This window comes from Drosophila miranda, chromosome XR (genome assembly GCF_003369915.1).
Source record: "Drosophila miranda strain MSH22 chromosome XR, D.miranda_PacBio2.1, whole genome shotgun sequence".
Lineage (NCBI taxonomy): Eukaryota > Metazoa > Arthropoda > Insecta > Diptera > Drosophilidae > Drosophila > Drosophila miranda.
The window spans coordinates 47959618-48031706 of NC_046674.1; the positions used below are offsets into that span (position 1 = coordinate 47959618).

At 43.9% G+C, this 72089-nt stretch overlaps 2 protein-coding genes and 1 long non-coding RNA gene across 3 annotated transcripts; 2 read left to right on the forward strand and 1 right to left on the reverse strand.

The window, feature by feature from the left end:
• The first annotated feature begins 22983 nt into the window (after positions 1-22983).
• On the forward strand, positions 22984-36325 carry LOC117186158. The gene is made up of 3 exons (XR_004471288.1): positions 22984-22998; positions 35662-35877; positions 35933-36325. It is a non-coding gene; the product is annotated as an uncharacterized LOC117186158 (long non-coding RNA).
• A 2-nt stretch (positions 36326-36327) lies between these two features.
• On the forward strand, positions 36328-39166 carry LOC117186154 (low-density lipoprotein receptor-related protein 4-like). The gene is made up of 7 exons (XM_033386358.1): positions 36328-37157; positions 37225-37616; positions 37678-37803; positions 37869-37986; positions 38044-38533; positions 38599-38756; positions 38828-39166. The coding sequence occupies exons 1-7, from the start codon at positions 36411-36413 to the stop codon at positions 38966-38968; spliced, it is 2172 nt and encodes a 723-aa protein (XP_033242249.1). The 5' UTR covers positions 36328-36410; the 3' UTR covers positions 38969-39166.
• Positions 39167-58947: 19781 nt separating this feature from the next.
• Positions 58948-59286, reverse strand: LOC117186458 (60S ribosomal protein L38-like). Its single transcript, XM_033387317.1, has one exon. The coding sequence runs from the start codon at positions 59217-59219 to the stop codon at positions 59007-59009; it is 213 nt and encodes a 70-aa protein (XP_033243208.1). The 5' UTR covers positions 59220-59286; the 3' UTR covers positions 58948-59006.
• Positions 59287-72089: the final 12803 nt, after the last annotated feature.

A 72089-nucleotide genomic window follows, 5' to 3' on the forward strand; every position in this document is an offset into this window, starting at 1 on the left:
AAAGCGCCCATCTTACCATCCCACAAACTTTAATTAAAAACCCTTCCAGAAACTTTCCCTGGTGGAACAATGGACTGCAAACTCTCAACAACGAAAGAAAACAAGCATGGAACAAACTAAAAAAACATATTACAACTACAAACATCATTAGATTTCGAAAAGCAGCGGCAAAATTTTAAAAAAGAAATTTAATCTGCCAAAAAATAAATCCTTTCCTCTTTTACTTCAAAAATCCAACCACAAACAAAGACAAGTCAAACCTGGGCAAATATAAGACGCTTTTGTGGACTCAATAATATGAAAAACATCCATACAATTATCCATCCGACCACTTTACAGCCAACTTCTGATAACCCTTCCATTGCCAATTCATTTGCTGAATACTGGTCCGATCAGTCCAAAGATTCCAACTTCCCACCCATGTTCACTAGCAACAAATATTCAATTTCAACATATCAAAACCCTCCTCCATCGCAATCTGCTCAGAAAATAGAATCAGATATAACTTCAATAGAACTTTCCTCCGCACTCTCAAGCTTAAAGGGTCATACACCAGGTATTGATCGAATCTCCTACCCAATGATGATTGCAAATACATCCCCAGCATTTAAAGATAGAATTTTAAAACACTACAATAACATACTAAATAACTATATACCCCAAACTTACAAAATAGGTCTTGTTATACCAATAGCTAAACCCGGTTGCATCAAAACATCAATAACCTCATATCGCCCGATCTCTCTAAACGCTTGCTTCGCAAAAGTTCTAGATATGATCATAGCCAAGAGGTTGTGGTGGTTTGTTACTACAAACAAACATATACACACAAACCAAGTTGGTTTCAAACGTGGAAAATCAGTTACAGACAATCTTCGATCATCTGATAACTGATGCATTATCCCACAACACTTGGCAATAGTATCATTAGATTTCATTAAAGCCTTTGACAAAATTGGACTGCATGCAACAACTACGCAACTCCAAGAATGGAATATCGGCCCAAAAATACTTAACTATATTATCAATTTTATGAGCAAGAGAAAAATCAAATGTCGCATCGCAAACAACCTATCGAGCACTTTTCCACTGCATAACGGAATCCCCCAGGGATCACCGATATCAGTTATTTTATTCTTAATAGCATATAATAAACTAGCAAACCTCATTACTATCCAACGAAATCTCACATTCACAGCCTATGCAGATGACTTTCATATTATTGTCAAATTTTAAAAAAAACAAAACCCAAGAAAATTTAAATCTCGACGACCTATTCCAAACGAGGGGGAACGTTGTGAGTTGCTGCGGAGACCGCAACTCTACAGTTATACCCGATACTAAGTCAGTATGGCTCTCCTCCGGCAGACGCCGCTAATATTAAACGACACGACAAGGAGTGCGTGCGAGAGAGACAGAAAATCAGTCTGAGCGTGACGTCGGGTGCTGCGTAGCCAGTGCAAATTGATTTGTTCCTTTTGGCTATAAAAATGATCTGATCTGATCCAGATTCAGCAATCTGATAGATATGATCTTTATCTATGATTCTGCGTTTTTAGTTTTCTCGTATCCTCAATATTGTGGATGCAACAGATTTTCGTCTTTTGTGTGGGCGGAAGGGAGTGGGGCGAAATTTTGAGATATACGTTTTATAGTGAGATCTAACAGGAGTGCGGATACCAAATTTGGTTACTATAGCCTTAATAGTCTCTGAGATTTGTGAATATCCCCAGATTTTCATCCTTTGCGGGGGCGGAAGGGGGTGTGGCGAAATTTTGAAACAAACTCGTCTCGGTCCGATATATTAGGAGTGTGGATACCAAATTTGGTTGCTCTAGCTTTTATAGTCTCTGAGATTTAGGCGCTAATGTTTTACTCTTAGCAAAGCCGCCTATGCTACGTGTGTGTTAGAGAGAGACAGGGCGAGAAAAAATGAAATTGTTTTCTTGATTCTGGCTATAATAATTATACGATCTGGTTCAGATTTTGCACTCTAGAAGATATAGTCATCTTCTACGATTCTGCGTTTTTAGTTTTCTCGTATCGTCGAAATTGTGGATGCCACAGATTTTCGCTCTTTGTGGGGGCGGAAGTGGGCGGGGCGAAGTTTTGAAATATTTTTGTAGCAGTGACATATCACAGAAGTCTGGATCCAAAACATCGTTGCTCTAGCTCTTATAGTCTTTGAGCACTAGGCGCTGAAGTGGACGGACAGACGGACAGACGGACGGACGGACGGACGGACGGACGGACAGACGGACAGACAGACAGGGCTCAATCGACTCGGCTATTGATGCTGATCAAGAATATATATATTTTATGGGGTCGGCAACGATTCCTTCTGGACGTTACACACATCCATTTTCACCACAAATCTAATATACCCCAATACTCATTTTGAGTATCGGGTAATAATAATAATAATAATAATAATAATAAGCATAATGTAACATAATAGCAACATATCCGAAGGTCATAGTAACCAGCGCTATCATTAAATAAGCTAGGTTAATAGTTTTAACTCTAACCTCGTTGTATATAAATAAATAAATAAATAAACTGTTATAGCATAGAGTATTACAAATGGAAAATTTAGATTTTGCAATTGAATACTTAGAAAAATCTGACTGCGAGCCAGACAGTTTAAGCTTCTTATATAAGCGAGATTTTATATTCCTAGGTGTATTAGAACCAAATGGGGCCAGAAAGATTTCTGAGAGGGGAAACTAATGGAACAAGGGTAGGAAAGATGGAAAAAAGTGCTGTAGAATGCGTTAGTGGCGGCTTCGATCTCATGCAAGTCGTCGAGGAATGACCAATCTATTAGAGAAAGTTCGCTTTTCAAAGAGATAAAATCAGCCCTTTTTGAAGCAAAATATAGCCGAAGGCTTTATGTAGGATTTGTTGGGACCAGGAGAAGGCAGCTGAACATCAATTTCCAGGGTGGGATGGTAAAGGTCTTCGGGAAAACATAGAGGGGAACTTCTGTGGACTAGAGTGTTCGTTGAGTCGGTAGTAAAGACAAGGTCTAAAATCCTGCCTATGCTATTGCATATGCCGTTTATCTGACCCAATGATGAGTCGGACAGAGAATCAACGAAATCATGCTGCATGAATGGGAACATCTGGTTGGAGTCTTCGGATGGAGACCAGGAAATATTTGGAAGATTGAAATCTAAGACGACGATAAGACAATCGGACTCGTTAAGTTGGGACGAAACAGTTTGAAAATGGGCTGCGTGAAGCATGTAGGTTGAACATTCAGAGGACGGTGGGATGTAAGAACACGATATAAATAGATTAATTGAGGAGAGTCGTAGTTTAACTACTATAATTTCAATTTTGTTATGCGCTTCGACAGAAAAAAGTTGATATGTTATGTCAGAACGGACAGCAATCAGGACACCACCACCACGAGATGGACGATCCGATCTATAAATGTTAAATTTGTCAATAAGGATCTCGGAATCAGAGATTGGGGAATGAAGCCAGGTTTCGGAGAAAGCGATAATGTCGGCCTCAAAAGTTTCACTATCAGTATTTAACTTGTTGAGCTTGCTGTCAAAACCACGAACGTTCTGATAGGTAATCTTTAACGTACTAGGAGAAGCTAGTTTTTTGCTACAGAAGATGTAGCATACGAAGATGGAGTAGAAAGAATACCAAATCGATGTTCAGGGCTAGTGGGACGATTTGTAAATAGGTGACAAATCGTATGCACCGGCCAGAAAGAGGGGTCAAGCAAACTATTTACAAGCTTATCCGGGACGAGAATTTTAAAAGAGGAGATGTTTCGCTTGACTTTGAAGTTAAATTTGGTAACTACAAGACCCGCAGAACTATCTATGTTGAGCTTTGACAATATGAAGTTCCGAACCATAACCTCCGTAGCCGATGCCATTAGTCGAGAGACGAAAATAGGTTTTACAGGAGCAACCGCACTAAGAACAGATAGAGGGGTCACAGAATTATTTGTTGAGACGGGAGCAGTGGACGTAGAGGCCCTTACTCTTCACACTCTTTATTAATGACTTTCCATCAGTATAAACATACTCTCGAGTACTTATGTATGCGGATGATGTTAAACTCTGTGTCCAGTACAAGGACATTTAATTTCATTCTCGCTTGCAATCCGATCTCTTGGTGATTCCAGATGACGTCTTCAGCACAGCAACTCGGGAAACGCCATTTCGTCCAGGCAAAAGCTCGCCACTCTCGCCAGTGGCCACTTCATGGGAGGAAGATTCTCATCCTTGACAAGAACCAAATCTGCGACTGCTAAACTGGGCTTCGCAGTGCGCCACTTTGAGCGCTGATGCAGTGACGTGATGTACTCCTCCTTCCACCGGGACCAAAAGAGCTGCTGCAGGTATGAAACGCGCTGCCAGCCGTCCAGGCGATCAAAGTTGAGCTGCGCACCATTCAAGAAATGCGCTGGAGTTAGAACATCTAGATCGGCAGGGCTCTCTGAAATTGAAACTAAAGGTCTTGAATAAATCACTGCCGTGATGTGGCACAACAGCGTCCGCAGCTCGTCAAATCCAAGAACCAAGTCGCCTATCGCACGGTAGAAGTGGTACTTGGCCGTCTTCACTGCAGCCTCCCATAGACCACCAAAATGAGGAGAGCGCGGAGGAATGAAATGCCAGTCCATAGCCTCGACCAAGGAAAAATCCAGCAGTGCCTTCTGATGGTCATCGCTGAGGACCAGGCGCTTTAACTCCATCAGCTCATTCTTAGCGCCGAAAAAATTGGTTGCGTTGTCTGACCAAATTTGCCGCGGCTTTCGTCTGGTACATATGAAGCGCTTTAGTCCATGAAGAAAAGCAACTGGATAAGTCCTTTATCAGCTCCAGATGAACAGCCTTGGTAGCGAAACAAATGAAGACGCAGACGTAGCACTTGATTGGAGCCTTGTTGCGTGCCTTCGGTTTGTAGAAAAACGGCCCACAAAAGTCTACGCCTGTGATCTCAAAGGCATGAGAACCATCGAGCCGCTCCTTTGGAAGATCCGCCATAATATGCTCCAATACCCTGAGCTTCAGTCGAAAGTATCTTATGCACTTGTTTACTGCCTTGTTTACCGCCTTCCTCCCCACAATAGGCCAACATTGGGATCGAATTAGTCCAAGAAAAGCTCGAGGACCAGCGTGCAGATTCCGCTCATGAAAATGGGAGATTATTGCAAGAGTCAGTGGATGGCTGCTGGGCAAGATGATTGGATGACGGCCATCAAAATCCAACGAAGAGTTTTTCAGTCGACCATCTAACCTGAGAGGTCCAAACTGATCCATGAATGGCGACAACGATGCAGTCGAGCTCGATGAGGAGACTGCTCCCCTTGCCTGCAGTGACTTCATGTCCGCCCATAGCTGGGTACGCTGGACTAGTCGGAGCAATACCTGGGTTCCATGTTCAATGTCTGAGAAAGTGAGTCCAGGGTGCCGAATTCGGTTGCAAAACTTGTGAATGTATCCGAAAACGCGTTGCAAAGAAGCAAATGAATTCGCATACTTGGAATCAGCAACAATGTCCATATAGGGCGATTTAACCAGAAGAGCCTTCCGACGAAGTTCAAGGGCTGGCTTATCAGGTAGCACAGTGGTTGGCCAGTCATCTGAGGAGCCGCAAAGAAATGGAGGACCATGAGCCCAAAGAGGTGACTCATTCAGCTCAGTCGGATGACCCCCTCGAGACAGAATGTCGGCTGGGTTTAAAGCTGTAGGAACATAGCGCCATTCCATTTTTTCGGTCATTTCCTGAATCGTTGACACTCTATTTGCAACAAATATATTAAATCTTGACGGCTCGTCCCGAATCCAAGAGAGCTTAACGGCAGAATCACACCAACAGTAACACCTTCCCTTGAAGACATTCATTCCAGCTATCTCAGATATGAGCCGAGCCAGCAACTCCGCTCCACAAAGCTCCAATTTTGGTACTGTAAGTGTCTTCAAAGGAGCCACACGAGATTTGGCACAAAGTAAGTGACTGCTGGAGTGCCGACCCTTGGACACGACATAAATGCATGCACCATAAGCCTCGATGCTGGCATCGAAAAATCCGTGAATTTCCAGCGTAGAATCTGGAAGGAGTACAAGCCGAGGAAATTCAAGTCGACGACCAAAACTGACCAAAACTGGTGCATATTTCCTGCCACTCGGTGTTCAGTGCGACTGGAAGGCTTTCATCCCAGGACAACTTCTCTTGGCACAAACGCTGGAGAAAGATTTTGGATTTAGTAATTACGGGACCAGCTAGTCCGAGAGGATCGTAGAATCGCGCTATAGATGACAAAACAGAGCGCCTGCAAGAATTCGAAGAAGATTGTAGGGCCGAGAACGAAAAGAACAGTGGATCAGAAACCGGATCCCAAGCAAGTCCTAAAGTTATAGTCACATTGCTGTCATCGTCGAACTTCAAAAATGTTTCCTTGTCCTCTTCCGGAACTCCATCCAGTACAGCAGGCACGTTCGAACACCATTTCCTCAATTTGAACTGACCTCTAGACTAAATTCCAGTAGTTTGCTTCAGAATTCGGATAGCCTCTTTCTGAGAGCTGGTTCCAGATATCAAGTCATCCACGTAGAAGTCACGGCGAAGGATTTCAGCTCCAACTGGAAACGCCATCTGCTCGTCCATTGCCAACTGATGCATCGCTCGCACAGATAAATAGGAGGCAGGCTTCGTCCCATAAGTAACGGCGTCCAATTGAAACACACGCAAGTCTTCTTCCCTGGAGTTTCTCCACAGAATACACTGAAAGTTGCTATCCTCGGTCGAGACTCTTACACAACGATACATCTTACAGATATCTCCCGTAATCGCAACGGCGTATGACCGAAATCGAGCAAGAATATGAAACAGTTTGGGTTGGATTACGGGACCAGCCATTAAAACGTCGTTCAGGGAATATCCAGATGAGGTTGAAGCGAATCCATCAAAAACGACGCGAAGCTTGGTCGTAGAACTATCTTCCTTCATGACGCAATGGTGAGGCAAAAAATAACGGCAGTTTCTGATTGACTGGGCAGGAACCTGAGACATATGGCCCAAATCAAGGTATTCCTTTATGAATGCTGCATACTGAGATTTAACATCAGGGGGACGATCTAACTTTCTCTCAAGGGTCAGGAATCTACGAAGCGCTTGATTGTAAGATTCTCCCGAAATCCAAATTATATTTAGCTGGCAGACGAACACAAAGTGTGCTTCACAATCTAGCTCTTCTTTGGTAGACTTTACTATTGGTTCGATGCAATTTTCTACCTCCCAAAACCTCCGAAGAAACACCTCAAGCCGATCCTCTGAACTATTATCCTCAGCTGCTACGGCCCGAACGCGAGAGACCATCAAAGAAGAACCTTTTAAACGAGAACAACCTCCAGACACGACCCATCCCAAGCGCGTTTTCTGAATTGAAGGCAATCCTGGCAGTAGTTTGACCTGACCAGCACAAAGGAGTTCGTAAAACAGGCTTGCGCCAATTAACAGATCGACGCGCTGCGGCCTAAGAAACTCCGGTATGCTAATGGTATGTTCGATGGAATGTTCCAGTTTTGAGTGTCAATTCCAAAGCTTGGCTGACGATCGGTTATGCTAGAGGCTACAATAGCAGTGATGAGAGTTGATTATTGCGATGAGCAAGAGTGCAGGCTAAGGTTGACCGAAGATCCATCCGTGACGAAGCTAGAGTCGCCTATTCCCGAGACTGCCGTCAATGATTTCATTTTTCGAAGCTGAAGCTGATTCGCGAAACGAGAAGTTATTAGATGCAACTGGAACTAAAACTCCGGAAGGATTTTTGACCAAGGCCGTGGCCGTGGCAAGTAGAACAACATCATTACTGAGATCTTGGGCAATAGGGGCAGACGAGGTAGACGCTGAAGTAGAGGGCTCAGTGGTATGCTCAGACGGCGTAGACTCAGACAGCGCAGACTGAGATGGAGTATACGGCGCTGATTTCCCTTGGACTGCAGTATGTTCAGGGCTACCAAAATGAAGGAGGGTATGGTGTCTACCCCCGCAGGTACGACAGTTGCTCGAGGTGCACTGAAGTAATCGATGCCCTGTTCTGAGACAATTTATACACAACGAAAGCCGCTTGGCTTCTTTATGGCGATTTGTGGGGGACAGCGCTTTAAACTTCTGACAGTGCTGGACCTCGTGAGCACCATCGTTGCACAGCGCGCAGCGTGCTACGGTTTGGTTCGTTTTAACCAATGTGGACCTAGAATTATTCTGCTTTCTACTTCTGCCCACCTGACTGCTCAACGCATAGCTTGCCATAGAAAAGTCCACCGTCTCCAATGATCTGCATCGCTGCTCCAAGAACGAGGCCATAGACTCCCACGACGGAATTAATTTTGCGAATGCGTGGTCGTTGAATCGTTCCTCCCACTTCTCTTGGCTCGCTGGATCCAGTTTTCGGAGAAGCTCCTGCACGACGATGCATCCTGCGATCTGCTCAGTGGTGCCCAAACCCTGGAGCGCGCGCATATGTGAATTGAACTTGCCTGAAAGCTCCCGAAGCATGACCACTGACCCAGGTTCCACAGCCTGGAGCGCCAAGACCTCATTAATGTGTGCCTGAAAGACCAATCGCCGATTATTGAATCTGTTTTCCAATAAATCTAATGCCACAGCATAATTGCCATCTGAGATTTCCAGCGACCGAACAGTCTCCAATGCCGGATCCCGCAGACAGGAACGCAAATGCTGGAGCTTTTCTATGATTGTTAAGTCCGGATGGCTGTCGATGATGGTGGCAAACATTGAATAGAAGTCCGTCCAGTTCGCATACCCGCCGCTAAACGTCGGCAATTGTATAGGAGGCAGGGATGGTACTTGTCTACGGTGAGGTAGAAATTGCGAGCCGGCAAACTCAACCGTAGTGTTTCCTCCAGCCAAGGTAGAATGAAACGGCATGCGGCCGCTACTCTTAGCCATTTCCCTCATAATCGCCGCCTTCAGCGAGCTGGCAAGTGACTCAAAAATGTCACACAAGCCACTGTGAATTTCGCTTCGATCCAATTCCTCAAGCTCGCCGTGAAACATCTCAAATTTGCTGATCAACTTCTCGACTTTCTCTTGCTTTACCACGAGCATGTAGTAGTCACAGTCCGACGACTCATTCTGCCAAGCGGTAGCTAACCTTTTCATTTTCTCGCATAGTTCCGTTGACTTTTGCTCACTGGTCATTGGAATTTCGTTAGCAGCATTAATATCCATGGTAGCGGCAGCGTTAGCCGAAAGACCAACGTCTCTAGCGGGAAGATGATCGCAAAAAGTAACACGAGCAATAGACGACAATAACCGAGCACAGCAAGCGAACAGCTATGTACAAATGGGGATGATTGGGCGAACGATTGATGCGACGATGTTAATCTAATAGCTATGTACAAAGGCAGCCGGTGTAAGAAACGTTTCTTGCGGGAAGATGACCGAAAAGAGAAGCGCAAGCAGCTACGTGCACTACCGAATATGCTGGGGAGGCCGGTGTATATATGTATGAATAACTTATGTGGTCGATGACACTGGTTGAGATGGCAATTAGCTTAGATCTTTGAATGCTATATTAGTTTGTGATTTCACTGATGGATTATTTATTGCACAATCACGTCGGGGTCACCAAATGTTAAGCTATTAAGCGTTTTTAATAACTGTTGCAATTTTTGAAGTTAATGAAAGTCGAGAGGTTCTATATAATTCACAATTCATTTGCATAGGTAAACCAACTTATCGCGTATGTACAATATGGGGATGATTGGGCGAACGATTGATGCGACGATGTTAATCTAATAGCTGCGACGATTAACTCAAGACTGACAATGCAAGGACTGACGGGCCAAATTGCCGGGCCCTATGCAGCAAGCTTAGACGCGAGCGAGAGAGTAGGATAGCCCGAGAGCGTTAGAGCTGCTCGGGACCGCTGTTAAGCCGAGTACGAGAGATTGCGATATAAAGAGACGAAAGAATTCCGCTGCATGTGCATATGCGGTAGCAAATGATCTTTACAGTGGGGGCATTGGAAATGACAACAACAAAATGCATTTCCTTTGGGCCGCACCACTGACAATAATTTACAATATTTAAGCTGCTTGACCCGACAATATGGTAAAGGCAATTATAATCCGAGCATAAGACCCTAAACGGTTCATGCAAGGAATAATTCGATGTACAAAGTGGAAGGAACAACGGTATAAAATTTATAGTAAGGAATCGTGAAGTTTATGCGGCTCAACAGATCAGGGCTGTATATGTCACCCCTGATCAAGTTGTGCATAAAAATCACACCAAGCATTTTTCTACGGTTAACTAAGGATAGGAGGTTTACTAATAGCAGTCTACTAGAGTAAGATGGGAGTCTCACACCTGCATCCCAGTTAAGGCCCCGCAGAGCAAAGAGTAAAAAGTTTTTCTGTATTGATTCTATACTGTCCTGGTGTACTTTGTACTGAGGGAACCATACACAGGAGCCGTATTCTAAGATCGGGCGAACAAGCAAGGTATAGAGAGTCTTTGTTATATAGGGGTCGTCAAATTCCTTTGACCACCTCTTTATAAACCCAAGCACGCCCATGGCCTTACTTACCATGGTAGAAATGTGTTCGGAAAAGTTTAGCTTTGGGTCTAACATAACACCCAGATCATCCACCAGGGTAATTCTCTCAAGAGAACCACCAAATAGGGTATAGGGAGCCAACAAGGGGCTAGAACGATGAAATGTCATAACTTTGCATTTCGAGGCATTAAGGTGTAACAAGTTTGCACAACACCATGACTGAAAGTTATTGAGATCGGATTGCAAGCGAGAATGAAATGAAATGTCCTTATACTGGACACAGAGTTTAACATCATCCGCATACATAAGTACTCGAGAGTATGTTAATACTGATGGCAAGTCATTAATAAAGAGTGTGAAGAGTAAAGGGCCTAGATGGCTGCCCTGTGATACTCCCGAAGAAACCTTTACTGGTAAAGAGAGGGAGTTTTTGAATAGGACTTTTTGAGACCTGGAATAAAGATAGCTAGAAATCCATCTCAGGAGGTTGGGCGGAAACCCTAAAAGGTGTAGTTTATGCGCTAAAAGGGAATGGTTGACAGAGTCGAATGCTTTACTAAAGTCGGTGTAAATAACATCCGTCTGTAAGTTACCTTGAAAGCCTTTAATAATGAAAGAGGTAAACTCTAACAAGTACGTGGTGGTTGATCGGCGCCTTATAAATCCATGCTGAGTTGGAGATATAAGTGACTTGCAGAGATGTTGCAAGTGCGGAGTTAAAACCTTCTACAACATTTTGGGAATAGCGGATAACTTTGCTATACCTCTATAATTTTTTGCATCAGACTTGCCACCTTTTTTATGGAGAGGAATTATAAACGACTCCTACCAGATCGGGGGGGAAGCAAGAAGAATCGATGGATGAATAATTAAAATTAGATTAGTGAATAGTTTAAGCAAGGGTCCACACAGAGCCTCGGCGCAGTACCTGAGAACACAACCTGAAACCCCGTCTGGACCCGGTGAAAACACCGGCTTAACTAGTCAACGATCATGAAGTAAAGAACATTCACTTAACAAGGGACTGAAAATGCCATTCGACCTCGGTAAACCGTATGGGTACGGATGACCAGAGCAGAGCTTTCCTCAGAATGGGTGGTTTGGAAAAATTGGGCAAAAAAATCGGCAATTGCCTGATCATTATTTTCCGACGTATTACAAAATGATAGCGAGGATGGGTGTGCGGACGTTCTACGCTTACTGTTTACGAAGCAGTAAAAATGTTTAGGGTCCTGAGAAAAACGTATCCTGCATCGAGATAGGTAGTTCTTATAGCATTGTGCATTAAGAACTGAAAAGTTTGACCGAGCTGTTACATAGCGAGAGTGAGAAGTAGGAGAACCAACTTCTTGAAATTTTGTATAAAGTCTTGATTTTAAGTTTTTTAGGCTGGATAACTCTTTGGTAAACCAAGGGGGTTTTCCAGATCTTATCGGACAAGAAAGCGGGACACAAGAATCAAAAAATGTGCCAAGAGCATTATAAAAAATGTTTGTGCCTTTTATGACATCAGTGCACAAGTACAAAGCGGACCAATCAAAATCCCTAATGAGTTTATTAAGCTTCGTAAGCTCGGCTTTACGAAAGCAACGGACACGTTCAGGTGGCCTACTCGACCGATCCAATACAGTTTGTCCAATATCTAGCGATACTTCCAAAGTAGGATGGTAGGCGTCTTCAGGTATAGTGAGCGGAAGGGCTCAAGATCAAGCAATCGACCAAAGGAATTTTTCACATGGTTGACTTGAGACAGGGACAGGTCAAGCAAGCCGTCAACAAAGTCATGTCATGACATGGGCACTAGGTTACTAGACTCGTTTACCGAAAACCAAACAGTTCCTGGCAAGTTGAAGTCACCAAGAACTATCATATGATCTTTATCTGATAGCGAGGAAAAAACAGCGGTTAAAGCGGACAAGTGCTGCTCATATACGAAATATACGAGCAAGTAATGAATATAGTGCAAGCGGGAAGAATCAGGAATTCCAGTTCCGGTTGAACCTGGACTTTGAAGTGTTTCGACGTGAAGATAGAGTCCACTGCAATCAGAGCCCCTTCTGCACGTCGAGACGAACGGTCCTTTCTAAAAGTTGTGTACCGACCTGCCAAAACCTCGAAACTAAGAATGTCCGGCTTTAACCAGGTTTCAGTAAACACAATAACGTGGGAAGCAAATGCAACACTATCCCGGAAAAGAATGCTGAGCTTACTACGTAAACCTCTAACATTCTGATAAGTTATTAAAAGAGAAGTTAGTTTTTTGGAAGGGTGGAAGCAGGACGGGACGATGAGGAAGAGAAAGATGAGGTTGAGGATGGCACACTGGAATGATTTGTAACAGTTATGTGGGGCCTATTCTTCTTCTTAGCCTTAAACTACTTCACCACCAAATGCTCCGGCCAAAATTTGGCGGAGCAAATGGTGTCAAATTGAGTTGGGGAGATGCTTATCTTTAACGAGGCTATCTACCTGGCATAAGAGAAGTTAAATTTCTCCACCTTTAAACCCACGGCTTTTATTTTGCTTTGAATAAAAGCAATTACATCATTAGATGTGACGTCAGGGGCCAGCCGTGAAACAAAAACCTGTCGTTTTGGTGGGACTCCCACCAGTGGTTTAGTAACTACAGGCCTAGTACCTGTGGTGGCAATATCCGGAGGTCCGGAACGTCTATTTACTGGTTGGATCGGGATAGACGGGACAACTAGCGAACTTTCGGACACCACGGACACGGACGCTGCAGACGTACTTGGCTGCACATTCTCCGAAGCGATGAATTCGGATACCGAATCTGCATCGCCAGCAGCTGTCGTTGCCCTTGGAGTGGCAAACGAGATCAACTGCTGCATACTTGGAGTGGTCGGAGTCAGTTTTTCAGCCGCGAACGGCTGAGTGACGGCTGGTACTTGCAGATCTCGCGGAGTGACCCTTTTACGCCTCATTCAGACTCATTCAGCAGTTGCAGACTGCCAAATTGAGATTCCATGGCTAGGAGCCGATCGTTCTGCTTTTTAAAGCCAACGGTCAGCTCCTTAAAGCCCTTCCGCGTCTGCCTCATAATAGCCACCATATCATTATCCACCGCACGGCATGCCTCGCAACTGTAATGCAACCCATTACGTTTGGCTATAGCATCACTCACGAGGCCAGAAAATTCAGCGCATTTTGCGTGCACTACGCCGTCGCAGAGCCAGCAGGGGACATTCGGCTGATCGTGGGTCATCTGCTTCTTACAAGTTTTTTTAGCGCAGACCACAGCGTATTCCATTTTTATACCCGATACTCAAAATGAGTATTGGGGTATATTAGATTTGTGGTAAAAGTTGATGTGTGTAACGTCCAGAAGGAATCGTTTCCGACCCCATAAAGTATATATATTCTTGATCAGCATCAATAGCCGAGTCGATTGAGCCATGTCTGTCTGTCCGTCTGTCCGTCTGTCCGTCCGTCCGTCTGTCCGTCTGTCCGTCTGTCCGTCTGTCCGTCCCCTTCAGCGCCTAGTGCTCAAAGACTATAAGAGCTAGAGCAACGATGTTTTGTATCCAGACTTCTGTGATATGTCACTGCTACAAAAATATTTCAAAACTTCGCCCCGCCCACTTCCGCCCCCACAAAAGACGAAAATCTGTGGCATCCACATTTTTAAAGATACGATAAAACCAAAAACGCAGAATCGTAGAGGATGACTATATGTTTTAGAATGTAAGATCTCAACCAGATCGTATAATTATTAAAGCCAGAATCAAGAAAACAATTTCATTCTTTCTCGCTCTGTCTCTCTCTAACACACAGGTTTCATGGTCGGTTTTGCCAATTGCAAAATATGAGTTCAAGGATCTCAGAACCTAAAAGAGACAGAGCAACCAAATTTGGTATCCACACTCCTGTGATATCAGACCTTGACCGTTTCGTGTCCAAATTTCGCCACACCCCCTTCCGCCCCCGCAAAGGACGAAAATCTGGGGCATCCACAAATCTCAGAGACTATTAAGGCTAGAGTAACCAAATTTGGTATTCGCACTTCTGTTAGATCTCACTATAAAACGTATATCTCAGAATTTCGCCCCACCCCCTTCCGCCCCCACAATATTGAGGATACGAGTAAACTAAAAACGCAGAATCATAGATAACGACCATATCTATCAGATTGCTGAATCTGGATCAGACCAGATAATTTTTATAGCCAAAAGCAAGAAATCAATTTGCAGTGGCTACGCAGCGCCCGACGTCACGCTCAGACTGATTTTCTGTCTCTCTCGCACGCACTCTTTGTCGTGTCGTTTAATATTAGCAGCGTCTGCCGGAGGAGAGCCATACTGACTTAGTATCGGGTATAACTGTAGAGTTGCGGTGTCCGCAGCAACTCACAACGTTCCCCCTCGTTATTTTTTATTTATTTAAAAATTTGCAACAAAAAAATTTCAAACAAATCGGTATCAGACCAATGTGGCAGACAACGCTCAAGAGCAGGTTGGAGAGCGGTTATAGCGAGAGCTACTAAACAGAGAGCGCTATTGCTCAGAAAGTTTAAAGAGTGAGTTTATTGAGTGATATCGTTGAACGTTGTTCGTCATGAAAGCCTTAGTTCATCGTCTAATTTAGCAATGTGGTGCCTGCAAATCCCAAATAGCTCGCGTAGCTGCGGAGGCTCGGGAGTTTGTACAGTCATGTGCTTCTGGGCAAACATTAGAGAATAAGTTGGACTGACTGGTTGCAACTTTCAACAGCTTTTTGGAGCTCTCTGAGAAGTTGAGCAAACACTGTGGAACGCATATTTGGTGGAAAAACTCAACTTCTGGAGAAGATTCGGGATACAGCAGTAACAGCAAAGCTGCATATTGAAAAAATACACATTCCGACGTTTTCGGGCAGATACGAGGATTGGTGTCAGTTTAGTGAATTGTTCGGATGGCATGGGAGAAGCTCGATAATCGTTATAAGATATAATTACTGATTTCTCGTTTGTTCATTCAAAATTTTCTTTCGTTGCCAACCACAGAGGGTTCAAACATCGCCAAGTTGCGTAAAATAGTCGACAACGCTGAGGAAAGTATACATGGTCTACAAGCGCCAAAATGCCACAGCCGCAATATGTGCCTCATCCACATCTTGCTTTCACCCTGAATGCAAAAAAGCTTGGGCAACCTCCAGTGAATCGTGCAAAGAAAATGTGACCATATATGACCTGTTCGGCTTTGTCTTCGCACGTTGCGATGCCCTTGAGTCTTGTCAGATCCAAAGCTAATCTATGATACACACACGGTGCTTTCATCATCGCATAATTTATTTATTTATTATTCGCCAACGGAATCAAAAAATCCTTAACTGGCTAGGCTAACTTATTTCTATCTTAACAAATAACAAAAAATAACATTAATAAATTAATTATGTAGCAGGAAGAAATCCACAAGCAACCGTCTGACGGCTCCCTTCCGCTGGCAAAAGTCAAAGCGCATCCCAGCTGGCAGCGCATTGTGCTGCCGAAGCGCCCTACTGATGGGCTCATGAAAGCCATAATTGGTCCGGTGAAGATCAACTGCAAAGGGTGCATGGGTCCTGGGCTCCTGGCGGGCGTAGTGAAGCTAATCCTACTAAGTAGGTCAGGGCAATCGATATTACCCACTAGAAGGTCAAAAATAAATATTTGAGCCGCAATGGTCCTTCGATCCTCGAGAGAGGAGAGATGCACGAGGCGACATCTGCACTCATAGGACGGCATCGGAATGGAAAATGGCAGAGGCTGGAGTGCAAATTTCAGAAACTTTCTTTGGAGTCCTTCGATGCGCAAAATTTGGACGACCCCGGTGGGATTCCAGACCATGGAAGCGTACTCAAGGAGCGAGCGCACAAGGAATGCGTACAGACTGAGCCTTGTATATGGGTCCTTGAATTGGGATGAATTGCGCTTAACAAAGCCGAACATTGCATAGGCTTTTGGCAATATTAAATTCATATGCCCTGCAAACAGAAATCTAGAGTCAAATAAGACCCCGAGGTCAAGTATCTCCGTCTGCTTTAAGAGAGGATGGCCATCTATTGAATATGAGGCCAGCACATTAAAGACACGCTTGCTAAAAGAAACAAAGTAACATTTACTAATGTTGAGTGGGAGCGAATTAAGTCTGGACCAACGAGCAACTCTATCCAGGTCGCGCTGCAGAAGGATACTATCGCCTAAGGTTTTGACAGATCGGAAGATTTTAAGATCATCAGCATAAAGCAGATGCTCAGAAGCTTGAATGCTGAGACATATGTCGTTAATAAAAATTAAGAACAGAAGTGGACCAAGTGCACTTCCCTGTGGAAGGCCGGAAGTAGCCAAGAATGGGTCCGAAGGCTTTCCATTTATCAATACGACATACTCTCGCCGCTCAAGATACGACCTAAACCAACTGAGCAGGCAGGAATGAATCCCCAACCGATGCAGCTTGGCTATTAAAGCACAGTGGGAGACTTTGTCAAAGGCTTTAGCAAAGTCAGTATACACAACGTCGACTTGAGAGTGCATTTCAAAGACACGAGTGCAGAAATTACTGAAAGCAATGAGATTAGTGGTTGTTGATCTACCCGGCATAAAACCATGCTGATTTGGGCTAATGTACGATTTCATGAGGAAGGTGATCCTTCTGGCAATGATTCGCTCTAGAAATTTTGAAACATTGCTGAGTTTGGCAATTGGTCTATAATTAGAAATGAGATTTTTGGTACCTCTCTTAAAAATTGGCGTAATCGTGGCAGCTTTCCACTTACCAATAAACTGACCCGTTAACAGCGAATTTGTGAATAGAATTTTGAGAGGTTCACAGAACGCTACAACACAGTTGCGAAGCAGGAAGGCAGAAATGCCATCACAGTCGGGTTTATTAGAATTATCGAATTCATCAATTGCCACCAAAATGTCCTCTTCCGATACATCGAGTGTACCAATATTGACCACCGAGGGTATAGAGTTTAAGCCTTCGAAACTGTGCCAAGCTGCGTATGGCTCAAAATTTGAGCTAAAGAAAGAAGCAAAAAGGTTTGCTATACCATTATCCGTATTAGCGCTCAAGCTGCCCAGGTTCATAACGGAAGGAAGAGAGCTCGTTGACCTTTTGGACTTTATAAAATGCCAAAAAGACCTGGGATTGACTTTAAGTTCCCTCTCAACGTCGGCAATATATTGGTTATACAAAAATTTTCCTAAAAAAGCAAACTCCCTCTTATGTTGCACATACCTTGCCCAATCTACAGGGTCCCGGGTCTTACCAAATCGTTTAAAGTACTTATTACGAAGATTCTTATATTTCATAAGACCCTTCGTATACCACGGCAGTCTATAGGAGCCATGCACCCTTTTGGAAGCATTGTTACCAATAATACGACGGACCGTATGCAGGAAAACATTATAGGACGTGTCTACACTAGGATGTGAGAGAACAGAAGCCAAATTAACATTTAACATACTATCCCTAATAGCATTCAGGCTTACAGTAGAAAAGAAGCATTGATAATATGGTTCCGCCCAGGGCGACTAAAAATTGAAATTGACTAAGAATTCCAACGGCATATGATGCATGTCACAATCCGCGATGGGGAGTTCGCAACATGTAACATGGCAATCTATATCCGAACTAACAAAAATTAAGTCTAGAATCTTATTTAGTTTATTAAACACATTATTTACTTGGGATAAGCCCATACTAAAACAGTCGTCTAGGAAAAGAATCTCGTTCGACAAATGAACATTACTAGGTATCATAGCCGGCGATTGCGGATCGCCGGACCATACCAACGAACCCAAATTGAAGTCGCCAACAACGCAGAGGTGCTGACGGTCTCGCAGATTGCTATAAATGTTAGCAATGTTCTGTGTGTGCGCCTTGTATATTTCATAGCTGCTATTCGGTGGAATGTAGGATGCGCTAATAAATAGCGTCTCCAACTGGCCAGCCACCGCCACACCAATCTGATCCAGAACAGAGTCTCCATCCAGGAGACAAATCCGATCGCAGCGTAGGGTGCGTCTGACGGCCACAATGACCCCACCTCCTTACGAAACACCTGGAAAAGGCTAGGATCGAAGTATTCGTTGTCGAAAAAGTTAGAATTGAGCCAGGTTTCAACCAAAATGACAATGTCGAAGTCACACGTAGAGGTAGCCACGATGACAGCCTGAGCCTTGGTGCGCATGCCCGCTATATTTTGAAAAAAAATTCGTATAGACTTGGCACCAACCATCGGCACGGTCTCAGAAAGGGGCGGTGCCGTCCTGTTATTGGCCACGGAAGATGGGTCCAGACGAGGGTCAGCCATATCCAACTGACTCCGAGGAGCGAGGCCCATGCCTAAAGCCTGCCTAAGCGTTGAAGTCCGAATCAGTAGCACACCATCCTTGTCCATAAAAGAGGGGAGGGAAGCAGCCGGGAGAGCCAATCTCTGTGACGATGCTGAAGAGAGTGTTGAAGAGAGTGTTCCACATAAGAGCGCACGACGGGCTGCTGACTCTTCCCAAATGTCGAGAGCAGCGACGGCGCAAGCATAGCATACGAAGCAATGCATTTGCATTTGTTGTTGTAATGATGACGTTAGAAGCGCACGTAGTCGGGAGAGAGCGCCAGCAAGAGCATCGTCATCTGATCCATCAGCAGCCGAGCGAATATCGCACAAGGCGCAGATCGAAAAGTCAAAGTTTTGTTGTTGTGTCGAAGAGGATTGCCAAAAATGAAACAACGGGCTGTTGCTCATAGCAAAAGGGCGAAAAAGTGCAAGTAGAATATGTTGCGGAGAAGCGGCGATCGTAAAACCAGAGGCGCCGCTAACTGTGGGTTTTTTGAAGTGGATGGAACTGGAGCTTTCTGAGTCGGCGTGGACGTCCGCAATGGCACAGCTGCACACAGATTAACTGCCGTCAAATCAGCTTCCGGCCTCTGTCTATGCACAAAGCGGGAAACCCTTACCGATACTGGCCAGAATCTATCATTAAAGACCAAGGGGAATAGAGGTTCAGGGACCCCAAGTTTGAAATTTACGAACTTCAACGCAGATAAATCAGCATCTCGCTTGACCAATTTCACGCAAGAAATTTCCGCCTCCGGCACCTTGAGATTATCAGCAACGAATTTCACCAACGCCTCTGGACCCATTGCGGTAGAAAATTTACCAATATGCAAGTATTTACTGCTCTGCATCACACTCAGCTGTTCGCAGCTCGGAGCAACACCAACAAGCCTCGAAGCAACGAAGCTGAGCGGCAGTTACGTCCGAATTGCATTCCGAGCAATAATAAAGCGACATAGCAAAAAAACGACCGAACGCAGTGAGAGCTGACTAATCACTGAATCATCATGTTGACGTGCCAAATACGTCTGTTCGTGACTGCGTATATTGTCACGAGCAACACAGTCTTTATGCGTGCACTCTATATGCGTTCAAGGCTCTGGATGTTGTGGATAGCCGCAAGTTTGCAATGGATGGTTATTTGTGCTTCAATTGTCTAAGCCGATCTCATCAAGTAAAGGAGTGTAATTCCACAAACACGTGCCGTCTGTGTAAGTTGAGGCACCGCACTCTTGTTCATCCAGAGGATATACGCTCTGTCACGGCTTCCGCTGCTGTCAATACATCCGCTGACTCAACCGTCCAATTTCTCTGCTGATGCGGATCCAGCCGTGGTCAGCCGTCATACATTGGGGAGGAAACTCGTGGCCAAGAGTCAGGCCATATTGCCAAAGATTTTGACTCCTGGGGCAACGGGACAACCTGCAGGATACTGCTGGATACTGGTTCAACTATAACGATGGTCGCCGAATCATTTATTCAACGAATTAAATTGCCGCGCACGCATACTCGTATACCAGTGGTTGGTCTAGGCGCAAATCCTGCTGGGGTTACTAGAGGTCGAGCCACATTCACGCTGCTCTCCCGCACAAGCTTGGTAAACCAGGCGAAATCAACGTGATTTTAGGAGCTGATTAGCTTTTGCACTTCATACTAATTTTGGTTGGATCTCAGTAGTGATGCTCACACCCACGCACTACCACGTCACGCTCACGAGGATGGAAATGGACACTTTGGTTCGATCGTACATGAACATGGAACGAGCTCAACCAAGTAACGCTTAGTTTATACGCACACCCGCAGAAACGATGGCGTGTACATCGGCCAATTCAACGATTCTGCTCTTCCGATGGGGTCCACACGGCCACAAGCACTACGCCGCTTTTTTTCTCTCAAGCGAAAATTTCGAAAATTTCCTGCTCTCAAACAACAGTATGTCGACTTTATGGAGATTTATATACAACGAAGACACTTGGAGGTGATTCTTCCTACTACCGTAGAAGACGATCCCGCTAGTCACAATTATTTAGCCCACTACGCAGTATTTAAACCAGATAGTCCTCATGGGGAGGATGTAATGGATCTTCACTTAATTCACGACTACACATCGGACCACCTATTCAAAGGGATTTACTTGAAGTATGTCTACGTTTCCGTCAGCATCGCTATGTGTTTTGTACGGACATTGAGAAAATGTTCAGAGGCAACGGATTGTCTGGCGAAATTAGGAGACTGCTACACTCGATCATTACCGACTGCTGACCTTGACGTATGGCTTAGACGGTTCCCCGCTCTTGGCTGTTCGAGTTCTCAAGCAGATCGCGCAAGATCATGCCGATTTTTATCCGAAGGCTGGTGCTGTGTTGGTCACAAACTGTTGGTCACTACCCAATGCGCTGTCAAAGGAAATTTGTGAGTATCCGCTTGAAGCTCTAGAGGAGGATAGTCCAACTCAATATGTCAAGGTTCTTGAAATACGCTGTGACCCGGCTGTAGAAGAGCTTTCCTTCAAGTTGACCATTCCTGACGCCCCAAGTGCTCTGACAAAACGGATTTTGCTGTCTGAGCTTGCCAAGATCTACGATCCACTGGGGTTGGTTGCCCCATAACTGTATTTCTAAATGTTCTCTTTCAAGATAGTTGGCTGAGCTCGGTCGAATGGAACGAATCACTACGAATCAACAGTTTGAAGCTGAAGATCATTTACCGGCTTACGCCGCTGTCATTTACAGTCGCGTGAGACTCAAATTAATCTACACACTTCCGATGATGGAAATAATCTTGATTGTATGATCAACAAAGCTTCCTCCTGGTCACATCTCTTGCGGACAATTAGCTATTGTTTTCTCTTTGTACATCGAGTTCGTTGCAAGGACCGCCTGTCATCGTTTTTATCGTCATGGGAGCTTCAATATGCCCGCTCTAGGGTAATCAAACATGTCCAGATGGAGTTTTTCCAAGTGGAGTACAAACAGCTGAGCACTGGACAAGCACTTTCTCAAAAATCCAAGTTGATTCGCTACGCTCCATTTGTTGACGACCAAGGAATTCTGCGCGTAGGAGGACACATTGGCAATTCGATGGCAACCTATGATGCAAAACATCCCATACTTCTTCCAAAGGAATCACCAGTCGCTGTTTTACTGGCTAGACACGTCACATCGCTACACGTTGGAGTCGACCTTATATTCCACACGTTGAGACAGAAGTATTCGATCCTTGGAGCCCGTAACATAGTCCGCAAAATTGTATTGAACTGCCAGATTTGTTTCCTCCAGCGCAAAGGTATGAGCACACAGCTCATGGCTGATCTTCCCGCCTTTCGCGTTCAGCCCTCCCGCTGCTTTCTACATTCTGGATTAGATTACGCTGGACCAGTTACCATCAAGACATCAGTAGGTTGGACACCGAAGTTTGGCAAAGCTTGGTTCGCCATTTTTGTTTGTGTCCACCAAAGAAATTCATATAGAGCTCATCAGTGATTTGACCACTCCTGCATTTATCGCCGCTTTCAAACGGTTATTGTCTCGACGTGGCCCTATATCCGATTTTTACTCAGACAATGGCACAACATTCCATGGAGCCAGAAAGGAACTAACGGAGATGCAACGGATAGCTGTATCTCAAAGTCAGGATGAGGAAATTGCTAATTTTCTGACGAGTCAGGAAATCAACTGGCACTTCATTCCGCCATCTGCCCCGCATTTTGGAGGTCTTTGGGAGACCGGCGTACGATCTATCAAGCTCCACCTGCGCTGAGCAATTGGTAGCAGATTGAAGGTTTACTTAACTCTCGCCCACTGTGTACGCCCAGCGATCAAAGCTTGGGTCCCCTTACCCGCGCTCATTTTCTTACAGTTCAACCTCACATGTCGGTGCCGGAGCCGTCCTTGTTAGACGTCAACATTAACAGACTGCAGCGTTGGAGACAATTGCAAGCCAAGGTTCAAGGATTCTGGAAACGGAGTCTTGAATATCTTGCTTCCTTGCAACCTCGCACGAAATAGCAGCAGGATTCCAACAACATAACCGTGGCCAAGACGAGAGGGTTACAAGAGAACTATTACCAAAGTTGCTGTGCTTTCCTTGTTCTGAACAGTCGTTCAGGGAAGCCGGTATGTTGAGAAATTAGACGCGTAGTTTTAGTTCAATGTTCATTTATATTACAGCTGCCCTATTCATATGCTCATGATTGTATTGCACCGCTTAAGTAACTATTTTTACGCGCATAGCTGTGTTGTTAATGCTTGTGTCCAAAACATAGCTGTAACGTTCTCACAAGTATAGCTAAAGCGATGTGTACCGTTTTGCATTGATACGTCGCATCGCATGATCTTTCAATTCCCTTTTGGCTCGACTTCTTTTGTAGAGGGGAAGGAAAATAGATTCTTAACCAACCGCCAGCATATCGCTGTACAACCGCACAGATATCACCGATATTATATAATCATCATATTTATTAAATAAAACCTAGTAAAATTTATACAGTCCACTCATTCATATCCACATAGTATTATAAGCAGATTTGGCGCTTAGGTCAATTAGCTTATTTCCTTCAATATTTTTTTGACTTGGTATAAACAGTAGTGAACATTTTTTATATTTTATTAATATTGATCTTATGCTAGATTCGTTGTAATAATTGTTGTTTATTTTTTTGATCGCAGTTATAGATGATTGTGAGCTAGATCTAGATAATTTGCACAACACCATGGCTGAAAGTTATTGAAATCGGATTGCAAACCGGATTGAAGTGAAGTTTCCTTACACTGAACACAGAGCTTAACATAATCCGTATACATTAGTACTCGAGAGGCAAGTCATTAATAAAGATTATGAAGTGTAAGGGGCCTAGATGGCTGCCCTGAGGTACTCTAGAAGTAACCTTAACCTTATGATCTTTATCTGATAGCGAGGAAGAAGCAACTTTTAAAGCGGACAAGTGCTGCTCATAAATTGAGATATCCGAAGAAGGTGGAATATACGAGCAAGTTACTAAAAGAGAAATTAGTTCTTTTGGAAGGGTGGAAATATGACGAGAAGATGAGAATGGAACATTTGGCTGATTCTGACTTGGAAGAGCTGTGGGGTCCTATTCATCTTCTTAGGCTTAAGCCCCGGCCAAAATTTGGCAGAACAAATGGTGTCGAATGGAGTTAGGGAGACGCTTATCTTAAGAGAAGGTATCTCCCTGGCAAAAGAAAAGTTAAACCTCTCCACCTTAAGCCGACGGTTTTATTTTGTTTTTTATAAAAAGCACTAACATCATTAGATATGACGTCAGGGGCCAGCCGTGAAGCAAAACTCGTCATTGTAGCGGGAACCCCACCAGTAGGCAATATCCGGAGGTCCAGAACGTCGAATTATTAAGATCGGATTGCAAGCGAGAATGAAATGAAATGTTATTTACTGGAGACAGAGCTTAACATCATCCGCATACATGAGTACTCGAGAGTATGCTAATACCGAAGGCAAGTCAAGACTGTGAAAAGTAAGGGGCCTAGATGGCTGCCCTACGGTACGCTGGAAGTAATCTTGACTGGTGAAGAGAGGAAGTCTTTGAAGAGGACTCAACCTCTCCACCTTCAAGTCTGCGGCTTTTATTCTGACGGGAGACAAAAACTTGCCTCGTTGTTGAGAGCCCCCACCATTGGTTTTGCGTGGTACCTGAACGGAACGTCCTTTATGGAGGCGGAAGGGGGTGGGGCGAAATTTTGAAATACACTTGTGCAGGTACGATACCTTAGGAGTGTGGATACCAAATTTGGTTGCTCTAGCTCTTATAGTCTTTGAGATCTAGGCGCTCACTTTTAGCAGTAGGCAAAGCCTACCATGAAACGTGTGTGTTAGAGAGAGACAGAGCGAGATAGAATGCAATTTTTTCTTCATGTTGGCTATAATAATGATACGATCTGGTTCAGATTCTGCAGTCTAAAAGATATTGTCATTCTCTGCGATTCTGCGTTTTTGGTTTTCTTGTATCTTAAAAATTGTGGATGCCACAGATTTTCGTCCTTTGTGGGGGCGGAAGGGGGCGGCGCGAGAATTTGAAAAACACTTGTAACACCTGACATATTACAGAAGTCTGGATACAAAATGTGGTTGCTCTAGCTCTTTTAGTCTTTGAGCACTAGGCGCCAGTGCTGCCAACTTTTTATCAGAAAAAAAGCTGTTTCTATGTGAAGAAATCGAAGTAAAAGCTAAAAATTAATAAAACAACGCAATTAATGGTGTGAACTATTTTTTATTAAAGTGATATTTAATATGCATTTTATATTATTTTCATTAACTCATCCAGCTCTGTGGGGCTAGCTTCTGATGCGCACTTGTACGACATGGTCGTACCAATCATGCTTATGTAATTATGTGGCACTTCGTTGTCAAAACAGCTTTTTCAAAGTCTTAGCAAGCCATACTTGTATATTTAAATAAAAACTAGTGCACCTACTCATTTTTTACACGGTTTGGAAATAACACGGCTAGAAAATAACATTTTAAAATTTTTTAAACGTTTTTATTCCATTCAGCACGGTTTAAAATATCAACACAAATAGATAAAAGCACATACAGCTCACAAGCAGCTAGAAACCAAACGAAAACAAGACAGATCGTAAAGAGAATAAGTACATATTTGTTTCTCTTTTGATTTTCTTCGTATACACACATACAAACAAGCAAATTTACTGGTCGGAGTAATTGCAGATAGCAACAATTTAGGGGAACTCCCTATTTGTGGAAATTTAAGGGGATTACATTTTTTAAATATAAATATGCAATCAGACGGGTTTGGTAAAGAAATTTTTCTACATGTAAATTTGTTTTTCCAATATTTCCTTATTATTTCCCTATCGTATTTGCATACGATCAATGTCTTTTTTTACACGGTTTTTTCACGAACCAATCTACCATGTAAAAACAAAATTAGGTGTAATATCCCTTCACTGACAATAAAACTTTACCTTATGCACAGAATGCTATTGGTCCTGCTTAGTTTCTTGGAATTCCTTAGTTTTGTCTTAACCAGATGAACCTGGCTTAATACCCGCTAAATTTCCGCGTTTAACCACGGCAATGATATCATTTGCAGCGCAACAGGTCAAAAAATCAGCTGTTTTCACCAGAATCTTTATAGAAGTAAGCCTTCTAAAACTAGTGCTGTCGCTGATATTTTCCCCTTTATTAAATTAGATTAATATCGCTATATTTGCATTCAATTTCTGAATATTTTCAACTTTAAGGTAATCAAAAATTTTGCTAGTTCCATTTTCCTTAGCGCACAAGATTTTGTTGACGGAAAAAAGTCAACCTGTTTAAGAATTTCTAAATTATCTGATCTCAATGCACTCAAAGATGAATTAATTTTGCTATTGAGCCAAGCTCAATTTAAACTTCGATAATGGAGTTCAAGCTGTTGGTCACTACTCAATTCGCTGCCAAAGAAAATTTTGGAGTATCCGCTTGAAGCTCTAGAGGAAGATAGTCCAACTCAATATGTCAAAGTTCTTGAAATACGCTGGGACACGGCTGTAGACGAGCTTTCCTTCAAGTTGACCATTCCTGACGCCCCAAGTGCTCTGACAAAACGGATTTTGCTGTCTGAGCTTGCCAAGATCTACGATCCACCGGGGTTGCTTGCCCCCACAACTGTAATTCTAAATGTTCTCTTTCAAGACAGTTGGCTGAGCTCGGTCGAATGGAACGAATCATTACGAATCAACAGTTTGTAGCTGAAGATCATTTACCGGCATACGCCGCTGTCATCTACAGTCGCGTGAGACTCAAGTTAATCTACACATTTCCGATGAAGGAAATGATCTTGATTGTATGATCAACAAAGCTTCCTCCTAGTCACACCTCTTGCAGACAATTAGCTGTTGTTTTCGCCTCGTACATCGTCTTCGCTGCAAGGAACGCCTGTCCGCTCTCTAATCAAACATGTCCAGATGGAATTCTTCCAAGTGGACTGTAAGCAGCTGACCACTGGACAACCCATGGCAACTTTTTGGCAAATCGCTTTTCAAGTTTAGCCCACCCGCCGTTTTCTACATTCTGGATTGGATTATGCTGGAGCAGTTACCATCCAGACAAAGCTTGGTTTGCTACCTTTGTTTGTCTGTCCACCAAAGCAATTCATATTGAACTCGTAGAAAACTCGAGTCGCAACCAACCGCCCGCATATCGCTGTACCGCCGTATTTTAACTCCCGCTATTCATATAAACCACCTGTAAACCGTCGATATTACGTAATCACTAGATATATCAAATAAAACATATGAAAAAATAATACAGTCTAATAAATCATAACCAGTAACTAAGGAAAAAAGCTTGTCATCTATTTTGGGCATTAAGAAGTTAAGAGCTTATGTGGAAGAGCAACAATTTTCTATAATTACAGACGTCCCTTAAACAGTTTATGTCATAGTCCGACCTCAGCTCGCACTGTAGACTGTAGACGATTTATGTTCGAATTTATGGATTCCAAGACTTTTTCCGGAAATTATCAAATCCGCTCACAAATTTCCCTTGTCTTCTCACGCTTGCAGTTGTAAATCTCTTGAAAACCTATGTCGTCATTTTTTTGGCCAAACTTAGTGACAGACGTAAAGAACAATATTAACAGCTGCGACAGTGTAATTGCGTAAAATATCGAAATCACCCCTTTCGCCCGCCTCTTGGAAAACCGAGTGAAACGCAATAAACTTAAAAAAATCTATTTACCTACCAGTCGCTCTGGGAAAAAAAAAATATTTGTGGTGCTAGACCATTTTTTCAAATTTCCGTTTTAACGAGTGGAACGTTGTGAGTCGCTACTACAGCCGCTACTCTACATTTATACCCGATACTCAGTCAGTCTGGCTCCTCTCCACCATAGGGCGCACACAATGTACTACGAAGAGTGTGTGTGAGTGAGAGAGAAAGAGAATGAGTAAGCGCGTGGCTGGGCTTGAGTAGCCATTGCAAATTGCTTTGTTTCTTCTTGCTATAATGATAATCCGATCTGATCAAGATTTGCCAGTCTAGAAGATATGGTCATTCTCTACGATCTGCGCTATGTAAATTTTTTTTAGTGTCGCATTCAAGTGTTGGGGAGTGTACAACCCGATCAGAAGAACTGGGACGAACAGCTAAGTCATATATGCTGTTCATTGCGTTCAAGCGTTCACTCAGGTAATACTTCCAGCCCTTATAGTATGCTATTTGGTCAAAATATAGTTAAGAGTGGATCTGAGTACGAGTGCAATTCCACAGTGAAGATTAATTCGACTTGCTGCTCCTCGCCCAACTATCTCACCGAGACAAAGTCGGTCGGTCGCATCACAGACATCTTTCCGCCAGACATCTAGATCTGGATGTAGTCGTCTTTGCGGTGTGCCGAGGACAAGTAACCTCCTCCAACGTTAGCCATTTGTTCCGTCAATTTTAAATTCCTAGTTCATCATTTAGCATTGGTGTTATTAGTTTAAATATTTGGTGCCCTTTTTTCTGGTTGGAAAAAGCAGCGAAATGTATAACACGGAAATAGTGGTAATAATGGTGTTTTTCTTGTGCTAAAATTGTTGAACTGCAGAAAAAAGTGTGAGATTTTTTTATTGTCACATGTTTAATCCAGTTTGAAAGGAACTTTGCAGTAGGCCATGTAAGCGCTTTCATCGGTGGATCAACGCAAGTTGCACAATGAAATTTATAAGAAATTTGATTTTTGTTGCTCACGTAATCAAAACTCTCTTCGCTTAAGATGGGCGGTTGTCTCTCTCCAATACTCTCCTGCTGCCCATACACGCAGCGCCAAATAACTGCATGCTGGTGCTCTCTTAAGAACAAAGCGCAAAAGGGAAGATGAGAGGATATGCGCTCTGGCTCTTTTTCTTTGTTTTTGTCTGCTTATGATCGTGTTTTTGATTTGCCAATATAATATAACAGACCGTGCTTGAGTCCATGGTGATTTTATCAAAACACTTAGTGAGCGTCCTCCCGCCTCTGAAAATTGTTTCAGATTGCGTTTTACGGAATCTGGATGGCCTTTACTCGGCGACATAGTGAAGGCAATTTACAGTAAGCTTCCGTGATCTGCTGGCTCCGATTGTTTGATTGAGGATGGGCTAAAATATTTGACGCAAATTATTTGCTTTTGCACCCAACTTAGTCGTTCTGAAGGAGATTTGGAGCGAATTCTTTACATCACAAAGTGGTATTCGTAATGTTCAACTTTTCGCTTTTAGCTCTCTACTTAATATTTGAGTCTTCTTTCCTGTTCCTAGAACTCAAATTCTTTGTTCTAGGAACTGGAGCACTTGATGCCTTTTCAATGTTCTCGTTAAAGATTGCAATGTATTTTTTAAGTGCTAAGTATACGTATGTTCTCATGGAATTTCAAATATTTTTCGCGTTTATATGTTTTTAATCTTTGAGTCGTTTTCGTTAAAACGATTCCATGCGTCTTCGAGTGCTGTTTTTTTTTGGCTTTGAAGTTAATAATGAACCTACAAATTTATTCTCCAATGCATTGGACATTGCAATGTTAATCTTCACATCTAATATTGTACCACTGTGGCGGCAACCGATGTTGATCAACTAAGTAATAGTGAAATTGCACAACTGGTTGGAGAGAGTTTTTCTTATTTCCAGCAACTTCTTATTTATGTACAGCAACTAATGTTGATCTCCTGGTTGGTAATCGAACATAGATTTATTGATATTACACATTGGGCAAGACGGCCGATATTCTGGCATAAATTAAAAAAGTCATGGAAACGAAATCCTTTTTGAATGACACGTTATCATAATGTATACCGTAGCTAGGAAAACTGCATTTATCTTTTTGATTTTAATGCAGCCCTGAAAGGTTTGAAAGGCACTGAAAAAAAAGGATTAGAAAGGCCGGGGTATGTAAAATGTCTGAATGAAAAAATATGTTGTTCATATTTGTTAGTTTGTGCATATTGATTTGGGCCTTTCAAAACTTGAGAAATCTAAACCAACTTGCCTGTCTATTCTGATCCCTAACTTTTTTCGTGAAATTTTGTGTCACTTTCTAACAATAATAAATTAATAAAAAAAAGTGGTTATTAACTAATGTATATTCAATTAGCTACGACCCTTTTCGACCATTACACTTTTATGGTTGTTTTCATTTTGTAGGTTAGGCTGAATTTTTCTAAAAAATGCAGCTCAATATTTGGATATATATCAATAAAAATGCTTCCATTTTTATGAGCTTGATATTTTAGCAACTGCTAAAATATATTTAACTTAATCATGAAATTATGAACCCAGAAAACATGCCTTTGAGATGGGTCTTTCATTTGCTCCGCCAAATTTTGGCCGGAGCATTTGGTGGTGAAGTAGTTTAAGGCTAAGAAGAAGAATACGCCCCACATAACTGTTACAAATCATTCCAGTGTGCCATCCTCAACCTCATCTTTCTCTTCCTCATCGTCCCGTCCTGCTTCCACCCTTCCAAAAAACTAACTTCTCTTTTAATAACTTATCTCGAATGTTAGAGGTTTACGTAGTAAGCTCAGCATTCTTTTCCGGGATAGTGTTGCATTTGCTTCCCACGTTATTGTGTTTACTGAAACCTGGTTAAAGCCGGACATTCTTAGTTTCGAGGTTTTGGCAGGTCGGTACACAACTTTTAGAAAGGACCGTTCGTCTCGACGTGCAAAAGGGGCTCTGATTGCAGTGGACTCTATCTTCACGTCGAAACACTTCAAAGTCCAGGTTCAACCGGAACTGGAATTCCTGATTCTTCCCGCTTGCACTATATTCATTACTTGCTCGTATATTTCGTATATGAGCAGCACTTGTCCGCTTTAACCGCTGTTTTTTCCTCGCTATCAGATAAAGATCATATTATAGTTCTTGGTGACTTCAACTTGCCAGGAACTGTTTGGTTTTCGGTAAACGAGTCTAGTAACCTAGTGCCCATGTCATGACATGACTTTGTTGACGGCTTGCTTGACCTGTCCCTGTCTCAAGTCAACCATGTGAAAAATTCCTTTGGTCGATTGCTTGATCTTGAGCCCTTCCGCTCACTATACCTGAAGACGCCTACCATCCTACTTTGGAAGTATCGCTAGATATTGGACAAACTGTATTGGATCGGTCGAGTAGGCCACCTGAACGTGTCCGTTGCTTTCGTAAAGCCGAGTTTACGAAGCTTAATAAACTCATTAGGGATTTTGATTGGTCCGCTTTGTACTTGTGCACTGATGTCATAAAAGGCACAAAAATTGTTTACAATGCTCTTGGCACATTTTTTGATTCTTGTGTCCCGCTTTCTTGTCCGATTAGATCTGGAAAACCCCCTTGGTTTACCAAAGAGTTATCCAGTCTAAAAAATTTAAAATCAAGACCTAAAAATTTCAGGAAGATGGTTCTCCTACATCTCACTCTCGCTATGTAATAGCTCGGTCAAACTTTTCAGTTCTTAATGCACAATAAGAACTACCTATCTCGATGCAGGATACGTTTTTCTCAGGACCCTAAACAGTTTTACTGCTTCGTAAACAGTAAGCGTAGAATGTCCGCACACCCATCCTCGCTATCATTTTATAATACGTCGGCAAATAATGATCAGGCAATTGCCGATCTTTTTGCATAATTTTTCCAAACCACCTATTCTGAGGAAAGCTACTCTGGTCATCCGTAACCATACGGTTTACCGAGGTCGATTGGCATTTTCAGTCCCTTGTTAAATGAATGTTCTTTACTTCATGATCTTCGACTAGTTAAGCCGGTGTTCTCACCGGGTCCAGACGGGGTTCCAAGTTGTGTACTCAGGTACTGCGCCGAGGCTCTGTGTGGACCCTTGCTTAAACTATTCACTAATCTAATTTTAATTATTCATCCATCGATTCTTCTTGCTTCCGCCCGATCTGGTAGGAGTCGTTTATAATTCCTCTCCATAAAAAAGGTGGCAAGTCTGATGCAAAAAATTATAGAGGTATAGCAAAGTTATCCGCTATTCCCAAAATGTTGTAGAAGGTTTTAACTCCGCACTTGCAACATCTCTGCAAGTCACTTATATCTCCAACTCAGCATGGATTTATAAGGCGCCGATCAACCACCACTTGTTAGAGTTTACCTCTTTCATTATTAAAGGCTTTCAAGGTAACTTACAGACGGATGTTATTTACACCGACTTTAGTAAAGCATTCGACTCTGTAAACCATTCCCTTTTAGCGCATAAACTACACCTTTTAGGGTTTCCGACCAACCTCCTGAGATGGATCTCTAGCTATCTTTATTCCAGGTCTCAAAGAGTCCTCTTCAAAAACTCCCTCTCTTTACCAGTAAAGGTTTCTTCGGGAGTATCACAGGGCAGCCATCTTGGCCCTTACTCTTCACACTCTTTATTAATGACTTGCCTTCGGTATTAACATACTCTCGAGTACTTATGTATGCGGATGATGTTAAACTCTGTGTCCAGAATAAGGACATTTCATTTCATTCTCGCTTGCAATCCGATCTCAATAACTTTTAGTCATGGTGTTGTGCAAACTTGTTACACCTTAACGCCTCGAAATGCAAAGTTATGACATTTCATCGCTCTAGCCCTTTGTTGGCTCCCTATACCCTATTTGGTGGTTCTCTTGAGAGAATTACCCTGGTGGATGATCTGGGTGTTATGTTAGACCCCAAGTTAAAGTTTTAAGAACACATTTCTACCATGGTAAATAAGGCCATGGGCGTGCTTGGGTTTATAAAGAGGTGGTCAAAGGAATTTGACGACCCCTATATAACAAAGACTCTCTATACCTCGCTTGTTCGTCCGATCTTAGAATACGGCTCCTGTGTATGGTTCCCTGAGTACAAACTACACCAGGACCGTATAGAATCAATACAGAAAAACTTCTTACTCTTTGCTCTGCGGCCTTAACTGGGATGCGGGTGTGAGACTCCCATCTTACTCTAGTAGACAGCTATTAGTAAACCTCCCATCCTTAGTTAACCGTAGAAAAATTCTTGGTGTGATTTTTATGCACAACTTAATCAGGGGTGACATAGACAGCCCTGATCTGTTGAGCCGCATAAACTTCACGATTCCTATTAGACTGACTAGAAATTTTATACCGTTGTTCCTTCCACTTTGTAGATCGAATTATTCCTTGCATGAACCGTTTAGGATCTTATGCTCGGATTATGATTCCCTCTACCATATCATATCCACCACTAATTCTCTTCCTCTTATTAAATTACTAATCCTTACACACCTTTCTAGTAATTAGTAATTGTAGTGGTATTTGTATTTTGTATTTTGAATGCATGCCTAGTTCTCTTAGTAATTTTAGTGCTAATTTTCCTCGAATATTAGTCTAATAGCTATCTTTCCTGCATGCTCGCGTAACACCCTTCTGCTGGTTTCAGACGGGCCACTTGACGGTGCAGTAATTGCATCGCCTCTTGCAAGATGCAGTCATTCCATGTCAACGTCCAAGTAAGAAAGATTATGATAACAGATTTCTCCATTGTTAAAGATAGTAGCCCCCCATTTACACAGTTTAACTGTACATAGTTGAACTCTAAACATTAAACATTTTAGGGGAGACCAAGTAGTGACCCTGTGATTTTTTTGCTTGGAGACTTGGTCCTTTATGACTCTTATAACTTCTCCTGATCGATAGGCGTGGTGGCTTCAAGATTACTAGTTAGTGGCAGCACAAAGCTATTTATTGCTGGATGTGGTTTGATAAATGGCAAATGTATTTGCCTCCTCTTTGTTGCTACGAGCCCACTCTCCTGCTTGGGTACGTAACGGTGATTCACTCTCAATTTGGAATAGCTTGCTGTTTGTGGGGAGTTGCTCCATATAGTATATTTGAGCTCGGTTTTTCTCATCTTCTAGGGCTTTGCGTAGTAAACGGCTGCCTATTTTTAACCGATTCTTCAAGGAAGGTGATCTATAGACTTGCCAATCTCGTCGAAGCCTTCTTTTACCGCGGAGCAGCTCATCAAAATGGCTGGGAATACGACTACTGTTGATTAGCTGTTATTATAGCTGTGGAGTGCTTTGCAGCCAGTGACAGCCAGTACAGAAACTAATGCTTTCACTGAGCTTTCTAAGTCATCTTTGCAGTAGATGTCTGGGCAGCCATCAATATGTTAAGTTATATATTTCTTGTATTTCAGCCAATCCGTTTTTCTAGAGGTTAGAAAGTGGGGGCGTTTTTATACCCGATACTCAAAATGAGTATTAGGGTATATTAGATTTGTGGTGAAAATGGATGTGTGTAACGTCCAGAAGGAATCGTTGCTGACCCCATAAAGTATATATATTCTTGATCAGCATCAATAGCCGAGTCGATTGAGCCATGTCTGTTTGTCCGTCCGTCTGTCTGTCCGGACTTCTGCGATATGTCACTGTTACAAGTATATTTCAAAACTTTGCCTCGCCCACTTCCGCCCCCACAAAAGGCGAAAATCTGTGGCATCCACAATTTCAAAGATATGAGAAAACCAAAAACGCAGAATCGTAGAGAATGACCATCTCTGCGGAATCTGAATTGGATCGTATCATTATTATAGCCAGAATAAAGAAAACAATTTCATTTTTTTTGAGCCACACTCCTGAGATATCGGACCTTGACGAGTTTGTTTCATAATTTCGCCACACCCCATTCCGCCCTGATTTTCTGTCTATCTCGCACGCACTCTTTGTCGTTTAATGTAGCCATACTGACTATGTATCGGGTAAAAATGTAGAGTTGCGGTCGCAGCAGCAACTCACAACGTTCCCGCTCGTTTTTCGTTCGGTTTGCTGAGTTGAGATCCCAATGGTTGTGCATGGGCATTGTAGTCACCAGTTGCTATAAAGCGGTTACTTATTAGGTCGAAGAATTTTAAAAATTATGCTTCGGAAACGGAGAAGCGCGGGGGCAGAACTGCGGCTAGGTTTAAGTATTCGCTATGAGTTTCGATATGAATTGATATTTCCTGTAGATAAATTGTTGCAAATGATGGCAACGGATAATGCCTTATGTGACGCGTGATCAGAACTCCAGTACCTCCATGCGACTAGCGCATTAACATAAAATATAAATATCATCGGGATGATTTGTCGCATAGAAGTTGTAGTCATTAAGATGAAAATAATTTTTGTTTGTTAAGTGAGTCTCGGATATGAGCATGGCGTTAATGTCATGTGCTGTGAAATATCATTTGTATTTCAGAAATATTTATTTAGAAATACCATTTATTATGTTCAGAGCCATTTTGACTTTAAAGCTCTTATCTTTAAGTCCAGCTATTATCCCATTGATTCGAACTGTTAATTTGTTATCTTTGATAACCACTTATAATCCTTTGCTAGTTTTAAGTTCGTCATTGGCTTGTATTTTTGTTTCATTTATGTTATTAAAAAAAAAAAAATTGAGAACAATTTACTTGACGCACATAGGGGTTTGAGCGCTATCATCATCTTTTATAAGTCACTAAGAATCGCGAAATTTTTTCTTGTTAGCGCCTTATTTAGCAGAGTTTTTCAGACGTTTTGGTTATTTTTCTTTTTTGCTTAGTTGCTTAAGGGCTCAATTTTTTTTTTTTTAATTTGCTAATAGCGATCGATTCCTGTTTTTATTCAAACATTCCGTTAGCGTTTTCCGTTTTTTTTTGGTTGGGAGAGCTGGAGCTTGACGCAATAAGTTGACAATACCGGGCGCTGTGAAAATCCGAAATTTTGCTTAACGGACATAATAATTTTTACATTTGGAAGTCGGTTTTTAATAATGTCTAACAAAATTAATAATACCTCTTAAATGATTTTTTTCTTTATAAAGATGGCCTAATGTTTTGGTCTGATTGGGGAGAGGAACCAATGATTGAACGTTCGAATATGGATGGTCATGACCGCGTTATTATATCTTCAAAAAAACTTATATATCCGAATGGACTAGCCATTGACTTCGATAAAAGTAAACTATATTTCGTTGATGGTGGAACGAAGACTTTGGAGTATATGAATTTTAATGGCAGCGATCGTCGAGTAATTATAAGTGAGTAAACGAAGTTTGATTCCTATAGATTAGATAAAATCGTATTTTGCAATAGATGGCCTCAAACATCCGTTTGGATTAGACGTGAGTGATGGACGTGTGTACTGGACCGATTGGGATACTAAATCTGTAATGAGTGCGGACAAACTGACCGGAAAAGAAAGCAGAGTAATAATCGCAAATACCAGTGATCTAATGGACGTACGTGTTTTTCACCGCACTCGAAGGCGGGCATTTAATGCTTGTGACAAAGAAAATGGTGGCTGTTCGCACTTGTGTCTACTGAATCCGACAAGCTACACTTGTGCTTGCGCTGTTGGAGTACAGCTGAAGGAAGACAAGCGCACGTGTTCCGGAGGTCCTACTAAATACATAATTTTCGCTCATAGAATTGATATACGGCAAATTTCCTTGGACTTTGACCACTTGATTGACGTGGTTCTGCCTCTCCCCCAATATCAAATGCGGTAGCTTTGGATGTTGACAGAGATACGGGAAACATTTTTTGGTCTGACACTATCGAAAATGTCATAATGAGTTCAAGCCCCGATGGTCTGCACGTTCATAAAGTGGTTGGAGACAGCTTGGATAATCCTGATGGCTTGGTGGTTGATTCGATTGGTCGTACAATTTATTGGGCCGATGCAGGACGCCACACAATCGAGGTGGCAAGTGTTGACGGCAGTAACCGTCATATTATAGCCTACAAAGATCTCGAGTCTCCACGGGGTCTTGCTCTTGATTATGAAGCGGGTCTATTATTTTGGACTGATTGGGGACATTACCGAAAGATCGAGCGATCTCATTTAGATGGTAATGAACGATCACGAATTGTTACTGCCAACCTCGGATGGCCAAATGGCCTATCACTTGATTTAAAAAGCAAGCGCGTTTACTGGGTGGATGCGCGTCTAAAGACTATTGACTCCTGTGACTACACAGGGAACCAGCGCAAGTTAATTATGTCCTCCTTACACCATCCTTATGCCTTAGCTCTCACTGAAGAACATATTTATTGGACAGACTGGAAGTCAAAGGCTTTACACATGACTGAAAGGCGAAACATAACCGCAAAGCATGATGTAATGAATAACATTGATGGACTTATGGATATTAAAGTAATTTATCAGCGTCAATCTATGACGAAAAACGTGTGTGGTCGAAATAATGGTGGATGCTCTCACCTCTGTTTACGTAATCCATCAAGTTACACTTGCCAATGCCCCATTGGACTGCGGTTGCAAGAAAACAGTACAACACAATGTCAGAGTCTTCCCGAAGTAAGCATTGACCAAGAACGGTTAACTGAAGATGATTCATCTAAAATAAGTTCTTCATTTTTTACAGGACTACCTCCTCATAGCCTTGCGTTCTGGAATTGGAATGATTTCATTAAACACTGGAGACTACATGGATGTGGTGTTGCCTATAAATGGAGTTCATGGAGCTGTTGTCCTTGATTACCATTACCGGAAAAATTTTCTTTTTTTTGCCGATGTGAATTTGGATGTGATACGGAGAGTTAATCTGTTGAACTTTACTGATAGCAAAGTTATAGTGAGCACAGAAGTTCTAACACCCAATGGTATAGCTGTCGACTGGATTGCTGAAAATCTATACTGGTCCGATACTGATCGTAAGTTGATCGAAGTTGCACGGATTGATGGCAGCTGCCGTAAAAGACTAATCGAAGAAGACCTTGGTGACCCGCGGTCACTTATAGTCCATCCGAAAAAAGCGTATGTATGCATTCATAAGTTTTTATTAATCCAGAGTAATATTTACATTTTTTACTGTCAGATTTCTGTTTTGGACAGATTGGAGCTCACCTGCGAAAATCGAACGAAGCTTCTTAGATGGTACCAACCGTACGGTAATTGTAACTTCCGGAATTGGCTTTCCAACAGGCCTTACTATTGATTTCGAGTGAGCTTTCTACAGGCGAGCCTACTAATTAGAATATATTAATAAAGGGATTTTATTTTACGTAGAAACCGGCGTCTGCTATGGGCTGACGCGTTGGAAGACAACATTGGCCAAGTTGACTTTAATGGCAAGCGCCGTCAGACTATTATACAGTATGCACCGCACCCATTTGGTTTAACCATGGTAAGAAGGACCTTTTAATGAACAGTTGCGCATAAAAAATATTCTTTTTATTTTAAGTTTGACAACAATTTATTTTGGACTGATTGGTACAATAAGTCGGTGTACCGTTCACAGAGTGTACCAAGAAGCGGATACGTTAAAGTGCGTGATGCTCTAAGTGGTGCATTGGACATACGCGCCGTCTCTTTGCACCGCCAGGCTAAAAGCTGGAATCACTGTGCTCAGGAAAATGGTGGTTGTTCGGTTCTGTGTTTATATCGTGCAGTTGATTATGTGTGCGCCTGCCCCGACCGATCCGATCCAAATGAGCCTGTATGTTCCACGAGGCCAAAGGTGTTGGTTCATGCCCGCTTGGATAACGATCAACACGCTGAATACTCCGATGAACTCACAGAGGATTCTGCGCCGCCAAAACAGTTTGGTGACTTAAATACCGAAGATCAACAAGAGAAAAATCGCAAAATTGATAATGAGCGGGAGTTCTTTGTTCTCGTCGCGCTAGGTGTGGTCATTATCATGGTTGTTATAATAATGCTTGTCATTTTCAGTAAGGCGCCCTCTATCAATTCTTTAAATATATTCTGATATATTTATCATATATAATATTTTCAGTGCTTGCATTTAATACAAATCGAAAAAAACAGAAGCGTAACACTCGCGGTTCCAGTAGATCTGTACTAACCTTTTCAAATCCGAATTACAACGTCGATGGTACACCCATGGAACCAAAAACGAATATTTGGAAGCGATTTAAATACGATAAATCGATTGTAAGATATTAAAATCGTTCATCATTAAAAATGATATATGTATGTACATGCAAACTTAAATATATAATCAGCAGGAACGCGCCGGGACTTATGAAGAACGAAGTTTGACGACAGAAACTGCATCCTCCAGCCTCTTCGTTCCGACACCATCACCGATGGCATCACCGTCAACCAAAACAATCCAACTGACAACGCTCTCGACTATCACATAAACTGCGAAAAACACGAACGGCTTTATATAAGCAAGTCACATGACATATTTACCAAAAACAACTCTCTTATAACCATAATATTCTGTAAAAATTATGATAAATATGAATGATAAGCTGCTTACCTCGAAACAGCTTTCTCGATCTCTTTGGACTATTTTTGGCTTTACTTGAATTAAAAGTAAAATCTATTTCTTAGAACTTTGAAAGTGATATTTAAATTTTTGTTAACTTGTTTATGTGTAACTACTGCAAAGTATAACTACCAGCTAGTAGCTAGCAGCATATTGGAATATTTTTTGAATTTTTGTGATTATTTTACTGCTATTATTTATTGAATCTTCGAATCGTTTTACTGGGTCTGTTCTCAAGTCATTTGGCGTCGATTCTAAAATTGCGCTTAGAGCAGTTCAGATAAGAAGTGACTATAGAGCTCCTACTGAGTGTTCGCTATCTCCATCATTATCCAGTGCTGGGTTGAGCTCGATGTGTAAGTTTACGTATTTTGTATAACTTTTTTTCTTAACGAACCAAACCAAATTTTTCTGATCGATTTATAAATAAATACGGTCCTTATAAATATATACGGTCGTAAAACTAGACTTTGTGACAAACATTCACCGAAATGGAATTTACCGAGCTGAAAGGTTTTAAAAACTTGTTATTTTTATACCCGATACTCAAAATGAGTATTGGGGTATATTAGATTTGTGGTAAAAGTGGATGTGTGTAACGTCCAGAAGGAATCGTTTCCGACCCCATAAAGTATATATATTCTTGATCAGCATCAATAGCCGAGTCGATTGAGCCCTGTCTGTCTGTCCGTCTGTCCGTCTGTCCGTCTGTCCGTCCGTCCGTCTGTCCGTCCCCTTCAGCGCCTAGTGCTCAAAGACTATAAGAGCTAGAGCAACGATGTTTTGTATCCAGACTTCTGTGATATGTCACTGCTACAAAAATATTTCAAAACTTCGCCCCGCCCACTTCCGCCCCCACAAAAGACGAAAATCTGTGGCATCCACAATATTCCACATTCGAGAAAACTAAAAACGCAGAATCATAGATAATGACTATATCTATCAGATTGCTGAATCTTGATCAGATCAGATCATTTTTATAGCCAATAGGAACAAATCAATTTGCAGTGGCTACGCAGCGCCCGACGTCACGCTCAGACTGATTTTCTGTCTCTCTCGCACGCACTCTTTGTCGTGTCGTTCAATATTAGCGGCGTCTGCCGGAGGAGAGCCATACTGACTTAGTATCGGGTATAACCGTAGAGTTGCGGTGTCCGCAGCAACTCAGAACGTTCCCCCTCGTTCTTGTTTGATACATGCAAAAAGAGATGCGAATTTATCTTGATGTATATAAGAACAACCATTATATTGTCGCCAACAACTGTACGTGAGCTGCAGCGCAGTAGCAGCGCACTTTACTACCCTCTAGTACCAGGCAACAAGCTCGGCACCGGTGCCGCAATAGCTACTATTCTCCCCTTCCTGGTACCAGATCGATTACTGATCATCTATTCCAGCGAAGAATTTGGCACATGCATGTCCTAGGACGGTACCACTCCTGCTTCCCCGCTCGATCTCCTTCGATTCATCGTAGCTAGTTGCCCAGGAGGTAGTTCCGAACTAGTTACCAGAACAACGCCAGCAACTAGTTCCCCGCTCGATTCCCCTTCGATTACCTGAAGCTATTTCTGACCTAGTTACCTGTAACTAGTTCCCAACTGACTACTTGTAGTCAATCTGGATAACATAATAATAAATAAATAAAAATATAAATTCTTTTCATATAAATGTATAATCAGGCAGGATCCGTTTTTCACTTACTTTTGCGGATTACGTTTTCAGTCAAAACGTTTCGTTTTCGTTTTAAGGTGTTGTTGTTTTTGCCCTGGCTAATTTTTTCCGAGCCAAATTAGAGGTTGGGTTAAAATAAAATTAATTATACAGAAATCAAAAATTAAGTTACTCTGATATAGGTATCAAGTTTATGATAATGTATCAATAAGTCATCTATTTTTTATACCCGATACTCAAAATGAGTATTGGGGTATATTAGATTTGTGGTGAAAATGAATGTGTGTAACGTCCAGAAGGAATCGATTCCGACCCCATAAAGTATATATATTCTGGATCAGCATCAATAGCCGAGTTGATTGAGCCCTGTCTGTCTGTCCGTCTGTCCGTCCCTATCAGCGCTTAGTGCTCAAAGACTATAAAAGCTAGAGCAACGACATTTTATTATCGGACTTCTGTGATATGTCACTGTTACAAGTATATTTCAAAACTTTGCCACACCCATTTCCGCCCCCACAAAGGGCGAAAATCTGTGGCATCCACAATTTCAAAGATACAAGAAAACAGAAAACGCAGAATCGTAGAGGATGACCATATGTTCTAGAGTGTAAGATCTGAACCAGATCGTATAATTTTTATAGCCAGAATCAAGAAAACAATTTCATTCTTTCTCGCTCTGTCTCTCTCTAACACACAGGTTTCATGGTCGGTTTTGCCAATTGCAAAATGTGAGTTCAAGGATCTCAGAACCTATAAGAGCCAGAGCAACTAAATTTGGTATCCACACTCCTGTTAGATCGTACTATAAAACGTGTATCTCAAAATTTCGCCCCACCCCCTTCCGCCCCCACAAAAGACGAAAATCTGTTGCATCCACAATATTGCAGATTCGAGAAAACTAAAAACGCACATTCATAGAGAATGACCATATAGCCAAAAGGATCAAATCTATTTGCAGTGGCTACGCAGCGCCCGACGTCACGCTTAGACTGCTTTTCTGTCTCACTCGCACGCACTCTTTGTGGTGTTTAATATTAGCGACGTCTGCCGGAGGAGAGCCATACTGACTAAGTATCGGGTATAAATGTAGAGTTGCGGTCTCCTCAGCAACTCACAACGTTCGCCCTCGTTTCTTTTGCAATTAAGGCTCGTTTCGATGAATAAAGAGCCGTTTATTTTTCATTTCGTCAACGAAAATGTTTTCGTTTTGAAAACGAATAAATCTTGCGGAATGTAAAAACGGGAGTCCCAATTTATGTGTATTCAAAAGTAAATCGGAAAACTTTTGTGGATGTGAAAAACGGAGCCTGGCTGAATATGAAATTAGATGTATAAAAGTATATTAGGTTAGGCTACTCCTTATTCCTTTTGACACACTTCTTTTTAAAACCCCTCTCCTTCATCATCTGCATCGCTTTGCGTAAAATGCTTTCCGGGGGCTCACTTCCGGCCGGAATGCATTCTGGGGTTCAGTTTTGTTTTATTTAGTTTACAAACTTCTCCCCTTGCACCGCATCGACATAATATATATAATGCAAATTGCTTAAAATACCAGATAGCTGTAGTATTGATTGCAGCTATCTGTAAATGAAATATTATAATTTAATTATAATATATATGTACGTACCTGTTTATTAGTTAATTATTTGTAGGTTTCTCCCTTTATATTTGATTTTAAACAACGTTGAACTAACTTAAGAACTAACTTGCTAAAGAACTAAAAATGCATTCAAAATATAAATACCATTACCATTAGTATTAGTAATTTACTAAGAAGTGAATTAGTGGTGCATATAATCTGGTAGAGGGAATAAGACCCTAAACGGTTCATGCAGGGAATAATTCGATCTCCAAACGGAAAGTTCAAGGTAAATAGTCTCTAGTGGATCTAAAAGGAATCGTAAAATCAACAAGTCTGGGCTATCTACGTTACCATGGATCAAACTGTGCACAAAAGGAAGGTCTATTAAAAAAAATCTACAAGTGTAAAATGGCAATCTCACACTTGCATTGCAGCTAAGGCCCCGCAGAGCAGAAAGTAAAAAGTTTTTCTGGACTGATTCAATACGGTCCTGGTGTACTTTGTACTGAGGGCACCATTCACAGGAGCCGTATTCTAAGATCGGACGAGCAAGCGAGGTATAGAGAGTCTTTGTTTTATATAGGGGTCATCAAATTCCTTTGACCACCTCTTTATAAACCCAAGCACGCCCATGGCCTTATTTACCATGGTAGAAATCTGTTCAGAAAACTTTAACTTGGCGTCTAACATAACACCAAGATCATCCACCAGGGTAATTCTCTCAAGAGAACCATCAAATAGGGTATAGGGAGCCAACAAGGGGCTAGAATTGTGAAATGTCATAACTTTGTATTTCGAGGCATTAAGGTGTAACAAGTTTGCACAACACCATGACTGAAAATTATTGAGATCGGATTGCAAGCGAGAATGAAATGTCCTTATACTGGACACATAGCTTAACATCATCCGCATACATAAGTACTTGAGTATGTTAATACTGATGGATTAATAAAGAGTGTGAAGAGTAAGGGGCTTAGATTGCTGCCCTGAGGTACCCGAGAAGTAACCTTGACTGATGAAGAGAGGAGGTTTGTGAAGAGGACTCTTTGAGACCTGGATCACAGGTAGCTAGAAATCCATCTCAGGAGGTTAGGCGGAAACCATAAATTGTCTAGTTTTTGTGCTGGCAGGGAGTGGTTTACAGTTATAAAGTTATGGTCTGAATTGTGAAATTTTCACAATTTAAACTTAGTAAATTGGCTATATTATTAACTATAACACAAAAATCCATATATGTACAATAAACGTTATTCTTTGGACTCCCTAATTGCCTCCCTAAATTGCAGCAGCTTTGTTTGGAAGTGGATTTGGTCTTGGCTGCTCGCAATTTGCTTGAGTACCTCTCGCTTCGTTTCCTCGTGCTCATTTTGTAATTTCTGCTGCTCCTTCTGGACTTCAAGAATTTTCCGAACAATCTCCTCCAGACTTTCCAGTTTCATCCGCTTTGATGCGGCGCCTTTGTGTTCCAGTCCCACCTGAGCGATAGTTGATCCAGGGCTGAGGGCGACGCGCCATCTATCGGAATTCCAGGGAGACTTGATGGTGTATGGTGATTTCGGGGGAAGCTGGGATCCGTTACTGGGGATGTACAGACGAATCTCGCCGAGAACATTTAGGTAATCGCCAGTCCTTGTTTTCGGGGTCCTACCACGGGTTCAAAATACCACGGAGGTCTTTGCTATGCGGAGATACCGGCAGGTATCGCCGAGAGTGCCTAGGCTATCCCCGGATAACACTTACGGGACCCTGTCGGACTAAGAATTACTACAAACGTCGTTGCTATGCGGAGATACCGACAGGTATCGCCGAGAGTGCCTAGGCTATCGCCGTATAGCGGCCTCGGGATCCTGCTGGGCTACAAACTACTGGAGGGAATCATGCAGGGGCGCCAACAGGTGTCACCGAGAGCGCCTAGGCTATCGCCGGACAGCGGCCTCGGGATCCTGCTGGGCTACAAACTACTGGAGGGAATCATGCAGGGGCGCCAACAGGTGTCACCGAGAGCGCCTAGGCAATCGCCGGACTGCGGCGTCGGGATCCTACTGGGCTACAAACTACTGGAGGGAGTCATGCGGGAGCGCCAACAGGTATCACCAAGAGCGCCTAGGCAATCACCGGGTAGCGGCCTTGGGATCCTGTTGTGTTACGATCTACTGGAGGGAATCATGCAGGGTACCGACGGGAATCTGTAACGAATTGGGATCACCACGCGGGTGGGGCAAAAGGGAGACTCGGGCAAGAGGCATAAGGATGGAGAGGGATGGCGAAACCGCGGACATCCAGCTTCCCCAGTGAATAGGTGCGGACTGTTGGTGAAGAAAAAAGGATATAATGAAAAAATAAAAAAAAAAACCGATTCTCTTCCGTAGTGATCAGACGTGTTTTTGTTTTGCGCTCCGCATTTGTTCCTTTTGTTTTGAATAAACAGCCGGTGTTTTCCTAACTAAATTCTAATTATACTTTCTAACCAGACAACAATCTGGAAACCTATTCATTTACGCGAGTGCATGCCTTTTGATTTGTGTTAAAACATTATTTAACTTTTTATTTTTCGGCGTCGGCCTGTGCTTGTGCTTGTGTTTGTGTTGTTGCAGTGAGTGAGTACGCATTACATTGAATTGCAGTCCGCTCTCGTCTGGTAGCTTTTGTTGTTTAATCACTCTCTCGCTATCACCTCAACTTCAATAACTGTTCGTTCTCTCTCGCTCTTTAAACTTTCTGAGCAATAGCGCTCTCCACTCTGCTTTCTTTTTTTACCAATTTCGCTTTGAGCGTTGTCTGGCACATTGGTCTGATACCAATTTGTTTTGCAAATAATAGTAAATAAATAAATAATAAAATGGAATACGCTGTGGTCTGTGCCAAAAAAACCTGTAAGAAGCAGATCACCCACGATCAGCCGAATGTCCCCTGCTGGCTCTGCGACAGCGTAGTGCACGCAAAATGCGCTGGATTTTCTGGCCTCGTGAGTGATGCTATAGCCAAACGTAATGGCTTGCATTACAGTTGCGAGGCATGCCGTGCGGTGGAGAAAGACATGGTGGCTTTTATGAGGCAGACGCGGAGTGGCTTTAAGGAGCTGACCGTTGGTTTTAAAAACCAATACGATCGGCTCCTAGCCATGGAGGCTCAGTTTAGCAGTTTAAAACTGCTGAATGAGTCTCCGAGGCGCAAAAAGGTCACTCCGCGGGATCTGCAATTGCCAACCGTCACTCAGCCGTGCGCCGCCGAAAAACTGACTCCGACCACTCCAAGTGTGCAGCAGTTGATCTCGTTTGCCACTCCAAGGGCAACGACAGCTGCTGGCGATGCAGATTCGGTAGCCGAATTCATCGCCTCGGAGAATGTGCAGCCAAGTACGTCTGCAGCGTCCGTGTCCGTGGTGTCCGCAAGTTCGCTAGTTGTCCCGTCTATCCCGATCCCACCAGTAAATAGACGTTCCGGACCTCCGGATATTGCCACCACAGGTACTAGGCCTATGGTGACTAAACCACTGGTAGGAGTCCCACCAAAACGACAAGTTTTGGTTTCACGGCTGGCCCCTGACCTCACATCTAATGATGTAATTGCTTTTATTCAAAGCAAAATAAAAGCCGTGGGTTTAAAGGTGGAGAAATTTAACTTCTCCTATAACAGGGAGATAGCCTCGTTTAAGATAAGCATCTCCCCAACTCAATTTGACACCATTTGCTCCGCCAAATTTTGGCCGGAGCATTTGGTGGTGAAGGAGTTTAAGGCTAAGAAGAAGAATAGGCCCCCCATATCCCTTCCAAATCTTTCCAGTGTGCCACCCTCAACCTCAACTTCCTCTTCCTCAACTTCTCGTCTTGCTTCCACCTTTCCAAAAAACGAACTTCTCTTTTAGTAACCTATCAGAATGTAAGAGGCTTGCGTAGTAAGCTCAGCATTCTTTTCCGGGATAGTGTTGCATTTGCTTCCCACGTTATTGTGTTTACTTAAACCTGGTTAAAGCCGGACATTCTTAGTTCCGAGGTTTTGGCAGGTCGGTACATAACTTTTAGAAAGGACCGTTCGTCTCGACGTGCAGGAGGGGCTCTGATTGCAGTGGACTCTATCTTCACGTCGGAACACTTCACAGTCCAAGTTCAACAGGAACTGGAATTCCTGTGTGTAAAACTGATTCTTCCCGCTTTCGCTATATTCATTACTTGCTCGTATATCCCACCTTCTTCGGATATTTCAATTTATGAGCAGCACTTGTCCGCTTTAACCGCTGTTTCTTCCTCGCTATCTGATAAAGATCGTATGATAGTTATTGGTGACTTCAACTTGCCAGGAACTGTTTGGTCTTCGGTAAACGAGTCTAGTATCCTAGTGCCCATGTCACGACATGACTTTGTTGACGGCTTGCTTGACCTATCCCTGTCTCAAGTCAACCATGTGAAAAATTCCTTGGGTCGATTGCTTGATCTGTGCTTTGTATCGGATCCGACCATAGTGTTGTTAACCCGAGCCCTTCCGCTCACTATACCTGAAGACGCCTACCACCCTACTTTCGAGGTGTCGCTAGATATAGGACCAACTGTATTGGATCGGTCGAGTAATCTGCCCGAACGTGTCCGCTGCTTTCGTAAAGCCGAGTTTGCGAAGCTTAATAACCTCATTAGGGATTTTGATTGGTCCGCTTTGTACTTGTGCACTGATATCATAAAAGGCACAAACATTTTTTACAATGCTCTTGGCACATTTTTCGATTCTTGTGTCCCGCTTTCTTGTCCGACTAGATCTGGAAAACCCCCTTGGTTTACCAAAGAGTTATCCAGTCTAAAAAATTTAAAATCAAGACCTAAAAATTTCAGGAAGATGGTTCTCCTACATCTCACTCTCGCTATGTAATAGCTCAGTCAAACTTTTCAGTTCTTAATGCTCAATGCTATAAGAACTACCTATCTCGATGCAGGATACGTTTTTCTCAGGACCCTAAACAGTTTTACAGCTCCGTAAACAGTAAGCGTAGAACGTCCGCACACCCATCCTCGCTATCATTTTGTAATACGTCGGCAAATAATGATCAGGCAATTGCCGATCTTTTTGCCCAATTTTTCCAAACCACCTATTCTGAGGAAAGCTACTCTGGTCATCCGTACCCATACGGCTTACCGAGGTCTAACGGCATTTTCAGTCCCTTGTTAAATGAATGTTCCCTACTTCACGATCTTCGACTAGTTAAGCCGGTGTTTTCACCGGGTCCAGACGGGGTTCCAGGTTGTGTACTCAGGTACTGCGCTGAGGCTCTGTGTGGACCTTTGCTTAAACTATTCACCCTGTCCATTGATTCTTCTTGCTTCCCCCCGATCTGGAAGGAATCGTTTATAATTCCTCTCCATAAAAAAGGTAGCAAGTCTGATGCAAAAAATTATAGAGGTTTAGCAAAGTTATCCGCTATTCCTAAAATGTTTGAGAAGGTTTTAACTCCGCACTTGCAACATCTCTGCAAGTCACTTATATCTCCAACTCAGCATGGATTTATAAGGCGGCGATCAACCACCACGAACTTGTTAGAGTTTACCTCTTTCATTATTAAAGGCTTTCAATGTAACTTACAGACGGATGTTATTTACACCGACTTTAGTAAAGCATTCGACTCTGTAAACCATTCCCTTTTAGCGCATAAACTTGACCTTTTAGGGTTTCCGCCCAACCTCCTGAGATGGATTTCTAGCTATCTTTGTTCTAGGTCTCAAAGAGTCCTCTTCAAAAACTCCCTCTCTTTACCAGTAAAGGTTTCTTCGGGAGTACCACAGGGCAGCCATCTAGGCCCCTTACTCTTCACACTCTTTATTAATGACTTGCCTTCAGTATTAACATACTCTCGAGTACTTATGTATGCGGATGATGTTAAACTCTGCGTCCAGTACAAGGACATTTCATTTCATTCTCGCTTGCAATCCGGTCTCAATAACTTTCAGTCATGGTGTTGTGCACACTTGTTATACCTTAATGCCTCGAAATGCAAAGTTATGACATTTCATCGTTCTAGCCCTTTGTTGGCTCCCTACACCCTATTTGGTGGTTCTCTTGAGAGAATTACCCTGGTGGATGATCTGGGTGTTATGTTAGCCCCCAAGTTAAAGTTTTCCGAACACATTTCTACCATGGTAAATAAGGCCATGGGCGTGCTTGGGTTTATAAAGAGGTGGTCAAAGGAATTTGACGACCCCTATATAACAAAGACTCTCTATACCTCGCTTGTTCGTCCGATCTTAGAATACGGCTCCTGTGTATGGTGCCCTCAGTACAAAGTACACCAGGACCGTATAGAATCAGTACAGAAAAACTTTTTACTCTTTGCTCTGCGGGGCCTTAACTGGGATGCGGGTGTAAGACTCCCATCTTACTCTAGTAGACTACTATTAGTAGTACCATGGTAAATAAGGCCATGGGCGTGCTTGGGTTTATAAAGAGGTGGTCAAAGGAATTTGACGACCCCTATATAACAAAGACTCTCTATACCTCGCTTGTTCGTCCGATCTTAGAATACGGCTCCTGTGTATGGTGCCCTCAGTACAAAGTACACCAGGACCGTATAGAATCAGTACAGAAAAACTTTTTACTCTTTGCTCTGCGGGGCCTTAACTGGGATGCGGGTGTAAGACTCCCATCTTACTCTAGTAGACTACTATTAGTAAACCTCCCATCCTTAGTTAACCGTAGAAAAATGCTTGGTGTGATATTTATGCACAACTTGATCAGGGGTGACATAGACAGCCCTGATCTGTTGAGCCGCATAAACTTCACAATTCCTATTTGACTGACTAGAAATTTTATACCGTTGTTCCTTTGTAGATCGAATTATTCCTTGCATGAACCGTTTAGGGTCTTATGCTCGGATTATAATTCCCTTTACCATATTATATCCAACACTAATTCTCTTCCTCTTATTAAATTATTAATCCTTACACACCTTTCTATTAATTAGTAACTGTAGTGGTATTTGTATTTTGATTGCATGCTTAGTTTCTTAGTAAGTTTAGTACTCGAATGTTAGTCTAATAGCTATCTTTCTTGCATGTTCGCGTTTGGTTCGGCTATGCACCGCGCGTCATGCGGAGGCGCCCCTCGGTCGGTTGGGCGGGAGGTGGGCTGCGTTTTGCCTGGGATCCGCGCGTAACAGCCTTCTGCTGGTGTCACACGGGCCACTTGACGGTGCAGTAACTGCATCGCCTCTTGAAAGATGCAGTCGTTGCATGTCAACGTCCATAAAAAAAAAAAAAAACAGCCTGGTTTTCATTATATCCTTTTTTTCTTCTTTTTATTCTTCTAGTTTACTGCCTATCGCACCGCTCAGCAGCCCGTATGCACGACTAGAGACTCGCTTACCCCTGAATTCCCAAGCTTATAGTTGCCGGCAGCTTCTTCTCCTCCGTAGGCACGGCGTCGGTGCAGGATACTTTTCTTTTGTTCCACTAATTGTGATTTTCCCGTTCCACTCGCGATTTTTCTGCAGCCAAACGGTCTTGATTTTCTTTTCACCGCGAACGCGTCCACTCCGCTTGGCACTCTCTGATCGACTCTTTTATTCTTCCTTCTCTGCACCTTTTCCGGCTCAAAACCGGCGTTCTGCTGGCTGTGCTGATCGAGCGTCAGCGTGGGCGGCTAGCGTCGTTGTTCTTGCTGCAGGAGAGGCCTGGCCCCCTCTTTTTTACTCTTTTTCGGCGTCTCTTGCTGCGCCGGTGACTTTCGCCGTTTCTTTCGTTTTCCTTGGTGAGCCTGTAGTCGAACTATATTGGGAAACAAGGATTTGGTTACCTTGTACGGCCCGTCATACTTATGGGCCAGCTTTGCAGCGAAGCCGTAAGTGACTTTCGACAGGTGATGCTGCCGGAGGAGGACCAGTGCTCCTAGTTCGGGTCGCCACTCGCGCCTTCGGAGGTCGTATGTTCTCTTCTGTTCTTGGGATGCACGTTGGGTGTTCTCCTGTACCTTTTTTAATACTTCCTGTAGTCGTGTCGCCTTCTCGTTGGCCAATTCTTGCTTCAAGAACTCGGTCGCCCACGGCGGGAGGGGTGTTTCGATGATGGGGGGCGAGAGTTCTTCGAGCAGGGCACATGTTATGATGGCGAGGTTCACGGTGATAGGGTTAGTCGAGTCTGGCCTTCGAAAAGGGTTGCGTTGTCGACCGGCAGCGGCATCGGCTAATGGGGCGTGTTGATAATCCGTTTGGGGGTGAGATGCGAGGTGGTCTACCTTGACCCGTCCATGTCCTTTGGGGACGTCGTCTTCCAGGCGTAGCGGGTCGTGGCGTAGAGCGATGCTGGTTCCCCGCGGGGTCGTTCGCGCTGGCTTAGCCGCATGGCTGGGTACGTCTGATTTGACTTGCGTCGATCCTGTGATACTTTTAGCGCCGCTGGGTCCGTCTCGGTCGGGGTTTGGAAGCATTGTCCTGATGGCGTTGCTGGGTCTGGCGTGGTTGAGTTTCGGGTGCGTTGTCACTTGTACGTTGTTGGGTCTGGCGTGGTCGGGTTTCGGGTGCGTTGTCCTGATAGGGATGCTCTGGGTGTCCTTCGATGTAGACAGACTGTCCCTGAGTGTGCCCAGCTGTGTCGTAGTCCCCCACCCCCCCCCCCCCGAAGCTTCGTTGGTCCTGTTATCCCCTGACGCTGAGTGAATAGTAGACGGACTGGCCCTGGGTGTCTCCAGCGGTGTCGCAGTCGTCTCCGTCGTAGCTTCGTTGATCCTGTTGTCACCTGGCGCTGAGTGACTAGTAGACGGACTGGCCCTGGCTGTGTTCAGCGGTGTCGCAGTCGTCTCCGTCGTAGCTTCGTTGATCCTGTTGTCACCTGGCACTGAGTGACTAGTAGACGGACTGGCCCTGGGTGTGTCCAGTGTTGTCGAAGTCGTCTCCGTCGTAATTTCGTTGATACTCTTGTCACCTGGCACATCGTTTCTTCGGGGTATAAGGACTTTCAAGAGATGCATTTGGAACATTTTCCAACTCCAAAAAACGTTTGAGCAAGCTCTCGAGGGGGCAGGGGTGTTGAGCTCCTTTGTAAGGTTAGTGCCTCTCTGCCCTGCTTTACTTGACTATTACTTAAAATATCGAAAAAGGAGTCTGGAACTAATAACAAATCGACTTTTTGTGGCTTATAAAAGATAGGATCAGCTAGTGGATAGTACTCAGTACCATCCATTAATGAATCAGTTGTGTTTGTAGTGGGGCGGATCGAAGATCAATTCTCCAAAATCAAAATCGTTGATCCAGTGAACCTCTTAGAAGTCTCTTAGCAGCCGTCGCGAGAAATGAAAAAACTGCTATGTTTCGTGGTATGTAGGTGTGTATTTGGGTCTGTGGTCGCGCGGTAGATCGGCCGTTTGAATCGTGGGTGGAAACGTAACTAAGCCTTATGATCTATGCTCTATGATGGCTTGAGCGCCGGGTGGATCGTGGATCGTAAATGTCCCGAGCGCCCCTGCGAGCGCGCGAGAGCGAGTTGGGACCGGAGCGCACGGAGTTGGCACAGTGCTTGGCAATTATTTGCTGCTGGCCTGAACAAGTTGTAAAATTCTTTTCTGTGTGATGCAAGGAACTTGATTTTAAAAATCTGGCACCATTTCAAATGGGTGTATCTTGTTTGCACAACTTAATGTGTTGATAAGCTGGACTTTCCAATAGCCTAAAAGCTAATATGCTTTCGAGTTCTCTTCAACTGCAGACTTTTTTGCCAATTCAATTATATTGCTTAATATGGGGTCGCTATCCACTAAGCTAGTAAATAAGCCGATACAATTTTTATATTCGGTATAACCGCCACTAAATTTGGCAATTTTACATGTGGCAAATGTCTACTTGTAGAAATTGTTGTGTTTATTACCGAGTCACTGGCTGCCCTTTGTTCGAATTGCGAAACCATCGACTTAAGCGTGGATTTAGTCACGATACATAATTCCTCAAGTTCGGCTTGAGAAGCTAAATCAGGGTAGACATCCTCAATTTCTAATTGTAATTGGAAAGCCCTTGTAATATAGGACTCTAAGATGTCCATGCGGTACTCTAATAACGCCTTTGTGAATGACGACTTCTTATCTTTAAGCCTCTACGCTGTCGATTTGTGCAGAGCTAGACATTCTTCGACGTTTTCCAGGCATGTTAGTTAATTACAATTTGAAATATTTAGCCTATTTCGCCAGACAAATTGAGGAAAAATCACAAAAGCCTGCTACCCATAGAAGCCAGAATTGGCGCGGTAGTACCCAGCAGAAAAACTAATATTACTAAAACTACGAAAATTATAATCAAGGTGGTCAGAGAAAGAGTCCCCATTATACTGAAACTCAAGGGGCGGCCAGGATAAGGCCAGCTCGTTTAGTATTTTAAGTTCTCATTTATTTCTTTCGGGTCAAATCTTATTTTTTTATTATAGATACATTATCAAAATTCGTCGGAATTATAACACTTGACCTAAAAAAGAAATGCAATGATTGACCTCGCTAAAAATATAATAAAGACAAATTATGGTTGAGAGCCTATTCTTTTCACACGTTCGCCGAAGTGATTAGTCAGCTCTCACTGCGTTCGGTCGTGTTTTTGCTATGTAGCTTTATTACTGCTCGGAATGTAATTCGGACGTAACTGCCGCTCAGCTTCGTTGCTTTGAGGCTGTCCGCTGTTCTTCTTTGTGCCGCCGAGCGTTTCATTTGACGTGCATCGATTTGCATGCAGACGCAGTTAAACTTTTAACAAATTCGCCTAATTTGTTATGGCAGTGTGATAACTGTGTGGTTGCGAATGACTCGCATTCGAAAATAGATGAGCTTAACGACAAGGTTCTGAAGCTCGAAAACCTTTATCTGAAGTCTGATTTTCAGACTCTTTCGATCAATTCTCATGAGCGTGTGAAGCCGATTGCTCCAAAAAAAGATTCCAATAGGCCAAAGCCGGCGACCGACTTAATGTCTCCACGGTTAGTGGCCGCCACCTCGACTGAGGTCATTGACTTGGGATCAGCTGCTGCTCCCCTACCCGATCTGGAGGGCTTCGTCACAGTCAGAAGGAAGGAGAGGAAGAATCGGAAGAAGCATGCCAATCGTCTTGTTGGTGTTGCTCCGAGCTGCGAACAGCTGAGTGTGATGCAGAGCAGCAAATACCTGCATATTGGTAAATTTTCTACCGCAACGGGTCCAGAGGCGGTGGTGAAATTCGTTGCTGATAAGCTCAAGGTGCTGGAGGCGGAAATTTCTTGCGTGAAATCGGTCAAGCGAGATGCTGATTTATCTGCGTTGAAGTTCGTAAATTTCAAACTTGGGGTCCCTGAACCTCTATTCCCCGTGGTCTTTGATGATAGATTCTGGCCAGTATCGGTAAGGGTTTCCCGCTTTGTGCATAGACAGAGGCCGGAAGCTGATTTGACGGCAGTTAATCTGTGTGCAGCTGTGCCATTGCGGACGTCCACGCCGACTCAGAAAGCTCCAGTTCCATCCACTTCAAAAAACCCCCAGTGAGCGGCGCCTCTGGTTTTATGATCGCCGCTTCTCCGCAACATATTCTTCTTGCACTTTTTCGCCTTTTTGCTATGAGCAACAGCCCGTTGTTTCATTTTTGGCAATCCTCTTCGACACAACAACAAAACATTGACTTTTCGATCTGCGCTTTGTGCGATATTCGCTCGGCTGCTGCTGGATCAGGTGACGATGCTCTTGCTGGCGCTCTCTCCCGACTACGTGCGCTTCTAACGTCATCATTACAACAACAAACGCAAATGCATTGCTTCGTATGCTATGCTTGCGCCGTCGCTGCTCTCGACCTTTGGGAAGAGTCAGCAGCCCGTCGTGCGCTCTTATGTGGAACACTCTCTTCAACACTCTCTTCAGCATCGTCACAGAGCCTCCCTTCCCTGCCCTCTTTTATGGACAAGGATGGTGTGCTACTGATTCGGACTTCAACGCTTAGGCAGGCTCTAAGCATGGGCCTCGCTCCTCTGACTCAGTTGGATATGGCTGACCCTCCTCTGGATCCATCTTCCGTGGCCGCTAACAGGACGGCACCGCCACTTTCTGAGACCGTGCCGATGTATGGTGCCAAATCTATACGAATTTTTTTCCAAAATATAGCGGGCATGCGCACCAAGGCTCAGGCTGTCATCGTGGCTACCTCTACGTGTGACTTCGACATTGTCATTTTGGTTGAAACCTGGCTCAATTCTAACTTTTTCGACAACGAATACTTCGATCCTAGCTTTTTCCAGGTGTTTCGTAAGGACAGAGATTGTGCCAAAACGAAGTGCTGCAGAGGAGGTAGGGTCATTATGGCCGTCAGACGCACCCTACGCTGTGATCGGATTTGTCTCCTGGATGGAGACTCTGTTCTGGATCAGATTGGTGTGGCGGTGGCTGGCCAGTTGGAGACGCTATTTATTAGCGCATCCTACATTCCACCGAATAGCAGCTATGAAATATACAAGGCGCACACACAGAACATTGCTAACATTTATAGTAATCTGCGAGACCGTCAGCAGCTCTGCGTTGTTGGCGACTTAATTTTGGGTTCGTTGATATGGTCCGGCGATCCGCAATCGTCGGCTATGATACCTAGTAATGTACATTTGCCGAACGAGATTCTTTTCCTAGATGACTGTTTTAGTATGGGCTTAACCCAAGTAAATAATGTTTTTAATAGGCTAAATAAGATTCTAGACTTAATTTTTGTTAGTTCGGATGTAGATTGACATGTTACATGTTGCGAACTCCCCATCGCGGAATGTGACATGCATTATATGCCGTTGGAATTCTTAGTCAATTTACATTTTTATTCGCCCTGGGCGGAACCATATTATGAATGCTTCTTTTCTAGTGTAAGCCTGAATGCTATTAGGGATAGTATGTTAAGCGTTGACTGGGCTTCTCTTCTGGGTTCTCTCGCATCCTAGCACTGACACTTTTTATAGTGTTTTCCTGCATACGGTCCGTCGTATTATTGGTAATAATACTTCTAGACGGGGGCATGGCTCCTATAGGCTACCGTGGTATACGAAGGGTCTTGTGAAATATAAGAATCTTCGTAAAAAGTATTTTAAACGATTTGGTAAGACCCGGGACCCAGTGGACTGGGAGAGGTATGTGAAGCATAAGAAGGAGTTTGCTTTTTTAAGCAAATTTTTGTATAACCAGTATATTGCCGATGTTGAAAGGGGACTTAAGATCAATCCCAAGTCGTTTTGGTATTTTATAAATTCCAAAAGGTCGACGAGCTCTCTTCCTTCAGATATGAACCTGGGTAGCTTGGCATAGTTTCGATGTCTTAAGCGCTATCCCCGCGGTGGTGAAAATTGGCACACTTGATGTATCGGAGGTGGACATTTTGGAGGCAATGAATGATTTTGATTATTCTAATAAACCCGACTGTGATGGCATTTCTGCCTTCCTGCTTCGCAACTGCAGGGCATATGAATTTAATATTGCCAAAAGCCTATGCAATGATCGGCTTTGTTAAGCGCAATTCATCCCAATTCAGGGACCCAGATACGACGCTAAGTCTGTACGCATTTGTAACAGATAACGAAGCAGGAGGCTAGGATCTGAGACGGTAGACGATCAGATGGAGGGTATGATCGAGATCCATGCACGCGTTGCTGCCGGTCTCATGGTTAGTCGGGTAGAGTGGGGGTGGGGTAGGGAGAGATCGCGTCACGAGCTCGAGCATTAGGAGCAAAGACAATAAAAATAAGTTTCGCGTGCGGTTCAAGGTTCAGACGGAAGAAATTTACAGAGAAATGACAGTGTAGGGAGATGAGTCAGCGGAACTAATTCGAGCGGGAGTTGCTTGCGGTGTCATTGCAACTCGGTATGCCCACCCTTCCTTGATCGCACCGGTCCAAATAGGCTGAGTAATGGGTAACGATCCCTAAAATAAACGCTCTACTTCTGCTAGGTTACGTCATCTCGGCGCTACATGATCCTTAATAACGGCAACAATTAACGGGAATTCATTACAAACAGTTTATTCATTAAACTTTCCTACAAGCTCTCATGGCTGCTAAGAGGGTAGATATATATGTATAAAGGCTACTAAAGTAATAAGATTAATTATATATATATAAGAATATCATGATTAAAGATCTTATTAGACTAGGGTCAACTAATTATAAAGAGTATATTCAGGAATAATGGCAATTACTTTACACAATACTTTACTTAGAAATATATTCGAATGGTTTTCAGTTTAAATGCAAAAACAAGGGACGGATGGATGCATCTTTAAAGTGCACAGCAATTGCTTGTGGGGTAATCCCAATCATAAGTTCGGTTGTCGATAGATTCGGAATTGCAGAAAGTTACATTGCTTGCGAAAGAGCAGAACAAAGCAAACACGTGAACAATTGGATTGGTCAGCGTTACAGTACGGCTGGGAAGTTTACGGTCGAGGCATGGAATCTTTAAGGTTGCTTCGACTTGCGTAAAATTTTGAATTCACATATAGCAGACGTTCACAGGTTATCACTCACATTACGATCAAATCCAACAATGAAAGCGCTTCCATGTGGTCGATGAGGGTGGCTGAAAACTTGTAAATATCAGTGTGTCAGAGTAGATAGGCGATACGCGCGAGTATTAGTTTTAGTTCCTTTCCTTCTAGCTGCACATTGCTTTATGATAAGCCAAACAAACCGAGTCACACGAATTTAACTTTTAATGTTAATCCTAGGGTCAGTACAATAGTGGGGTTCCAAAGTATTATTCTAATATGAAGAAATGCATGGGCATAGCCATCATGATCGAGACACCGAATGACCTCATCAGCAACGCAAACAGTATTACGGCACCGGTAATTGTCTTCTCCTTTAGCGTTACTGTTCGTATGCAGGCGGCGTAAGCGACTTAGCAATGACGAAAGTCACTGAAGAGGGAATAGTCAATTTCACACATATGTACATATGTATGTCACTGCACGCGTAGATATAAGCCCATCGACCGTTTTTCACTGGTGTAGGCCGAGCAAGGCTTGTATGTGTGTGGACCCACGCCGGTACACCCTGCGGTAAATACAGTGATGCTCACATGTATGCAGACGCCACGCCGAAAGAAGATTTGGGGGCGAAGACGGCTAACACATACTGTAGTCGATCGGTACGATGGGTACTTATATGTGTGGCAAGGTGACGAGACTGTAGGCGGTACGGCTTACGGCACTACGACCGGCGTTTCGTACGGTATTACGTACGGCCAAACCTATGGTTAGGTTTTTAAGAAAAAAACGAACTTTAATTTTCTGTTGGCCGGCAGTTGGGGTACAATTTTCACTCACCCGATGGGTTCGGCCTTCGCTTAATAAACGTAGGAATGGTCGGCTGATCTTTTGACTAGATCTTAGCCACGAGGGACACGCGGTAATTACGGTCAAGGTTAGAATTTTTCCTTTCACTGCACTACTTGAGTATTTTCCTCAGACGTCTGTCTGGGATCGCGAGTAAAATTGGAAAGAACATGCCCAAGCCACTCTCCTTCCGCTTGAGCCCTTGGTTCTCTCATTCCCCTTTTCTCACCACACCTTGACAGTAGCCGCTGTTAACTTATGTCATTTTTTTTTCTTGCGCGTAACTGCCCAAAAGGTGCAAGGTGCATGTCTAAGGGAAGGCGAAACCGTGGGACGGTTATCCGATATTTTTGGTTGGACAGGCCCCACTACACATTCCTTGTGCGCTCGCGCCTTGAGTACGCTTCCATGGTCTGGAATCCCACCGGGGTCGTTCAAATTTCGCGCATCGAGAGACTGCAAAGAAAGTTTCTGAAATTTGCACTCCAGCATCTGCCATTTTCCATTCCGATGCCGTCCTATGAGTGCAGATGTCGCCTCAAATCTTTATTTATGACCTTTTAGTGGGTAATATTGATTGCCTTGACCTACTTAGTAGGATTAGCTTCACTACGCCCGCCAGGAGCCTCAGGACCCATGAACCCTTTGCAGTTGATCTCCACCGGACCAATTATGGCTTTAATGAGCCCATTTGTAGGGCGCTTCGACAGCACAATGCGCTGCCAGCTGGGATGCGTTTTGACTTTTGCCAGGGGAAGGGAGCCGTCAGACGGTTGCTTGTGGATTTCTTCCTTTTACATAATTAATTTGTTAATGTTATTTTTTGTTATTTGTTAAGATAGAAATAAGTTAGCCTAGCCAGTTAAGGATTTTTTATTTTTTTGATTCCGTTGGCGAATAATAAATAAACATTAATTACATTCACTTCGACGACACGGATGTCCAAGTGGCCGTCAGGGCATCATTTAACAATATGATCGAAAATAGAATAAAAGCATTCGCAGACCCAGATAAGGCTCTGCCGTACAAGATTAATACTATAGCAACTATACGTACAAACGGGGAACCGGTGTACGTAATGCTATACCCACATCCCATGGGCATTTCCGATTCTGGCGAATGGCACTATCCGACCCTCAAAGTCCCCCTACAATAACCCGACATGGGTCGTTGATAGAAAGAGTACAGAAAAGAACGGTATCAAGAAGTAAATGCTGGTTATTGATTTCAGGAAACTGACTCAAATTACGATTGATGGTAAATATCCCATCCCCATAATTTCGGCTATCGTGTCGAATATGGGTAAGGCCCAATATTTCACAACATTTGAATCCAGACAAATCGAATTTATGCACTGCTCGTGATGATTCGGATACGAACAAAGCACTACTTGACCTCCTTGACTTGCAATCCTGAGCGCAAAGATTGCTTAATTTTGTCCGCTTTTTTCTTATCCTGTACCACTAGCGTGTACAAAAAGCGCGAGCAGCGGATCTTGAATTTAGTATTCGTAGGATTCTTCTTGATTTTAACAGCACGCGCATCTGAACTACGTGCATTATTAAGAAAATCTTTAACTTCTTTTATTTCTCGTGGCATGTTGAGTTATTTCTGCAGTTTCAACTACAATCTCGAAAATTCCGTATTGTTCGGTCCAAAGCAGAAAAGGAAAGGGGAAAGGAACAACGGGAAGTCTGAGTTTTGTAGACTTCCGTTTAGGCTAAAAAGCTCCTCTTGTATTTTCCAGAGGGCTATCGACGATGACCTCAGAGAGACAACGAAAGAAGATCATTTTATGGATATCGACCCAGTCGATATTATAAGTCTTCATGAGCCTTGAGGATATCCCAGGAAAAATTCAAGTTAAAAGAAAAACCGTAGAATACTTGGGAATCATTGTATCCAGAGGCGGATAACAACTTCACCCGAAAAGGTGCAAGCAATATCAAACTTCTCAACCCCAACCACACTTTTCGACCTTAGATCATTTCAAGGCGTTGCAAGTTACTATCGTTGTTTCATAAAAGAATACGCCAAGATCGCCAGGCCCCTTACGGACGCACTCAAAGGAGAAAATGGAAAAATTAGTAAGAACCACTGACGGAAAGTGAGTATAAAGCTGTCCCAAAATCAAGTACAAACGTTTTCACAATTGAAAATGCGGGACCCATATCAGGCTAATAGCAAATTGCTGAGCCATCTCGTGAAGAGGTGGCCGTTTTCGAGGAAATCGCATTTGGTGATTTGATCGCATCTTGGCTATGTCGCTATAAATGTATAGCTGGGTTGCCGCGCTTGAAGGCAGTTCAGAGCCTCCCTGATCGCTATAACTTCCGCCTTGGAGACGCTACAGTGATTTGGTAGCTTAATTGGGAGCCTTATGTTTAGCTGTTCATAGTAGATTCCTCCTGACTCTGTCGTACAGCTTCGATCCATCCGTGAATATGCTTATGGCCCCATCTAAGCCTGGAAGTCCCTCGAGCCATTCGTCTCTGTAAGGGATAATTGTATCTTGGAACTTGGTAGTCCATTTTAGCGGTAACGATGTTGCTCTTGTCTAGTATGGCCGAGTGGCCTATGCGCTGTGGCACCTATTGATACATAGGGCGGCGGTTCGCTGAACTTTGCCAAGTTGTTTGGTGATCGTCTTTTTTGATAGGGCCAGCCACCACACCGTTACTCCATACAGTAATATTGGTCTAACTTTTGCTAGATATATCCATTTGACAATACTTGGGTTCATTAGCCCAATGGCTTTCTTACATGTGAAGTCGTTGCCTTCTTCAGTCTATCTTTGATATTTAGGTTCCAATCAAGCTTCTTGTCAATTATAGTTGATAATTATCAACCCTAAGTTACTGGTACTGTCGCTAAAGGACAGCTTTGCGGTCATTAAGTCGCAGAGTGTTTGGGGGTATTTTCCCGATAAGATAATTGCAACGTCGTCCGCGTAAGCCATGACTTTGCAGATCCCCCTTCCAGGTCGCATAGAATTTTTTTGACTGCTATGTTCCACTGAAGAGGAGATAGGACACCACCTTTCGGGGTGCCTCTGTTGACATGCGTTGACTGGGCGGACGGTCTCATCGATGATGTCACTGTCCTGATATGAGCGATTGATCAATGAGCATCACCAAGTGACGGTGCACCCCCAGGTCAGTCAGGGCTTCTGTAATGGCCCCGGTATAACGTTGTTGAAGGCTCCCTCAATATCGAGGAAAGCTGTTAGCGAGTACTCTTTGTGATGCATAGATAGCCATGCTGTGCACTTGAGTGCACCTGAGGACTTATGGTTCTCTTCAGTTGCAGCCCGACAAGTCTCTCAAAGGTTTTGAGGAAGAACGTCGATAGGCTGATTGGTCTGTAGTCTTTTGCAGTTAAATGTGAGGCTTTCCCTGCTTTGTGGATGAAGACTATCTTTGCCTTAAGCCAAGCTCGCGGGATTGCACACACAGCCAGCATCATCCTGAAGATACCTTAGCCGGTCCGGGTCTGGCGATTTAAACGGTTTGAGGCTGTTTATTGGCCGGCTTATGTTCCGTTTTGTGAGGATGTGATTCATCGAGGTTACCGATCCCTCTCGATGGTTGTACACCAGGGCAAAAGCGTGTCGAGTTGAATGTGTAGGGACTCCTCACTGCAGTTGGTCCACGTACCATCATTCCTTTTAAGATACGCTTCCGAGGGGTTAGTTTTCGAGAGGATCTTTTGTAGCCTTGCGGCCTCTGACGTTTCGTCTATTTCCGAGAAAAATTGTTTCCTTTTTATATAGTGCCAGATTGATTTTGTAGTCTGCCCAGTGGTTCTCCTCTTTCGCGCTTTTGGCTCTGTGGAAGAGAGTCTTGCAGCTTTTATGTAGGATTTCTATTTGTTTTGACCACCAGGGGGTTTCTTTTTCCCCTTAGGTTTGCTAGAGGGGCATGCTGCCGTGCTATAATTATGGAGCAGAAAGATATTTAGTTGCTTTCTAGCCAGAATACTGGAGCGGGTTTTACTTTTATTTTGAGCTACAATCATCTTGTACTCCTTCGTCCTTAGTCCAAAAACCTTGTCTCCCACAATCCAAGGTTCCTGGACTAGGACTACGTCCGCTCAACTCTCTTCAAAGCAGAATATAAGAGCAGCGGATGCTGCTGTACAGTAGTGGAAATTGATCTGAAGGAGCCTTAAGGACATCCTTTGAGATCCCCACCAATGTAATGTGGGCGTCTAGGTCGTCTTCGACTTCCTCGTCGCGACATATCGCCTGAAATTCACGTCTCAGCGTGCTGTCGGTGGAGTAGTTTTCCAGGTCTATCTCCGTATCGTCGCCGGGTGCTTCGATTTCTAAGGCAGCGTCCTGCTCGACTGGCTTGTCGACCTGGAGTTCCTAGTTCTTGAGTCTGTGCTGCCTTTATCCAGGATGCCAACTAGCGTTCTCTCTCTGACGATCTGCGCGAACGATGTGTTTGGCAGTACTCTGAAGCGATTTGGTGTTTTCCCAGGAGGTCCCTGCGAGCGTTGCCACTTTGGCTGAGGGGCTCCCTTCTTCGGCGCTTCTGTGCGAAAGTTCGGCAACACCTTCGAAGCCCACTCCACCTTTTTGAGCCACATGACCGTTGGGCTGGACATCTGGCTTGTGCTCTGCCGACGGAGTATGTTACCAGCACTTCTCCTTTCGGCGTATGTAACTGTTTTGCCTTGGACGCTAGTCGATGGCAAGTCGTCCCCCGCCACTTTACCAGCAGGCAGAGCAGACACAGGATTGCATAGCAACTCAACCAAAGGATCGGTCTTGGGAGTCGTTTTACCACCCACCCCGAATCCGGGATGGTTCTCCCTAGCGTCTTTCGCCGCGCAGGGTTTCTCTGCTGTGTTGCGGGCTGGGACAGGCCTTTTGGTCGCTGCCTTTATATGTTTGGGATTTGGGGACTGCCAGACTCATTTTTGTTTTTTATTTGTTTATTCTATTCTTTCCCACGAACTGCAGAGAAGGGGTAAGGTCCGTCCGGGAAGAGATCCACGTTGCCCGCATAAGGCATACTTAGAACAGGGGGCTGCCAAGTCCCCGAGCTCTCCGTTAATGACTGGGCTAGTTTTATATACCGGGCCCCCAGCCAGGCTGACTCTCGGCACGGGTCGAATAACACACTTAGTCCGTCCCGGTGGGAGGTGAGTGTGGGGGTTGCGATGTGGGTAGGTAGCGTGTAGGAATAGAGGAGTGTATGAGCTACTTATACGAGGCGGCAGTGCGTTGTCAGTGTTGCTACTTCACCAACGCCCACTGGCTGTCCGGGGCTGCTTATTTTCGGTACTCTCCCTAGGGATGCCCGCTTATTTGTAACTGACCTACCTATGTAGGTAGGTCTTTCGTGAATCGTGAAGTTTATGCGACTCAACAGATCACGGTATCGACGAAAATCCACATATTCATCTTCATCATAATATTGGACCAGCTCTTCAGAGAGCTCCATAAAGCGGTTGAAAGTGGCAACCAGTCGGTCCAACTTGAGTCGTAATGTTTACACAGAAGTACATGACTGTACAAACTCTTGAGCCTCCGTAGCCACGCGAGTTATCTGGGATTTGCAGGCACCACGCTGCTGAACTAGACGGTGCACTAGGGCAATCATGGCAAACAGTGATCAACGATGTCACTAAATATATAAAATAAAATCAGACGCGTATGATCCGGCTCGAAGGACCAAAAATATTGTATGGTTATGAATGAGTGGACTGTATAAATTTTACTAGGTTTTATTTAATATATTTGATGATTATCTAATATCGGCGATTAGTTATGTGTGAATAGCGGGGGTTGATTTACGGCGGTGCAGCGATATGCGGGCGGTTGGTTATGATTCTATTTTCCTACTATGTAACTTCCACTCCACAAAAGAAGTCGAGCCAAAATGGAATTGAAAGATCAGGCGATGCGACGGTTCAATGCAAAACGGTACACATCGTTGTATGCGTGTGCAGCTGCGGGCTTTAGCTATACGTGTGAGAACATTACAGCTATGTTTTGGACACGAGCAATAACAACACAGCTATGCGCGTAAAAATAGTTACTAAAGCGGTGCAATGCAATCATGAGCGTATAAATAAGGCAGCTGTAATATACATGAGCATTAAACTAAAAACTACGAGGCTCATTTCTCAACAACGTCTGTAGCGTCCATCTCCTGGTTTCCGCAAGCTGTCCCATCTACTCCGATCCCACCAGTAAATAGACGCTCCGGACCTCCGGATATTTCCACCGATACTAGGCCTGTGGTGCCTAAATAACTGGGGGGGATCCCACCATAACGGGTTTGCCGGGGTCGAACGGCATTTTCAGTCCCTTGTGAAATGAACGTTCTCAACTTCATGATCTTCGACTAATTAATCCGGTGTTTTCACCGGGTCCAGACGGGGTTCCAGGTTGTGTACTCAGGTACTGCGCTGAGGCTCTGTGTGGACCCTTGCTTAAACTATTCGCCCTGTCCATTGATTCCTATTGCTTCCCCCCGATCTGGAAGGAATCGTTTATAATTCCTCTCTATAAAAAAGGTAGTCTGATGAAAATAAATATGGAGATATATCCAAATTATCGGCTATTCCATATCTACTGACTCCCTCTCTTCACCAGTCAAGATTACTTCTGGAGTACCACAGGGCAGCCATCTTGGCCCCTTACTTCTTCCACTCTTTATTAATTACCTGCCTTCAGTATTAACATACTCTCGAGAATGCTGATGATGTTAAGGTCTGTGTCCAGTATAAGAAAATTTCATTTCATTCTCGCTTGCAATCCGATCTTAATAACTTTCAGTAATGGTGTTGTGCAAACTTGTTACACCTTAATGCCTCGAAATGCAAAGTAATGACATTTCATCGTTATAGCCCCTTGTTGTTCCCATATACACTATGTGGTAGTTCTCTTGAGAGAATTACCCTGGTGGGTGGTCTGTTATATAACAAGACGCCAAGCTAAGGTTTTCTGAACACGTTTCAACCATGGTAAATAAGGTCATGGGCGTGCTTGGGTTTATAAAGATGTGGTCAAAGGAATTTGACGACCCCTTTTAAACAAAGACTCTCTATATCTCGCTAGCTCGTCCGATCTTGGAATACGGCTCCTGTGTATGGTGCCCTCAGTACAAATTACACCAGGACCGTATAGAATCAGTTCAGAAAAGCTTTTTCTCCTTTCTCTACGGGTCCTCAACTGAGATGCGGGTGTGAGAATTCCATCTTACTCTAGTAGATTGCTATTAGTAAACCTCCCATGCTTAATTGACCGTAGAATAATGCTTATTGTGATTTTTATGCAAAACTTGCTCAAGTCGTCGATACCGTGATCTGTTGAGTCGCATAAACTTCACGATTCACGAAAGACCTACCTACATAGGTAGGTCAGTTACAAATAAGCGGGCATCCCTAGGGAGAGTACCGAAAATAAGCAGCCCCGGACAGCCAGTGGGCGTTGGTGAAGTAGCAACACTGACAACGCACTGCCGCCTCGTATAAGTAGCTCATACACTCCTCTATTCCTACACGCTACCTACCCACATCGCAACCCCCACACTCACCTCCCACCGGGACGGACTAAGTGTGTTATTCGACCCGTGCCGAGAGTCAGCCTGGCTGGGGGCCCGGTATATAAAACTAGCCCAGTCATTAACGGAGAGCTCGGGGACTTGGCAGCCCCCTGTTCTAAGTATGCCTTATGCGGGCAACGTGGATCTCTTCCCGGACGGACCTTACCCCTTCTCTGCAGTTCGTGGGAAAGAATAGAATAAACAAATAAAAAACAAAAATGAGTCTGGCAGTCCCCAAATCCCAAACATATAAAGGCAGCGACCAAAAGGCCTGTCCCAGCCCGCAACACAGCAGAGAAACCCTGCGCGGCCAGCCACCACACCGTTACTCCATACAGTAATATTGGTCTAACTTTTGCTAGATATATCCATTTGACAATACTTGGGTTCATTAGCCCAATGGCTTTCTTACATGTGAAGTCGTTGCCTTCTTCAGTCTATCTTTGATATTTAGGTTCCAATCAAGCTTCTTGTCAATTATAGTTGATAATTATCAACCCTAAGTTACTGGTACTGTCGCTAAAGGACAGCTTTGCGGTCATTAAGTCGCAGAGTGTTTGGGGGTATTTTCCCGATAAGATAATTGCAACGTCGTCCGCGTAAGCCATGACTTTGCAGATTCCCCTTCCAGGTCGCATAGAATTTTGTTGACTGCTATGTTCCACTGAAGAGGAGATAGGACACCACCTTTCGGGGTGCCTCTGTTGACATGCCTTGACTGGGCGGACGGTCTCATCGATGATGTCACTGTCCTGATATGAGCGATTGATCAATGAGCATCACCAAGTGACGGTGCACCCCCAGGTCAGTGAGGGCTTCTGTAATGGCCCCGGTATAACGTTGTTGAAGGCTCCCTCAATATCGAGGAAAGCTGTTAGCGAGTACTCTTTGTGATGCATAGATAGCCATGCTGTGCACTTGAGTGCACCTGAGGACTTATGGTTCTCTTCAGTTGCAGCCCGACAAGTCTCTCAAAGGTTTTGAGGAAGAACGTCGATAGGCTGATTGGTCTGTAGTCTTTTGCAGTTAAATGTGATGCTTTCCCTGCTTTGTGGATGAAGACTATCTTTGCCTTAAGCCAAGCTCGCGGGATTGCACACACAGCCAGCATCATCCTGAAGATACCTTAGCCGGTCCGGGTCTGGCGATTTAAACGGTTTGAGGCTGTTTATTGGCCGGCTTATGTTCCGTTTTGTGAGGATGTGATTCATCGAGGTTACCGATCCCTCTCGATGGTTGTACACCAGGGCAAAAGCGTGTCGAGTTGAATGTGTAGGGACTCCTCACTGCAGTTGGTCCACGTACCATCATTCCTTTTAAGATACGCTTCCGAGGGGTTAGTTTTCGAGAGGATCTTTTGTAGCCTTGCGGCCTCTGACGTTTCGTCTATTTCCGAGAAAAATTGTTTCCTTTTTATATAGTGCCAGATTGATTTTGTAGTCTGCCCAGTGGTTCTCCTCTTTCGCGCTTTTGGCTCTGTGGAAGAGAGTCTTGCAGCTTTTATGTAGGATTTCTATTTGTTTTGACCACCAGGGGGGTTTCTTTTTCCCCTTAGGTTTGCTAGAGGGGCATGCTGCCGTGCTATAATTATGGAGCAGAAAGATATTTAGTTGCTTTCTAGCCAGAATACTGGAGCGGGTTTTACTTTTATTTTGAGCTACAATCATCTTGTACTCCTTCGTCCTTAGTCCAAAAACCTTGTCTCCCACAATCCAAGGTTCCTGGACTAGGACTACGTCCGCTCAACTCTCTTCAAAGCAGAATATAAGAGCAGCGGATGCTGCTGTACAGTAGTGGAAATTGATCTGAAGGAGCCTTAAGGACATCCTTTGAGATCCCCACCAATGTAATGTGGGCGTCTAGGTCGTCTTCGACTTCCTCGTCGCGACATATCGCCTGAAATTCACGTCTCAGCGTGCTGTCGGTGGAGTAGTTTTCCAGGTCTATCTCCGTATCGTCGCCGGGTGCTTCGATTTCTAAGGCAGCGTCCTGCTCGACTGGCTTGTCGACAGGACGCGCCCTGGCCGCTGCATCCGACTTGTAGACAGGTCTTGTACAGCTGTACGGAGCGTTCGTTTTCGCAGGCTATAATTTTGTTGCAGCCCTGGCACCAACCCATGTCCTTGCAGACTGGGGGGACCGTGCTGCTTTTCCAAAAGCTCAAAGCAGCGGTCGGCTAGTGCCGCTTCCACCCACTTTCACTGGTTCCTAGTTCTTGAGTCTGCGCTGCCTTTATCCAGGATGCCAACTAGCGTTCTCTCTCTGACGATCTGCGCGAACGATGTGTTTGGCAGTACTCTGAAGCGATTTGGTGTTTTCCCAGGAGGTCCCTGCGAGCGTTGCCACTTTGGCTGAGGGGCTCCCTTCTTCGGCGCTTCTGTGCGAAAGTTCGGCAACACCTTCGAAGCCCACTCCACCTTTTTGAGCCACATGACCGTTGGGCTGGACATCTGGCTTGTGCTCTGCCGACGGAGTATGTTACCAGCACTTCTCCTTTCGGCGTATGTAACTGTTTTGCCTTGGACGCTAGTCGATGGCAAGTCGTCCCCCGCCACTTTACCAGCAGGCAGAGCAGACACAGGATTGCATAGCAACTCAACCAAAGGATCGGTCTTGGGAGTCGTTTTACCACCCACCCCGAATCCGGGATGGTTCTCCCTAGCGTCTTTCGCCGCGCAGGGTTTCTCTGCTGTGTTGCGGGCTGGGACAGGCCTTTTGGTCGCTGCCTTTATATGTTTGGGATTTGGGGACTGCCAGACTCATTTTTGTTTTTTATTTGTTTATTCTATTCTTTCCCACGAACTGCAGAGAAGGGGTAAGGTCCGTCCGGGAAGAGATCCACGTTGCCCGCATAAGGCATACTTAGAACAGGGGGCTGCCAAGTCCCCGAGCTCTCCGTTAATGACTGGGCTAGTTTTATATACCGGGCCCCCAGCCAGGCTGACTCTCGGCACGGGTCGAATAACACACTTAGTCCGTCCCGGTGGGAGGTGAGTGTGGGGGTTGCGATGTGGGTAGGTAGCGTGTAGGAATAGAGGAGTGTATGAGCTACTTATACGAGGCGGCAGTGCGTTGTCAGTGTTGCTACTTCACCAACGCCCACTGGCTGTCCGGGGCTGCTTATTTTCGGTACTCTCCCTAGGGATGCCCGCTTATTTGTAACTGACCTACCTATGTAGGTAGGTCTTTCGTGAATCGTGAAGTTTATGCGACTCAACAGATCACGGTATCGACGAAAATCCACATATTCATCTTCATCATAATATTGGACCAGCTCTTCAGAGAGCTCCATAAAGCGGTTGAAAGTGGCAACCAGTCGGTCCAACTTGAGTCGTAATGTTTACACAGAAGTACATGACTGTACAAACTCTTGAGCCTCCGTAGCCACGCGAGTTATCTGGGATTTGCAGGCACCACGCTGCTGAACTAGACGGTGCACTAGGGCAATCATGGCAAACAGTGATCAACGATGTCACTAAATATATAAAATAAAATCAGACGCGTATGATCCGGCTCGAAGGACCAAAAATATTGTATGGTTATGAATGAGTGGACTGTATAAATTTTACTAGGTTTTATTTAATATATTTGATGATTATCTAATATCGGCGATTAGTTATGTGTGAATAGCGGGGGTTGATTTACGGCGGTGCAGCGATATGCGGGCGGTTGGTTATGATTCTATTTTCCTACTATGTAACTTCCACTCCACAAAAGAAGTCGAGCCAAAATGGAATTGAAAGATCAGGCGATGCGACGGTTCAATGCAAAACGGTACACATCGTTGTATGCGTGTGCAGCTGCGGGCTTTAGCTATACGTGTGAGAACATTACAGCTATGTTTTGGACACGAGCAATAACAACACAGCTATGCGCGTAAAAATAGTTACTAAAGCGGTGCAATGCAATCATGAGCGTATAAATAAGGCAGCTGTAATATACATGAACATTAAACTAAAAACTACGAGGCTCATTTCTCAACAACGTCTGTAGCGTCCATCTCCTGGTTTCCGCAAGCTGTCCCATCTACTCCGATCCCACCAGTAAATAGACGCTCCGGACCTCCGGATATTTCCACCGATACTAGGCCTGTGGTGCCTAAATAACTGGGGGGGATCCCACCATAACGGGTTTGCCGGGGTCGAACGGCATTTTCAGTCCCTTGTGAAATGAACGTTCTCAACTTCATGATCTTCGACTAATTAATCCGGTGTTTTCACCGGGTCCAGACGGGGTTCCAGGTTGTGTACTCAGGTACTGCGCTGAGGCTCTGTGTGGACCCTTGCTTAAACTATTCGCCCTGTCCATTGATTCCTATTGCTTCCCCCCGATCTGGAAGGAATCGTTTATAATTCCTCTCTATAAAAAAGGTAGTCTGATGAAAATAAATATGGAGATATATCCAAATTATCGGCTATTCCATATCTACTGACTCCCTCTCTTCACCAGTCAAGATTACTTCTGGAGTACCACAGGGCAGCCATCTTGGCCCCTTACTTCTTCCACTCTTTATTAATTACCTGCCTTCAGTATTAACATACTCTCGAGAGTGCTGATGATGTTAAGGTCTGTGTCCAGTATAAGAAAATTTCATTTCATTCTCGCTTGCAATCCGATCTTAATAACTTTCAGTAATGGTGTTGTGCAAACTTGTTACACCTTAATGCCTCGAAATGCAAAGTAATGACATTTCATCGTTATAGCCCCTTGTTGTTCCCATATACACTATGTGGTAGTTCTCTTGAGAGAATTACCCTGGTGGGTGGTCTGTTATATAACAAGACGCCAAGCTAAGGTTTTCTGAACACGTTTCAACCATGGTAAATAAGGTCATGGGCGTGCTTGGGTTTATAAAGATGTGGTCAAAGGAATTTGACGACCCCTTTTAAACAAAGACTCTCTATATCTCGCTAGCTCGTCCGATCTTGGAATACGGCTCCTGTGTATGGTGCCCTCAGTACAAATTACACCAGGACCGTATAGAATCAGTTCAGAAAAGCTTTTTCTCCTTTCTCTACGGGTCCTCAACTGAGATGCGGGTGTGAGAATTCCATCTTACTCTAGTAGATTGCTATTAGTAAACCTCCCATGCTTAATTGACCGTAGAATAATGCTTATTGTGATTTTTATGCAAAACTTGCTCAAGTCGTCGATACCGTGATCTGTTGAGTCGCATAAACTTCACGATTCACGAAAGACCTACCTACATAGGTAGGTCAGTTACAAATAAGCGGGCATCCCTAGGGAGAGTACCGAAAATAAGCAGCCCCGGACAGCCAGTGGGCGTTGGTGAAGTAGCAACACTGACAACGCACTGCCGCCTCGTATAAGTAGCTCATACACTCCTCTATTCCTACACGCTACCTACCCACATCGCAACCCCCACACTCACCTCCCACCGGGACGGACTAAGTGTGTTATTCGACCCGTGCCGAGAGTCAGCCTGGCTGGGGGCCCGGTATATAAAACTAGCCCAGTCATTAACGGAGAGCTCGGGGACTTGGCAGCCCCCTGTTCTAAGTATGCCTTATGCGGGCAACGTGGATCTCTTCCCGGACGGACCTTACCCCTTCTCAGGTCCCCAAATCCCAAACATATAAAGGCAGCGACCAAAAGGCCTGTCCCAGCCCGCAACACAGCAGAGAAACCCTGCGCGGCGAAAGACGCTAGGGAGAACCATCCCGGATTCGGGGTGGGTGGTAAAACGACTCCCAAGACCGATCCTTTGGTTGAGTTGCTATGCAATCCTGTGTCTGCTCTGCCTGCTGGTAAAGTGGCGGGGGACGACTTGCCATCGACTAGCGTCCAAGGCAAAACAGTTACATACGCCGAAAGGAGAAGTGCTGGTAACATACTCCGTCGGCAGAGCACAAGCCAGATGTCCAGCCCAACGGTCATGTGGCTCAAAAAGGTGGAGTGGGCTTCGAAGGTGTTGCCGAACTTTCGCACAGAAGCGCCGAAGAAGGGAGCCCCTCAGCCAAAGTGGCAACGCTCGCAGGGACCTCCTGGGAAAACACCAAATCGCTTCAGAGTACTGCCAAACACATCGTTCGCGCAGATCGTCAGAGAGAGAACGCTAATTGGCATCCTGGATAAAGGCAGCGCAGACTCAAGAACTAGGAACCAGTGAAAGTGGGTGGAAGCGGCACTAGCCGACCGCTGCTTTGAGCTTTTGGAAAAGAGCTCAAAAGAATTTGACGACCCCTGTTCGGAGCAGAACCCAGCCGATTAGCTGCTTGCCAAATAGCACCTAATTCTTGGCCCTCAGCCGCTTATTTTGTTTGTTACTTATGTCTATGTCACTCATTTGTTTGTTAAAGCTTTGCGCTTGCTTGCCCTGCTAAACGCTCTCTGCCAGCTCGCTCTTCGCTATCTCCGCTTTGCGTCTGCCTACCGACGTCGGCCGAGCGAAGCTGCGCTTAGCGATCGGAGCGGCAATGTAAAGGGCAGGCAAGCCACACTTGCAATTTGGATGTCACGCATTAAAGAACATATCGTAATTTTATTTCTGCGCCGAGTTTTATTTAGTTCGAAATAATTAGTCGGCCGATTGGGGATAAAAAACATTATCTCCACATAAAACTTGGTGACCCCGACGTGATCTCTGAGTTGCAGTGTCAATTAATAATCATTCGCGATCGACATTCGTTAGCCTTAGCAAATTTTCGGCGGTTAAGCACAATTCGGTGCTAAAACATACTTACATACACCTACATACACGCATTGCTGGCTATTAATTTCTCTGTCGCGACAATTCGGTCAGTGCAGTGCAGCGAACTCACTAATACACACAAGCGGAGTACAAAGCGGAATCGGACAGCTCGCACAGCCGCACAGCTAAAGACATTAGCTGTAATCCCTTTGCTTTCGGTTCCCACGTTTATACGTATACAGGGTGTCTTTTTCG

Bases quoted from the DNA above. Each gene is read 5' to 3' on its own strand.
- LOC117186154 (XM_033386358.1), top strand. From the start codon at position 36,411: ATGAGTTCAAGCCCCGATGGTCTGCACGTTCATAAAGTGGTTGGAGAC. The intron at 37,987-38,043 runs GTAAGAAGGACC...TTTTATTTTAAG, and splicing joins ACCCATTTGGTTTAACCATG to TTTGACAACAATTTATTTTG. The intron at 38,757-38,827 runs GTAAGATATTAA...ATATATAATCAG, and splicing joins TTAAATACGATAAATCGATT to CAGGAACGCGCCGGGACTTA.
- LOC117186458 (XM_033387317.1), bottom strand. From the start codon at position 59,219: ATGCCACGAGAAATAAAAGAAGTTAAAGATTTTCTTAATAATGCACGT.